The sequence below is a fragment of the Pleurodeles waltl genome, chromosome 7, assembly GCF_031143425.1.
Source record: "Pleurodeles waltl isolate 20211129_DDA chromosome 7, aPleWal1.hap1.20221129, whole genome shotgun sequence".
Taxonomy (NCBI): domain Eukaryota; kingdom Metazoa; phylum Chordata; class Amphibia; order Caudata; family Salamandridae; genus Pleurodeles; species Pleurodeles waltl.
Genome location: NC_090446.1, coordinates 1,304,974,386 through 1,305,046,474, shown reverse-complemented (window position 1 = coordinate 1,305,046,474; position 72,089 = coordinate 1,304,974,386). Strand labels below are relative to the sequence as shown.

The 72,089-nt window shown below is 44.4% G+C and overlaps 1 protein-coding gene across 1 annotated transcript; it reads right to left on the bottom strand.

The window, feature by feature from the left end:
* Positions 1–37,425: 37,425 nt before the first annotated feature.
* Positions 37,426–68,427, bottom strand: TMEM238 (transmembrane protein 238). The gene is made up of 2 exons (XM_069200623.1): positions 67,773–68,427; positions 37,426–38,996 (listed from the first exon to the last, which is right to left on the bottom strand). The coding sequence occupies exon 1, from the start codon at positions 68,236–68,238 to the stop codon at positions 67,783–67,785; it is 456 nt and encodes a 151-aa protein (XP_069056724.1). The 5' UTR covers positions 68,239–68,427; the 3' UTR covers positions 37,426–38,996; positions 67,773–67,782.
* Between the last annotated feature and the right edge of the window lie 3,662 nt (positions 68,428–72,089).

Genomic DNA, 72,089 nt, shown 5'->3' with positions numbered 1-72,089 from the left:
AGCAGGGCCCTGATGTCATCGGTGGCAGCGATGAGGGCGGTTTCAGTACTGTGGTTGCTGCGGAACCCTGACTGGGATGGGTCCAGGATGTTGTTTTCTTCGAAGTAGTGGGTCAGTTGTCTGTTGACGATCTTCTCGATGACCTTGGCCGGGAATGAGAGCAGGGAGATGGGACGGAAGTTCTTGAGGTCTCTCGGGTCCGCCATGGGTTTCCTGAGTAGGGGCTTGATCTCAGCATGCTTCCAGCTCCCGGGGTAGGTCGCGGTCTCGAAGGAAATGCTGATGACTTTGCGGAGGTGGGGTGCGATGGTGGCGCTTGCTTTGTTAAAGATGTGGTGCGGGCATGGGTCTGACAGTGATCCAGAGTGGATGGTGCCTGTTAGAAATGGGGTTTTTGGTTGGCAGTCAGGTTACCCTCTGTCCAAGCAAGAACCCTCACTCTAGTCAGGGTAAGTCACACCCAATCCAAATTATCCTGTGCCCACCCTTTGGTAGCTTGGCATGAGCAGTCAGGCTTAACTTAGAAGGCAATGTGTAAAGCATTTGTGCAATAAATCATACAATAACACAATATAGCACCACAAAAATACACCACACAGTGTTTAGAAAAATATATAATATTTATCTGGGTATTTGCAGGTCAAAACGATCAAAGATGAAATATGAATTTGTAAAGATATCACTAAAAAGTGATATGAAGTGTCTTAAGTCTTTAAAAAGTAAACAAAGTCTCTTTCAAGCACAAAGTACCTGGTTTGGAGTGGAAAATCTCCGCAGAGGGCTGCCGAAGAGGAGATGCGTGGAAAAACGGTGTGTGCGTCGGTTACGCCCCTTCACACACGGACTTGCGTCGTTATTTTTCACGCAGGGAGATGTGCGTCGTTCTACGGGAGGAAAAATTGTGTGTGTGTGTCGGTTTAGCCCCTTCACACACGGACTTGCGTCCTTATTTTTCACTCGGGGAAGACATGCGTCGATTTCCGGCACGCGGACCGTCTCCTTCTATGGATCGCAGGATTACCAGATGTGCCAGGGTCTGTGCGTTGATTTCTCGGCTTGTTATCCGGCTGTGCGTCGTTCCGGGAGGCTGTGCGTGTAATTTTCTTTCTCACAGCAGGCGTCGCGTCGATTTCCCCTCTGGAAGTCGGGCGGCGTTGTCTATGCGAGGCCGCACGTCGAAGTTCCGGTCGCACCGCAGGCTACGCGACAAGCGGTGTCTTTCTGGATCGGCGTGCAGTGACTTTTGGTCCTGAGACTTCAGGGAACAGGAGGCAAGCTCTATCCAAGCCCTTGGAGAGCACTTTAACAGCCAGACAAGAGTTCAGCAAGGCAGCATGCCAACAGCAAGGCAGCAGTCCTTTGTAGAAAGCAGACAGGTGAGTCCTTTGAGCAGCCAGGCAGTTCTTCTTGGCAGGATGTAGGTTCTGGTTCAGGTTTCTTCTCCAACAAGTGTCTCCTGAGGTAGGGCAGGGGCCCTGTTTTATACTAAATTGTGCCTTTGAAGTGGGGGTGACTTCAAAGAGTGGCTAAGAAGTGCACCAGGTCCCCTTTCAGTTCAATCCTGTCTGCCAGGGTCCCAGTAGGGGGTGTGGCAGTCCTTTGTGTGAGGGCATGCCCTCCAGCCTCCCAGCCCAGGAAGACCCATTCAAAATGCAGATGTATGCAAGTGAGGCTGAGTACCCTGTCTTTGGGGTGTGTCTGAGTGAATGCACAAGGAGCTGTCAACTAAACCTAGCCAGACGTGGATTGTAAGGCACAGAAAGATTTAAGTGCAAAGAAATGCTCACTTTCTAAAAGTGGCATTTCTAGAATAGTAATATTAAATCCGACTTCACCAGTCAGCAGGATTTTGTATTACTATTCTGGCCATACTAAATATGACCTTCCTGCTCCTTTCAGATCAGCAGCTGCCACTTCAACCATGTATTGAGGGCAGCCCCAATGTTAGCCTATGAAGGGAGCAGGCCTCACATTAGTGTAAAAACGAATTTAGGAGTTTTACACTACCAGGACATATAAACTACACAGGTCCATGTCCTGCCTTTTACCGACACAGCACCCTGCTCTAGGGGTTACATAGGGCACAAATTAGGGGTGACTTATATGTAGAAAAAGGGGAGTTTTAGGCTTGGCAAGTACTTTTGAATGCCAAGTCGAAGTGGCAGTGAAACTGCACACACAGGCCTTGCAATGGCAGGCCTGAGACAAGGTAAAGGGGCTACTTAAGTGGGCGGCACAACCAGTGCTGCAGGCCCACTAGTAGCATTTAATCTACAGACCCTAGGCACATATAGTGCACTCTACTAGGGTCTTACAAGTAAATCAAATAGCCAATCATGGATAAACCAATCAACAGTACAATTTATACAGAGAGCATATGCACTTTAGCACTGGTTAGCAGTGGTAAAGTGCCCAGAGTTCAAAAGCCAACAACAACAGGTCAGAGAAAATAGGAGGAAGGAGGCAAAAAGTTTGGAGATGACCCTGTCAAAAAAGCCAGGTCCAACAGTGCCCATGGTTTTGATTGTGTTGTCTTCGTTCACGTTGGTCCAGACGAGCAGGGGCTCGTAGTTGAAACTGGGGGGAGAATCTGAGGAGGCGGGGTGGTCTGGCTGTTGAAGCTGTCATGGATGTCTGTGATCTTGTGGTGGAAGAAGGCGGCGAGGGAGTTGCACAGGTCTTGTGAAGGTGGGATGTCGTTTGTGCTGGAGCTTGGGTTGGAGAATTCATTCACGATGTTGAAGAGCTCCTTGCTGTTGTGTGCGTTGTTGTCCAGGTGGTCTTTGAAGGAGGTTTTCTTGGCAGATCTGATGAGGTGATGGTGATTTCGGATGGTGTTCTTGAAGGCGGCATGGTTGTCCGGTGTCTGTTTGAGGAGCCATTTTCTCTCCAGTATCCAGCAGGTTTGCTTGGAGGCTCCAAGGTCCGAGGTGAACCAGCTGGCTCTCTTGTTGGCACCTCTGTTGGAAGGTTTATTGAGCGGGGCAAGAGTGTTGGCGCAGTTGTCGATCCAGCGCCAGAGGTTGCAGGCTGCGAGGTTGGGATTGGTGGGTTCGGTGGGTGATTTTCGGGCGAGGCTGGTGTTCAGCTGTTCTTGGCTGATTTTGCTCCAGTTGCGGCGAGAGATCTGTTGGGTGCGGTGGTGCGTGGTGGGTTTCTGGAAGGTGAAGTGGATGCAGCGGTGGTCGGTCCAAGGGGGTTCGGTGGTGTGGATGAAGGTGATGTGGGGGCTAGCGGAGAAGACGGGGTCCAGCGTGTGGCCAGCGGACTGTGTTGGGGTAGTGACGAGTTGTCTGAGTCCGAGGGTGGCGAGGTAGTCGATTAGGGTGGTGGAGTTGGGGTCGTTGTTATTCCCCAGGTGAAAGTTCAGGTCGCCGAGGAGGACGTAGTCAGCGGAGGCTAGGGTGTGCCTGCTGACAAGGTCGGCGATGGAGTCGCAGAACTGAGGCCGTGGTCCGGGGGGTCTGTAGATGAAGGTTCCTCTGAGGGTGGTGTTGGGGTTGGTGTGGATCTGGAAGTGCAGGTGTTCGACGGTGCTGAAGGTGTCGTCGGTACAGGTCGTGACCCTGATGGTGTTCTTGTGGACGATGGCAATTCCGCCTCTGACTCCGTTGGTGCGATCCCTGCGGGTGATCTTGTAGCCATCCGGAATGGCTATAGCGATGTCTGGAGCCGAGGAGGCGTTCATCCAGGTCTCCTTCAGGAAGGCGACGTCCGGGGTGGAGGTGTTGAACAGGTCCCAGAGTTCGACGACGTGTTTGCTTGCGGAGCGGGTGTTAAGTAGGATGATTCTGAGGTAGTTGCGGTCAGGCTCGGCAGGAGGTTTGCTGATTTGGAGGCTGGTGAGGCTGCAGTTCTGGCAGGCGAAGAGTCCCTGGGTGTGCTTAAGGGAGGCCAGGAAGCAGGCGTGTGCTCGTCTGGTGTTGAGTGCACGGAGGGTGCTGGCGGTGTAATGGCGTTGCTGGCTGTGGTGGTCCTGGTGCTGGGTGCGGTCTGGATGCGGACAGGCACGGACGGGCTTGCCCTAGGCGCGCCTTTGGCACACCAGGGGCACAGCCGTGCAGCAGCTGCCATATAAGGGGAGGTGGGAGGGAGGGGCAGCAGGGAGGAGGGAGGGTGCAGCGAATGGGCGATTGGGGGGGCAGGGCCGCAGGGACACAGCGGCGGGAAAAAGGGAAATTGAAGTGGAGAGAGGGGGCGGGCCGCAGGGACGCAGCAGCAGGGCAGAGAAAATAAAAGGGAACCTGGAGCAGCGGCAACACCGGCACGAAGTGCAGGGGAGCGACCTGCCTGAAGTAGGGTCAAGGGTCGCCAATGGCTGTCTTAGGATCCAGGGGTACCACAATGTCAATACCCACCCTTTCAAAGGGGGTACTAACCACTGGAAAAGGTTGGAGGGGAGCCTTGTACTTCCCATCGACTCTTACCACTTGCCTGATAAGTCTGGCAAGACCTACAATATGCCTGCGCATTAAGGGCCAGTACAAGTGGGTGACAAGCCTGTCAGAGGTCTTGTCTTGCACCAAATGTCCAGCTAAAGGCATATCATGAGCCAGACCCAGTAGGAAGGCTCTGAAGCACTGGGGTACCACCAGCACACGGGCTAACCAAGGCTCAGCAACCTTAGGCTCACTATACAGGGGGCTGTCCTCCTAATAGATCAGGTGAGATCCTGGCTCCTTGCGAGCCACCTGGCCTTCAGACTGCCACTGCAAACCCTCAAGAGTAGGGCATACCTTCTGTGCCTCACAGAATGCCACACTGTTGGTTCCCCCTTCCTGCTGCCACTGTGACAGCTCAGAGACCTCCCCCAGCTCAGCCACCTGTTCCCCGGTAGGTTCCGGGGTGTCACTCTCAGGCTCCGCCTCCTCCCGGACTGTGGGAACTTCCGTGGCCGGATTCCTGCTCCCCATGCCCTTCCTCTTTTTGGCGGTCTCCTGGGCCACTGTTTCAGGCTCCAGGGGCTTCTGACCACCCCGACGGGCTGCCATTGACCTGGTAGATACCCATACCCACCCAGGCAGACCCAACATCTCCAAGTGTGACCCGTGTTCCCCTTTCTTCTAAGGGGAATCTTCCAGGTCATTGCCAAGCAAACATTCCACAGGCATGGTTAGACTCACAGCTACCTTCAAGGAACCTGAGGCCCCCCCATTCAAAGGGAACCTGCACCCCTCTGCTTTGAGTTGCCAACTGCAACTACTTGGTGAAGAACACAGGGATCCATCTGCTCTTCAGACATCAGGTGACACCTCACTGTAGACACACTGGCTCCTGTGTCTCTCGGAGCCTCCACCCTCTGTCCATTAATGGTCACCCACTGCCTGTACTTTTTAGTCTTCTCAGGCACTAGGGTTCTCTGGACCATCTCACGGTCCCCTAGTGAGACAAGGGTCATCTCAGCTGGCTCCCACCCACCTGTAACCACGTCCTCCCCAAGCGCTACAATGGCCAAACCCTGGGACTGAGCACCAGTGGGTGCCGGTGTACCCTTGGGACATTTGGGATCCCCTCTCACATGACCACTTGGTCACATGCATAATGCTTACGGGGAGACCCCCCTCCACAGGCTTCCCTTTAGAGAACCATTGTTTCTTTTCACTGGGGCGCTGGGAATCATTATCCTGGAAACTAGGTTGTGGCCCTTTAGAGAACTCCCCTTGTTTACCCTTCCCCCTTTCTTCTCGGAGGGACCCTACCTACCCTTGGTGTCGTCTACCTCATACCTCCTCTGGACCCTGATGCTCTCCCAACGGTCCTCTTCCTGTACAAGCTTCCTGGGATCAGTCAGCTTGCTGTCAATCAGGTGCTGGCGCAGCTCTGGAAAACATAAACTGTACAAGTGCTCCCAAGCAATTACATTGTAAAGCCCCTCACCTTACTGCCCTTCACCCAACCATCCAGTGTTGAGAATCAACACATTCCAACCATGTTTGAGATTCCTTCTTCTCATAGGACCATTAGTATATGTCCTACGTTAAAGATACACTGCACCCTGCCCGTGGGGCTACCTATGGCCTACCTTAGGGGTGCCTTTACATGTAAGAAAAGAGAAGGTTTAGGCCTGGAAAGTGAGTACTTGTCAAGTTGAATTGCCAGTTTAAACCTGCACACACAGGTTTTGCAGTGGCAGGTCTGAGCCATGTTTTCAGGGCTACTCATGTGGGTGGCACAACAGGTGCTGCAGGCCCACTAGTAGCATTTGATTTACAAGCCCTGGGCACCTCTAGTGCCCTGTACTAGGGACGTACTAATAAATCAAATATGCCAATCATGGAAAGCCAATTACACATACATTTTTCATAGGAGCACTTGCACCTTAGCACTGGATAGCAGTGGTAAAGTGCCCAGAGTATCTAAAGCAGCAAAACAGAGTCCAGCACACATCACCAACCTGGAAAACAGAGCAAAAAGTTAGGGGAGACCATGCCAAGGATGCCAAGTCTAACACACAGCATTTTTAACATCATGCCCAGTAGAATATGAAAATGTTTCTACATATGTTTTTGAACCCCCGCACTGGTGGGGTCAGACAATGATTCCATTGTGTATATTTATAAACAGTTCTCAGGGTGGTGGCTTTGTGCAGAAATTAATGTCTGTAATGATGGCACCAGAACATTTCCCCATAACTCGCAGTTGTTTGATAAACAACTTCACTTTCAAACACAGAGTATTAATCAAGTGCAGAAAGCATAGCTCAATCAACTGATTTTATATCTCAATCATCTGGCACAACCCCTGGTGTTATAATATCATTCATAGAAACTTTGAATACATATAGAATCATTTCCATAGGGCTGATGATATAGAACTGTACTTTATCCCAAACAATCCCATCAGGTATTGGAACAGCTGAAATGTTCACTAGGGATAAGTCTCTTCAGGCCTTATGTGAGGCTACGTAAGGTTTTAAAACCTCATCCACCAGTTCAACAGCAGAGTGTTCAGGAAGATAATGCCCAGCAAAAAGAATATGATGACAAAACCAATACAGAGGCGGAAGGCACACAAAGTCAAAATAATTCACAGAAGTTCCATGGATGAATTAGATAGCTACTTTTAAGCCAGTTGAAAAGCTTATACTACAGAAGACACTGAAGAATTTGAAAATGAATTGTTGATGTCGGCAAAATAACCAGATTCTGGAGCCGGTGCAGGTGAGGGAGCACCGGCAGATGTATCCCTTGGTGGTTTGTAGTAAATGATTCCATTTACTTACATTGAATTTGAATAAAACAAATCAGAATTTTGCATATTTCCTGTCTTTGACGTGGTAATAGGAACTAATGAAAGATCATTTTCTACCCTCCCCATGCTTGGAGAAGTTTCTTCATCATTGTTTAGTTGTTGTAGAGGAGCATCCTGATGGGCAGTGAGAGGGGTACAGGAACTATCCAGACGTTCTCTTGGTCTATTTTGCAGGACTGGCCACATGGTGTAACTTGAATTGTCAATTGAAATGAAGAGGTTTTCTTTAGAACCAGGCAGCAGTAGTAAAATAACAGTTCTGGTACTGTGTATTCCCAGGACTGGAACCAGTGCTGGGACAAATTCCTTCTTCACAGCAGCAACAACAAAAATATTGTGACTAAAATATAATTGCCTCAATATTTACAGCCAATATATTGACTTTCAAACACACTATCTAAAATATCATATTATCGACAATAAACAACAAAACAATGATACTGACTACAATAATATAGAAAAAAATATTTTCGAAAGAATTTAACGGAAAATCAAAACCAACATATTGATAACATAAATTTTGGCAACAACTATATTGATGAAACCTGAACATATATAACTCCTCCAAAAATATATATCAAACTCACAAAAGCAAACTTTAAGCTTAAACATATATACATTAAAAAGTAATTCCACCTAGTTACATACATTTAGTATAGGAACTCCTTCTAAACAACAACATATAATACATATTTATATTTGAAATTGACATCAGATGAAAAAGCTTCTACTTATTTATAGCGCAAAAGAAGATAAATTATAAATTTAACCTGATAATACAGACAGCTACTAAGAGTAAAGCTTCTGCTATATTAACCACTTGCATGCCACGGACGTAACTGTTACATCCTGGCTGTGGCCCATGGGGGGAGCGCACTGGGCTGCCAACCCACCCATTCCCAGGCTGTACCTCCACCCCAAATAAATGGGGAGAAAGTTGTTCTGCCCACCAGGGACAGATGGGGTAATTACCCCCAATCCACGCGCCTGGGGGCAAAATCCCACTAGATGCCAATGAATTTAAAAACAAAATAGAGGGGTGGTGGCTGCCAACCACTATGGGCATAATTATGTCCCCTACCCCAACTGAAGGGGGCATCAGTCTTTCAGCCCCTCTGCAAACTAAAGCATCTCATCCCAATGGCAAGCAAGATGACATTTGACTCTTTTAGGTTTTGATTTTACATATGAGCCAAGAGAGCTTGGTTAACTCCCAATATCATCCTACTTGGAATGGTGAGCAGCTGCACTTTTTGGACTTTGGTACGCTGCCACCTAGAAAAACCTACCAGACCTAGACACATCTGAAAACTAAACATCTGGGTGAGTCCGGGTGGTGTGCTTCACATGCATCCTACACCATGTTCTTACCCATAATGACTTACAAACCTCCAACTTTGCTTGAAATCATGCATTTTCCCTACATTTTTGTGACAGAACCTTCTGGGATCCATAAACTTCCTACCACCCAGCATTGTCACATCTATACCGATAAAAATTCTGCCTCACTTGTCAGCCTAAAAACGTTTGGTAAAAAACTTCCCTTTTAGACCTGCTTTGGCTCCCCCTCAATGTTTTTGTCCATTCCTTGTCACAGGCACTTGGCCCACCTATACAAGTGAGGTATCATCTTATCGGGGGACCAAGGGGAGCACTGGGCGGCATGACATTTGTGCTGGTGCGGTGATCCCACACAGAAATGTGAGGAAAATGTGATTTTTTAGCTAAATTTGAGGTTTGCAGGGGATTCTGGGTAGGAAAACGCTGGGGGATCCATAGAAGTCACAACTCCCTGGACTCCCTCGGATGTCTAGTTTTCAGAAATGTCAGGTTTGGTAGGTTTCCCAAGATGGCTGCCAAGCCCAGGACTAAAAATGCAGATGCCCCCTTGCAAAAACAGGTAGTTTTGTAATAGATAATCTTGATGTGTCCATGTTGTGTTTTGGGCAATTCCCTGTCTCAGGCAGTAGACCTACCCACATAAGTGAGGTACCATTTTTATCGGGATACTTCAGGAAATGTTGGGTGGAAGGAAGTTTTGGCTCCCATCAGATTCCATAACTTTCCAGCACCGAAATGTGAGGAAAAGGTGTTTTTTTGCCATATTTTGAGGTTTGAAAAGGATTCTGGGTGACAGTACCTGGGGAAAGCCCCACAAGTCACACCATTTTGGATTCCTCTAGGTGTCTAACTTTCAAAAATGTATAGGTTTGCTAGGTTTCACGGGTCGCGGCTGAGCTAGAGGCCAAAATCCCCAGTTAGCCATTTTGCAAAAAACACATCAGTTTTCATTGGGAAAATGTGATGTGACCACATTGAGTATTGGGGTGTTTCCTGCCATGGGCACTAGGCCCATCCACACAAGTGAGGTACCATTTTTATTGGAAGACTTGGGGGAATGTTGGGTGAAAGGAAGTTTATGGCTCCTCTCAGACTGCAGAACTTTGCATTGTTGAAATGTGGGGAAAAAGTGTTTTTTTGCCACATTTTGAGGTTTGAAAAGGATTCTGGGTACAGAACTTGGTGAGAGACCCACAAGTCTCCCCATCCTGGATTTCCCCTGGTGTCTAATTTTAAAAAATGGACAGGTTTGGTAGTTTTCTCTAAGTGCGGGCTGAGCTACCGCCCAAAATCCACAGCTCGGTACTTTGCAAAAAACACATTTGTTTTCAATGGAAAAATGTGATGTGTCCATGTTGCGTTTTGGGGCTTTTCCTTTTGCGGGCACTAGGCCTAGCCACACAAATGAGGTACTATTCTTATTGGGAGACTTGGGAGAACAAAGAATAGAAGAACAAGTTATGTAAGAAAGAAATGCCCTGTAATGCACATGCTAGTATGGGGATCCCAGAATTCAGAGATGTGCAAATAACCACTGCTTCTAAACTCCTTATCTTGTGCCAATATTGGAAATACATAGGTTTCCTTGATATCTATTTTTCACTCTTTATATTTTACCCAGTGAATTGCTGTATACCCGGTATACAATGAAAACCCATTGCAAGGTGCAGCTCATTTATTTGCTCTGGGTACCTTGGGTTCTTGATGAACCTAAAAGCTCTATATATCCCCACAACCAGAAGGGTCAAGTAGACGTAACAATATATTGCTTTAAAAAATCTGCCATAGCTGGAAAAAGTTACAGAATAAAACATAGACAGAAATGGCTGCTTTTTTTCCTACTCAATATCAATATTTGTTTAATTAAGCTGTTAGGAAGGAGGCTGAAAGCATAAAAAATAGTAAAAATGGGGTATGTCCCAGTAAAATGCCAAAACTGTGTTGAAAAATGTGTTTTTCTTATTCAGGTCTGCCTGTTCCTGAAAGCTGGGAAGATGGTGATTTTAGCACCACAAACTCTTTGTTGATGCCATTTGCAGGGGAAAAAACACATGCTTTCTTCTGCAGCACATTTTTCCTAAAAAAACCACATTTTAGCTGTATTTTGGCTTAATTTCTTGATCTTCTCAAGGGGAACCCACAAAGTCTGGGTACCTTTAGAATCCCCAGAATGTTGGGAAAAAAGGATGCAGAATTGGCGTGGATAGCTTATGAGGGCAAAAGGTTATGAGGGCCTAAGCACAAACTACCCCAAATAGCCCAAAAAAAAGGCTTGGCGCAGGAGAGGGAAAAGGCGTGGCAGCGAAAGGGTTAAAAGTGTTATAACTTTAATGTAACTTCTCCAAGAAATACAAATCTACACCAATAATCATATTTTTATTTAATCTAGCTAATTTACAGATTCTAAAATGCTAAAAGAACCAATTTACACAATATCACAAAAAGAGAAACCTCAGTTGACCTATGGGGTTATTCCTGTTATAAAGAGAATAAGATTAATAGAAGCACTCATTGGAAGTGCACTAAATATTATTTAAAATGTATGCCATGAATGAAGCCATAAAGAATGGAAGAGAACACAACAATTTGCCCTCTGTGGCTAAAATAGAAATCAAGCTCATAGTGCAGGACCTAAAAGAAGCATTAACCAGTTCTCTAGCTCCTACAATTATAAAAGAATGTACCCCCAGAATCCCACCTATTTAGCCAAATGTCACTGATACAAAACCAAACTGCACCAAAGCTAGAAAAAACAGAGCAGAAAGGCAAGCCACACTAGCACCAAAACAATTTCTGAAATAAATGCCCTCTTACTCTCACACTCATCACGGAAGACTTCAGTTTGGATGACAAAAACAATAATGAAAGAATAATAATAATAATACATCAGATAATATCCTTACAGTAACCCAATCTCTCATTTGGCTAATGGCTGAGACTTTTAAATAATACCTCCCCAAAACCAAATTGTACACTGTCAATAGGCAGTTTCCCAACAACAATATACTTTTCATTTGTGGCCTTCTAGCAAACCATCTGCAACATATTAAGAAATTATGTCAATAATCCACCAAAAGAGCAATAAACATTATCCTGCTAAAGTGATAATTGATTTCGAACCGGCCATGACTTATACTGTATCCAAAATCCACCCTGATACCAGATAACAAGCCTGCTACTTCCATTTCACCCTAACCATTTGTCGACACTTGGAGAAATCATCACGAAGGGGCAGACCTATAAGCACTTTACACCAGTACAAAGTCACAGACAGTGGCGCAAACCATTGCAAACTGATACTAAACTACTTACTTTCAAGTGAAAAACGTGGTTTGGTCTGGAAAGTAGTCTGTATAGCAAGGCAAGTATTGCTTCACACTACTTTGCATAATGGGGGTATTCCATGGGTATTCCATGGGTGGTAAATGGGCATTCACAGGTTACCACCCATGGTTTCTTATGAAGTCCTATCTACTACAAATTGTAGACATCTTTTTGTGCAAAAGAATGCCCCCTTGAAGCAGGTGTTAAGTTGGAAAATCTTTTATTTTCTCCTAACCTCTCACGAATTGCATGCATGCCACACTGCAGAGCACATGTCCAATGTGTAAAACTTTTAAAACTCTGTCTAGGCATAGTATTTTGTACTGGAAGGGCAACCTTCCAGTACATAACTACTGCTAGACATCCCACAAAAAACGTTGCTCTATGGTGCAAAAGTGTATGCGTGGACTAGGCAACTTAATTGTGCACCAGCACTGGGGAGGAGGGCAGCAGTCGCCTACTATAGTAGTTATGGCTTTGCAATACTCCCTTCCCCTACAGCAACGCACAGCAGCTTTGCTTGCTGCACTGTGTTGCATTGCTTTTTATTAAATGCGCTCCTGTGTATTGAGCACACCACTAATGGGCAATTTGCCAGGGAAACGAAAACATAATTGCTGTGGCTTTTGTACCTACCTCTGCAAAAGTTTGGCATCGTCATTTACAGATTAATTCTATTTAAGTCAGCGAAGACAAAATTGCCCCTTCCTCAGCTATTTTGGAGACACGAGTTGTTTGCATGTTATGCAGATTTGTAGAGCTCACTATCACCTAGGAGGGTACCCTGGTGTGAGCTGGTGTGAGCCTATCTAAATCCAGGGCCTAATAGGACAGCTCGGAAAGGCATATCTGTGAAACTGGAACCTGCAGCCACTGTCCTCAGCCCAATGAAATGAAAAAATGACCTTACAGTGAAATAACTATGAGAAAAAACATTCTGCAAAATGTAAATGATTATACACTACACATATACTGCAGTCAATGAAAAACTGATATATATTTTAATTCTATTATAAGATGCCATTTTGTTTTTATTATAAGATGATTTAACATGTTATAAGAATGTGCACAGACTGTTTTTATTTCTAAATGTACTTAAATTATGTACGCAAATGTTGGTTTAAAAAACGTCTGAAAGTACTTTAACGTTTTATAAGTTTATAAATTGACAAGGTATGTATTTTATGTATTTTATTGCATATGTAATGTTCTACAGAAGATGAAAAGTATGTATTTTTATGAATTCCTAATACTTTTATTACTTAAAAATACATGTACTGTTTATTTAAATTTTTTATGGATGCAAATGTTTTCTTCTATTTTATGTGAAATAAAATAAGTAGGAAGTTCTGCAAAAATCATTCTTTATTCATTTCTTTTAAATGTTCAATGTTATCCTAGAATAAATAAAATGTAATCTAAACATCTCAATATTTTAAGATATTTTAATTTGAAATATAAATGTAAATTATTTTTGTGTTATTTTTTTATTCTCTAATGTAGCTACTAACCCATATTTGATATTAAAAAATGCTGTAATAGGTGGATTAAAAAATACTAATGTAGCTTCATTACAAGTATTAAAGACTTGAAAGTGCAAAATTAAATTGCATTTAACTATTCTAACTCCATACTAAAAAATGTTGGGGTAAGTAGATTTATTTCAGAGAGGTAATTTTACTATTGTAACTCCGGTCCTACCAACATTAGGAAAATCGCATTCATGCGAGTTGGCGGTCAGATTTATTGTTCTAATTCCAATTTCATTACCATTGGGAATGTGCTAATGGTCAGGGCTGAGGTCAATATTACCATTCTGACTCCAGTCTCACAGATGTTAGGAGAAACATATAATGGGGTGGGGGAGGCTAGATTTATTATTCCAACTCAAGTCCCACCAAAATGTGCATATCTTGGTGGGGATTCAGATTGTCTATTTTAACTGTAGTCCCATAAACCCTGCTGACAGTATCTACATATATTATAAAGTGTTAGATTTACTAGAATAACTCTAGCACAAGCAGTAATGGGGGAAATGTAGGCATTGGAAGGGGCAGAGTTCTAACTCAAGCCCCACAAGTATTAGGGAAAGTTAATTTATTGGTGCGGAGGTGTATTTTTACTATTCTAAATATAAGCCCACCAACATTTGGGAAAGTGCATATATTGCAGTGGTCAAATTTACTTATCCTATCTCTAATCTCATAGACATTGGGGGAATTGCATGTATTCAGGGTGGCATGTTTACACTTTTAATTCCATTCCCACTAACATTTGTAAAAGTGCATATTTGAAGGCTATAAGATTTACTATTCTAACTCCAGTCTGACAGACATTTGGTAAAGTGCATACATTTGCAGTTGGTCATAGTTACATTTGGAACTCACTTTCCTAAACATTGAGAAAAGGAGATATATTACACAGGATCAGATTTACTCTTTTAACATCAGTCCCACCTAAATTTGGAGAAGTATATATATTTGAGGTGCATCCTACTTTTCTAACACCAGTCCCAGTAACATTGGGAAAAGTGTATATATTGGGAGTGGAAGATCTACTATATCCCACCAATAGTGAAGAACTTAGGGGGCCAATTTAGCACCAACCTAACAAGCATTTGCGAAAGTGCATACATTTGAGGTATGGCAGTGGGAATAGTTACTAATATAACTTCAGTCTCACAGACATTCATGAAAATACATATATTGGGAGGAGTTCAATTCACTATTTTAACTTTAAAACAAACACTGGGGAGAGTGTATTGTTTGGAAGCCTCAGATTCCTAACTCGAGTTCCATGAACATCGGGGAAAGTGCATGTATTGGTGGGAAGGTATATGTACTATTCTAATTCTAAGCCCACAAATATTTGGCAAAGCGCATACTTCGTGGGCGTCAGATTTACTATTCTAGCATCGGTTCCACAAATTTTGAGGAATGTGCATATATTAGGGTAGCACATTTACAATTTTAATTTAATTACTGCAACATTTAGGAAAGTGCATATACTGAACAGAGAGGGTTGGGGGGAGATTTACTATTCTAACTCCACTACCACATATATTTGTTAAAGTACTTATGTTAGGTGAGTCATACTTACTGTTCTAACACCATTAACATTGGGAAAAGTGCCCATATTTGAGGGTAGGGGTTTGAAAGATTTACTACCCCAACTGAATTCTTAGTAATATTGTAGAAAGTAGATCAATTGAGAGGCAGGGCGGGTTTTACTATTCTAACTCCAGCCCATCAGAAATTTGGCAAAATCCATATCATAAAGGGGAGTTAAATTTTCTATTTTAAAACCAATCTCACCAACTTTGGGGAAAAAGCATAAATATAAGCATGGGTGGAGAAACAATTAGGTTTACAATTCTGACTCCAAACCTACTAATGTTGGTGGAAGTGCATATATGGAGGGGTATCTACATACTATTCTAGCTCTATTTTTACAAGCTTTATATATGAAGACTAAACATGAAAGAATTGAAGCATGGGTTACCCTAACTCATACCGTATAAAAAAGTTTACATTCTATGGGTGTTCTAGTGCAAAATATTGCATGTTAATTAAAAAACAAAATACTTATTTTATGGTTGCATAACATTTTTGTATTTAGATTCAGGATTAATACAAATAAAAAGTTAACATAGAAAAGTTAAAAAGTAGATGTTGATTAATTTACACCACAAGTCAAAAATACACCAATTAACTTAAGTAATTATTTCTATAACTATGTTAAATATTTTGTTTATTAAGATATAAAACATAATATAAAAAGGCAAATGTTTTTCCTTAACATATTTTATTAAACATTATGAATGAGAAACACATAAAATACATTTGACTATGCAAATTTCATATTTTACAATTCACACAAAAAAACACACTGACCACAAAAGCCATCCAAACCTAATTTAAAAATACTTTTCAAAAAGCTTAATTAACACCCAACAAAAATGGGCACTGGTGATGTCTTCACCTTCCTAGCTCTTGGTATCATCTCTGCCACTCTTCCTTGGTAGATTGCTACTGGCACAAATCAGAGGGAGCGTTAATGTCAGGAGTTGTCCCGCATATGCCCATGAGGGGCCAGTGTGCGTCCTGCCTGGCAGTGATGATGGTTCCACCTTCTTGGCTGATGGTATAGTCTCAGTCACTCTTCCTTAGTCCATCCTTCTTGGCACATAGTGGGCCAGGGAAAGATTTCAGGACATGCCCCTGCCCCTGGAATGCAGTGTGGGCACTGTGTGCCACTATTGTAATATCCGCCTTCTTAGCCATTGGTATAACCTATGTCACCCTTGCTCAGTCCATCCTTACTCACACACAGGAGACAAAGGGGCTGTCCCAGAAGGCACGGCAGCAGGTAGGTGGTAGGCAAGGTAATCAGTCTGGTGGTGATGTCTGTAAAAGCAGAGCTCAATGTATGATTCCCTGAACCATGAGACTGGTGCCTCGTATGTGTGTATCTTGTAAGACACCCAGCGGGTTAATGCAGCTGCTGTAGTAATCTGATTTTTTTCGCATGTACACCTGTAGGCCTGATTTAGGACTCCTTTTTTAAGCTTGTTCAAATTAGTGCCATTGAGTTGGGATTCAGTAATATTCAAATGCTCTTGTATAACCCGCTGGAGCTTAGACCTGTACAGATTACATTTTATTATAATAATATGTTTGGGATGGCATAGGATGAGGAGCCCCCCTAGCTAACTATCTCAAGCAAAAATCGAATTAAACAATAGGGCACTCATTACAACCTTGTAAGGTTGTGCCGCCGAGCAGCCGCATATGTGGCCGCAATCCTGCCGGCCCAGTGGGGATGTCGGCCGCAACATTGGAGCCAGCTCCTAATGGAGCCGGCGGTGTTGCGACTGCGCGACGGGTGCAGATGCACCCGTCGCGCTTTTCACTGTCTGCACAGCAGACAGTGAAAAGCAGGGTGGGGCTGTGCCTGGGAGCCCCTGTACTGCCCTTGCCAAGTGCATGGGCAGTGCAGGGGCCCCCACGGGCCCGCGACTCCCCTTCCCGCCAGCCTTTCCATGGCAGTCTCTACCGCCATGGACGGGCTGGCTGGAAGGGGAGTCGTAATCCCCTGGGCAGCGCTGCAAGCAGCGCTGTCCTGGCGGATTAAAAACGCCGGGACAACCACGGCGGGAAACCGCCGGTCCCGGCGGTGCGACTGCGGTGCTACTGCCGCGGTTGTAATACGCCAGATTGTACCACCAGCCTGTTGGCGTTACAATCACCAAAACAGCCCTGGCAGTCTTTGACCGCCGGGGTTGTAATGAGGCCCTAGGTCTTCTACGCCATGAAAAAATTGAGAGGTGGGGTGGGGGAGAGGAATCCCCACTATAAACCTCTCTAGGGTGCAGTTCTACATCAGCCGCCCTCCACCCCCCACTCCCTCCTCCTGTTTATCTCTGTAGCCTGGATCCTGTTGGCCGTACTTAAGGAAGCAACACCTCACCAGAAAGATAGTTAAGGAGTAAATTGCACTTCGTTAGTTGGAAGACGATACATTGAGGATCGTACACCACAGGATTTGGAAAACTTTATTTTTGCTTCTGTACACATCTATGAGGCAGGTAAATTAAACCACGAAGCAATCTTGTTTCTCACAGGTGAGGGGAAGCGATTGTCACAGAATCTCAACACCAATGTTTGCGGTTTCTAAGACTCACGCAATGGATGCTGCAGCCAGACGTCCAGATCTCCAGAATGGATTATATTATGGATTAAGGGTGCTCGTCAGACTAATGCAGCAGCCGCAGAGAGATCTGCTACCTTCCTAATCACGTGTCTGCTGGTGCCCACGCACCCTTTGAACTTTCGGATATTGATTGAGTGCACATTGTTAATCATTGCAAGGCTGTTGCAGCATCTAAGAAGCCTGTATTTTGTAGGCACTTAGGCCCATATTTATACTTTTTTAGCGTCACATTTGCGTAATGTTTTGACACAAAAGCAGCACACTTACAAAATACAACTGTGGGCCATATTTATACTTTTTGACGCAAACCAGCTAATGCCATTCCTACCCGCCATGCCTCTAACCAGACAGCGCCGGTGTAGGGGAAAATGGGGGTTGTGCGTCATAAAATGGTGCAAGTCAGGTTTGAGGCAAAATACATGGCTAAAACAGGACCTGCGCCATTTTTTGACGCACAACCACCATTGAAATTACTCCTGTCTTAGCAAAGACAGGAGTCATGCCCCCTTGCCCAAAGGCCATGGCCATGGGACTTCTGTCCCCTGGGCATGGTCACTGGGCACAGTGGCATGTAGGGGGGCCCAAATTAGGCCCCCTATGCCACTTAAAAAAAACAAATACTTACCTAAACTTATCCTGTACTTACCTGGAATGGGTCCCCCCATCCATGGGTGTCCTCCAGGGGTAAGCGAGGGTGGCAGGGGGTGTCTCTGGGGACAGGGAAGGGCACCTCTGGACTTAGAGCCCACAGGTCCCTTAACGCCTGCCCTCACCCAGGCGTTAAAAAACGGCACACATCAGGCTGGGCACCGTTTTTTAAGGCCCGCCCCTGCTGTGCGTCAAAATGACGCGGGAGTTTAAATAAGGAGCACAGGCCTTAAAGTCATTTTTTGGATGGGAACGCTTACCTTGCATGTCATTAACGCAAGGCGGCTTCCCGCATCCAAAAAATGACGCACACAGAGGATTTTTGACATCCGCGGGGTCTGGTGTCAAAGTATAAATATGGGGCGAGGTTTGCGCCGAATGTGTGTCAAAATGTTTGACGCATATTCAGTGCAAACAGAGTATAAATATGCCCCTGTATTTTGTAAGTATGCGCCGCTTTTGCGTCAAGAAGAGGCGCAAATGTAGTGCTAAAAAAGTATAAATATGGGCCTTAGTATAGAGTCATTACTGGCATGAGTTCCTTATGAAAAGCTAAAATGTGCGGTTGGTAAATGGTAGTTTTACTATGTCTTGGACTGTGTGTATCTTTGTTCACTTGAGTAGATATTAGTATTGCTGATGCCTGGGAAGGAATTGGTGGCAGCTGGGTGCGGGAAGTTTATGTCTAATTGTAAGAAGTGATGCCAGGCTGGGCAGAAACTTTAAATTCGGAAAGTACACATTTGGTAAATGTCCAAACAACGATGCACAAAACTTTATGAAGAGCTGCATTTTGCAACACTCTTTTAAAAGCCCTGCAAGCAGGCGCGGCTCCTCCACTATGGTGGAGGAGCCTCTCCTCCCCGCCTGCAGCAGCTGAAAACCTTTACCAAAAAAACAATAATAAACTATGTTTATTACTGTTCAAGGGATGGGGCCATGGGACGTGACAGGAATCAAGGGGGAGTGCACAGCACTCCCCTCAGTGCGCATGTGTGTTTGGCCAGCCATATTGGGCCGGCAAAACATACATGCACACTGGGCTCTCTCAAACCCGACACTGTGTTGCAGGGTTGGAGAGAGTAGGTAGAGACTCCAGCGTTTAGATTGGCCGCAGGGTAGGCTGGGAGCCTGTGCTTGCAGTGGAGGCTGAAGAGCGGGGCAGCGGCAGTGGGAATCAGGTGTTTTTATTTTTACTCTTTTCCCCCAATCCCTCCCCGTCATGTGCCACCCCGCTCTTTTTCCAAATCACTCCTCGCTTTAAGTCATCACTTTTTGCAGTTCGAACATGAGCCCTCGGGGGACCAAATGAAAGCCAACTATGGAGCTGCGGAAAACCTCACTGAAGATCCCTGACAAAAAGGTCAATTAAGCTAAGCAAGTAAACACGTTTTAAAGGAGAACAGAAATGTACTCAGGTGGCTATTTGCATGTAAATTAAATATTTTAATTTTTGCCTCTGAAATTCGGTTGATACAAAACATATCATTTAGGGCAATGTGTTGTTCTGTTGAAAGGGTGCAATAAAAAAAAATTACAGCACCCTCCTCCACGCCCTCGAATAGCATTCAAAGAATTCTGTCTGCAGTAGTACCTGTGGGGGCTGTGGACACAGATCACACTCCTTGAACGGCAGCAAGATGACGGACTGCCAGAGACCTGGAGCAGTGAGGGTCTAGCAGTGAGGGTCTTGGAGGAGCAGGGGCACTATCATAGGATCAAGTAACAAGCTGCTGCGAGAGGAAAAGGGAAGGGGAGGAGGATGGGCCGTGAGGGCGCAACAGGCAGACTGAAAGCCGCAGGGAGAGAGCTCTGCAACTAAATCAAGCTTGTGAAATGGAATGTCAGTATCTATTTTTTTTTAAATAATAATGCACCATAAGCAAGTTACAGAACGTTAGAGAAACGGCACAAGGAGGTGAATAATAAAAAAGATCTGTGGAGAAAAAAAGAAGCAACAGGGTTGTGGCTGGTGGGAGGGAGCTTGTAAAAACAGGAGCACTCGTGTTGAGTGCCCAAACACAAAGAAAAAAGTAGCTCATAAGATGGGTGGAAGGACACAAGCACTTGGCACAATCTCGGGGGGGGGTCTAAACACAAGAAGAGGCATGACCATGCATGCCATGGACAAATGGGCACAAAGAATACGAGAGCGACACTGGAGCGAGCAAATGGTAAGTCTATGGGCGGGGTGAAGCCCAGAGATTGAAAACTACATGTATCTTCGAGACAGCGCATGCTCTGTCTAGCTGAGACCTAAAACACTTGACCATATAAAGTTACTCTTAAAAGCCTTCTCCCAAAAGCTAGGCAGGGTTACCTATTTTTGTTCTGAGATAATGCCTCTTTCTTTCACCACCCTACACTTTGGTCTATCATCCTCTTTGAACATGACAGCATTGTAACTAGATTGTTTCATTATTCTGTAGACCTAATAGTCCTATGATTGGATGTTAAAACCCAAGGAGTCGGGGCTGCTGTGTCTGTCCAGCGGCTACCCAATATTATAGTACCATTCAGAGCCTTTGTTTCCACGTCTGTACCTATCGGGCCTCCTAATGGCATCTGCTGAACTGTGAAAGCACTGGGGAAGGATGCTTGCCCGAATTCCAGAATGTGATTGAAGCGAGTGAGTCCAATATCTTCCAATTACTTCTAGGAAACTGGGGTGGGTAGAGGGGGTGGGTCGCCCCCACAAACGTTTGAAACACAATGGGGTCAAATAGTGTATTTTAAAACTGAATAAATTAGCTCAAAATCATAGGTCCTGAAAGTCCACTCAATAAAAATTATAATACTTTCCTGGTGTGCCAAGCCAATAAAGCCTGATGCTTCCTAGAAATGTTCCTAATTTGTTTCAAACTGTACGATGGGCCCACATTCCCTGTCTGCCCTCCACAATATTTCATTAACTTGCTCCATTGTGGCAAGGCCACTATTATGTCATGGGTGTTTCCCACAGGAAATGGGTGCCCTCTTATGCCATGACATACAATATGCCAGTATCAAAGTGTGGCCACTGATGTCAGCAAAATATAATTAGTGGCTGTCATCAATATATAATTAATTACCTATGTGTCAAAAATTACCTTTATGTTAGGGCCAGAATTTTGTCCTGGTTTTCTGCCTCCGCGCCCAATACTTCCAGTATGCCTGCATTTTATCATGAGTGTCTTTTATACAAAGAATTACCTCTTTTTGCCAGCACTAGCATTTTGCTATAGGTGCCTCTTACACTAAGAATTACCTTCAATATGTCAGTGCCAGTGTTTTGGCATGAGTAACCCATATACTAAGAGTTAGCTTCAATAATTTAAAGCCCGCATTTTGCTATAAGTTACTTTATGTCAAGAATTACCTCAAGTGTGCCGCCATTGGCATTTTACCATGACTGCCACTTATGCCAAGATTTGCTTCTAGTATGCCAGCTCCGGCATTTTGCCATAAGTAACCCTTATGTTAAGAATTTCCTTCAGTACGCCAGAGCCAGCAGCAGACTTCTAACTGTGACATGCTCACTCACTCACGCACTAACTCCTGCTTACTTAGCTCCCTCACTCATAGTTACACTCACGCACATTCCCCCACTATCATTCCATCACACTCTGTTACACACTTTCCCTTATTCATTCTCACTTATTCTCACTGTGTCACTCACTGTTACATGCACTCATTCTTAGTCTCAGTCTAACAATCTGACTCTCACTCAGTCTCAATGTTTTTTCACTCTCTGACTCACTCATTCACACTTACAGCTTCACTCACTCTTACTCACTTCCCCTGTCACTCACTCTTGGCTGTCTTACTTTCATCCGCACACAGGCACAAAATGTCATATGCACTTATTGAGACATTTGACAATTGTTTTACTTACCTCCAGCTGCCTGCCCATTCACTTCTGCTCCTCAATTGCTGGAGCATGGACCTACAGGGCAGGCACACACCTCCCTCAGGCACAGATGCTGGTAACCAAGCTGAAGAATGTGCTTCACCTTTCACCCTTTCTTTTTAGATGTGTGACTTGACAGTCTAATTAACAGACAGCCCTGGGCACTACAGGGTTTCATTTTAAAGCTCCTGGGCCCTGCTTGTATGGATGATGCTACAGCGCATCGCTAATGGGGTGACATCTGGGCATATCAGATCCCTGAGGCCAGGGCTGGGCCGTTGCCATCCTTTGACAGTCAGTCTCATGGCAGGTACAAGCACTTCTGTGTGCCTGAGCTGAGACTTTAGACAAGCTCACTAACATGGCTGCTGCTTGACCCTCCAGGGTCGGCATGCATCTAATAATTACAATGGTGAATAATAAACTATAACTACAAATTGGTACATCAAAAAGGGAGTAGAAAACACGGGCAGAGCCCCGACACCCTTAAGGGTGAGCTGCCACTGGTGTCAGGCTAGTCGAGCTATCCTCCCTATGCCAGTCTTGCGGTGTTCGCACAGAAGAGCTAACCTTTCTGTACCAACCACAAGTGTGATAATTCTGCAGAGCAAGTCTTGCTGTGCCTATCTTACAAAGCTGGTTGTCTGCTCCCTGCTGTGGTGATAATGCTCTAGAGACGACAAAGAGCCTTGTCCAGGGCTTTGTCGAGGGGGACAAACAACCACATACATGTACAAACATGTATGTAGCAGTTTCACACCAACTGCATATAGTCCATGGTACCACACCTCATCTGCACACAGTCCATTGTATGACACCCATTTGCATGACGTCCATTCGATGATACACACCTACACACTGTCTGTTGTATCACACCCACCTGCACACAGTTCACAGTATCACACCTCATCTGCACACAGTCCATTGTATGTCTCCCATAGGCGCCGAGGCCATTATATGTCAATCACCTGCTGACAGTCCAGCGGATCACTCCCACCTTACACTATCTATCGCATCGCGCCCACCTCCACAAAGCCCTGTGTGTGACACTCAGCTGCCCTCATTGGATGACATCACATCCAGCAGCACACAGTCCCTGCTATTACATCTCATCTGCACACCCGCCTGCGCACACTCCACTGCATGGCACACACTTGCACACAGTTCATGATATCACACGTCATCTGCACACCTTTCCTTCCATTAAGCATTATGAATTTTAGTTGCAAAATATTTCAATAGAAACATGTGATGTAGCCTGAGAAAGCATTAAAAAGGCATACGTTTACAGGCAGTACTGAAAAAGCACGTATGAAATAATTGAGTACCAATGACATTATGCCATAACGTTACTAAAAAGCAAATGTTCCCAGCACAGTATGAAGTGTCACTCAAATATCAGCTTGACATATTTAGAACATTTTCTAATTTTGTTTCGCCGAAAATTAGCTTTTCATTTTCCTTCACTTTGATTTAGTCTCTTGTCATCTTTTATTTCTTTTAGTAAATTCCCAAACAAAAAAGCTCATCATTCTGAAAATGCACATCTTGTCCCCTGATTGTTGTGTAGAATGCACCTTGTCAATCCAGAACATCGGATTCAAGAGTCTGGTTCTGGTCATAAGAGGGCATTGAACATGTCGAAGTGAGGGACTTAATCAGTATGGGAATGCCTGCTACACTATATAAAATTGGTCTCGGTGATACAGGCTATGGCAGCAAGCTCTTGTGTTTTCTGTTGTTACAGTTGGCCCAAATAATGGGCAAAAAAGATTGCTTATTTTATTTGGATTGTATGGTCATCGGCAGCTGCCTGGAGGAGAGATTAAGAAGGCTCTAAAGCTCTTAAACCTTCAGACTTGCCTGGTGATCCTGTTCCATTGGATCTGCTAAAACGTTTCCCACTCTTGTTTACACCTTTAGGCTTTCTCTAAACTGATCAATCTGCCCACTCTAAAGGGTGTTGTTCGATCCTCATTCAAGAGAGTCAGGGTCATCCCATTCCTGAAGAAATCCAACTTGTTATTCTGTCAAAATTTAGGTCTCTTGCCAATACAGCCGTACTAGCCAGACCCTGGAGAAAATGGTGGAACACCAGCTCCATGAATATGTTGAAAACCTGCGGTTCATGACACTCATTCATCGAGGGTTTCACATCGGACATGGGATTGAGATTCCGGGACAATGCTATCAGAATGGTTGATGAAGAAGTGACCCGGCCGTTGTAATAGCTCTACAATGAGTCCTTAGGGATCTCAAAAGCAGGATGAGTTAAAATTAAATGTTCTTAGGTGAAGCTTATTCTTCTGAGAGGATTATTTCCCCCATGGCGCTGGAAGCATTCTGGCCAACTAACTCCAGAAGAAGAGGTCTAATATCTTGTCTAATTGTCAACACTAGTACACCTAAGAGCACTGATATCAGTGCAGCAGTAATCAGCTGTTTGCTTCAGTTGAGTAAACTAAGGGACATGTTTCAGAGCTCAGGTGGTGGGACCTGCTGCTAATGCTTGCTCAGATCATTCTTATCCATTGTATGCTATTCTTCCTGCTAGCCAGATCCGTAGAACACACATATCAGTAGTTTCTCTTGTTTTATGTCTAATGAAATGAGATTACATGACAACAGTCAGGAGATCCCTGCACTGGCAGTCGATGAGAGATAGAATTCAGTTTCAGGTAGGATAGCTGATTTTTAAACACCTACAATGCGTAACTCCACCCTACCTCATGCACTATATTAATTTTCCCACACCCACCAGGAGGCTCTGAAGCTCCACCCTGCAAACAGATAATAGAACAAGTGACTTCCAGAAAGTTGTAGATTCTTTTTTTTTTAACAAGGGCCCTACTTGTTGAACATCACTTCCCAAAGTGCTGCACGTGGACAACTTCCTGATACCCTTTAAGACTGTTGAGAGAGCCCATTCTTTCTAAAGACCACAGAGGTTGCGTCTTGTAAGGCCTTCACCAAGAAACCAATTGGTAATGTACCATAAGAAATGTTTTCGACCAAGAGGAAGGAAGGGTTGAAAAGATTGGATATCTAATTATGAAAAACCATTGACATTGTCATGGTGAACATGTTCCGTGAGGATGTATACTATTTGTAAAATATATTCTTCCTACATTATTAATATCCTCTGTTATCACATGATAACCCGCAAATCTTCGCATTCAATTGAATTCCATTACGTTTTTTCTGTTATGTATTGTTTACCAAGCACTTTGCAGTTTTGGAACCCATTCCTTAATAATTGCATTCTCGTAATGTGTACCTTTGTGAGCATTCCTAGGAGCCACAGACACTCTATCAGACTATTTTAGCAAAGAACACCCTCAGATGCAGTATCCTTGAGTGTGTTAGTTAGAAAATGTCCACCTTGTAGTGGCTGTAGCGCACCTCTATGTAGTGTTGTGAAATACTTGATTTACCTGACAAATTGTATGGTTCTTTGGGATAAAGTGTTACCTACGCATGAACAGAAATAATAATAATAATGTAGTTCTACATTAACTGCAGCCTTACAGACTTCAAAGAATAATAACTCAAGCGTTCTGAGTCAAGCTGGTTCAACATTCGGGCTCGATCCACAAAATGTTGTGGCACAAGATAATCATGCTATCTCTTCCATTTGAAAAAAAATGGTTATCTTTCAGAAGGTGCCCTGATCTTTGATTATTATCTAGGTAACGTCAAAGTGTATGTCCTTACTGTTCTAAATGGACGGTTCAAACCTATTTGGCACGTCAAACCCAAAGACATAGTGACCCTGCTAACTCTATCCTCAAAGATAACACCAGGCATCTCTATGACCATGCCAAACACTCCATCCCTGCCAGATAATTCCTACCCTTCCTTCACCCTGTTCTTCCAGTCCTTTAACCTTGATTTTTCCATCAGCCTAATCCTAGGAGTAATTCTGTAAATTTTACATTAATCATGACACTTGGTGACCGAGAAGTATGGAGACAGGTGACCAAGATGGGCAATGGCCAAAGTCTATTTCCAGAATTAGTACCGCTTAAAAACTGTTAAGGTCTTTAGACAAAATCTTCCAAGTGTTGACAAACGGGTGGGTGAGCTTTCACTGTCGTTTTCAGTCCGATGGGTCAGATCTTTGCTCAGGCTTTGTTAAGCAAATACTTCATTCCATACACACTGTACGTGGGCTCACTGCATTTTCAACCATGTAATCATGGGCAGGAGCCATATTGTGTATTAAGGGGAAAGTAGATAAAAAAAATCATATATGGATATCGCAAAAAAAAAAAAAAACTTCAGTTTAAGTTTAGTTAAGTTTGAGGGATGACAATAGTTTCTACAACACAACCCATTAAAAATCTTGGCAATCAAAAAGTTCAGCCAGTACAAGAAACCACTGCTCAAGAATCCCCTGCTCAAGAAACCATCCGCTGACTTCTCTCCTGACCATGCTCCTATGCTGAAAGGGTTGTTTTGACATTACCCTCACTTTCGGTTCCCTCATCAGCCTTCCCCAATCATGCTAATGATGGGTGGGTTAGTCCAGTCTGCAGTTCTCCAAATTAATCCTGCCTTCCTTGTCCAGTAGCTAAGGAGAATTGAATGTCCCTCTGCAATCACTTTCATAAACAAACCCGTCCATCCTTGCCATAGAGACAGTGTGGGATGTGTTCGTCCAATAGCACCCAACACCTATTGCTGTCCTTTCCTGTCTTGCCAATTTTCTAAGAACTCTGTGAAAAAAGGAAAAAAGTATTAACTAATGCACGATTACTGAACTGCCTAGAACATCAGCTTTAGCCCTGACTTTATTGTAGCAGGAGGGTGACTTTAAGAGGGTATGTAGGGTAAAACATCCACTTTAGTTAGCACATGTGGGCTTTGGGGACACTGCAGTTTTGACATCCTAAAACATTACCCCACCAAAACCCCATCAGAAATGGTGTTAAACGTCAGTTACACGAAGCAGTGTGTTCCTGAGGTAAGGCACCTCCCAATACATCAGAAATTATCAGAAATACTGTTAATTAATTGAAAGGGCCCACTCAATAATTGAGCTCTAGCTCAGCAGAATAGTTAAAGGATTTATTGCAAAAATTCAAAAAGGCAGTACAGAATAACTGCCATTAAGGCTCTCAGCAAATGGGTAATCTACCTGGAAGGGAAAGGCTGGAAATCCAAAAGGAAAGCAAATGTAAAATTGTGGATTGATGCTATGGTAAATAATAAGCCCCATACAATTTATTTTCTAAATTATCAGTTTCATGTATGTTCTGCTGAGGTTGTGCTGGCCACCATTTTAAACTGCAACACTTCTGGGGAGGGTGAGGCTTAGTAGGCACAACCTGAGCAACCTGAAAGAAATTGAATATTTCTTGAGTGCCCTTTGAATGGTTTTGCCTTTCAGTAAACGTATGTGAAAAATGTGTTGCAAAACCTTTTAACACTATTTTTTAACAAGCATTTGCAATGCAATAGGTCTCGCATTTCTGAGAGTTGGAGCTATTGGCGTTGTAAATGACAATGCCTTTTACCTATGTGTTTTTGGTTTGGAGTGTAGTGGATGTATCCCAGGTGCCACAGCAACCCTTCCAGGCCTGTCGCTGCAAAACAGAGGACGCAACAAGGCCGCCATATTAGGATTGTTTTTGACTAATTCCTACAAACTGGCTGTAATACCCTAGTGATGTCACCCTTTCTTGTGTACTTACCTGAACCTTTATAGCACCAAACAAGCCACAAAGAGGAGCTTTCATGGCATTTAACTCAGAGAATGAGGGGGTGAAAACAGTTAGGAGCAAAGAAAAGGGGGCAGCCATTTATTTCTGTGTTAAATTTTTTAAGGAATTTTTCCTCGACATTGGCAATACCAGCCTAACTTTAAAAACTTTGTCTGTATACAAAAAGAATAACAGAAGAGGCAGCTTAACTGCAAATGAATTATAGTAATTTTGTAAAGAATGGCACCTGCTATGGAGTGCTACAAAATGGCAGAAGCTGTATTACCAAGCGCTATATAAAAAAATGTTATTCCCACGCTGCCCTACACACACCAGAAAAAAGAACCCTAGGGGAGTGGATGTGGTGTAATGGCCAGAGATGCCGACTTTGGAGGTTGGGAACCCCGGCTCAACATCCTGTGATTCTGGGCAGATCACTTCATCTCCCCTTGCTGCCAAAAATGAATGTGTTCTTGTGTAATGTAACCAGTGCTCATGTAAAGCACTGTAATACCTTTGTATCGTGTTCTCATTAACTGAACTCTATTTGAAGAGGTCCAATTTACATCCAAAGGCTAGATGTTTTTTGCTATCAAGCTTGAGGCTGTGAAGTGCTTGGGTTTGGAATCACAACTCCTTTTCCACCATTTTGGAGGCACTTTTCACCATCTTCTTACCTAGAACTAACCTATGTGCTTGGCTGGTGACCCTCCGGACATTACCAAGCGCATGTGCTATTGCCTAGTGTTAAGCTTTACTCAAGTCAGTTGGTTAATGCACCCACCGCAGAGGTCTTGACAGAACGAGAATGTCACATATTACAATCCTCATATACCTTTTTCACCTCTTCATTTCTGCATGCCTGATGCAAATGAATTTTAGCGATTTTGTTAACGATGGCGCCTGCTTTGCAGCGCTATGAAATGGCAGAACCTGTATTATCAAGCGCTATATTAAAAAAGTTATTCCCAGACTGCCCCAACACGCACCTGACAAAGAACCCTAGGGGAGAGGATGTGGTGTAAGGGCCAGAGCTGCCGACTGTGGAGCTAGAGAACACCGTTTGAGTCTCGGCGCCGGCTCAACATTATGTGATTCTGGGGAAATCTACCCTTGCTATAAAAAATGAATGTGTTTTTGTGTAATGTAATTGGTGCTCATGCTAAGCGCTGTAATACCCTAGTATCGAGTTTGTGCTATATAAAACTGCAAAATAAATAAAGCATACCAATACCTTTGTGTCGACTTCCTGCTACATAAAACTGCAAAAATAAATAAATAAAAAAGACCCTGCAGACATTGCAACGAAACAGCAAGATGCCCGAAACCAAGGAGGAGAAAGAAACAACATACTGCCATGAGCGCGAAGGGGCGAGGCAAAATAACAAAAATAGTGCACCACACTAGGGGCCAGATGTAGCAAACGTTTGCGACTCGCAAACGGGCCGATTCGCAATTTGCGACAGTGCAAAATCGGAAATGGGATGCAAAAAGCCCATTTCCGACTCGCAAAAAGCGATGGGACCCGTTTGCGAGTCGCATCCGTTGCGACCCCATTTTGCGACCCGCAATTTGCGAGTCGCAAACCTTATGCAATTGCAACTCGCAAATTGCGACTAGTCGCAAAAAGCCCAGTTTGCAAGTCGCATTTACCACTAACTCAGAGCAGGTGGTAACCATTACCAAAGTATAAAAGGAGACCCAGAAGGCATCTGGGTCACTCAAGATGGCGGACATATACCTGATAGCAGTGAGGAGGAGAGTCTACGCAGCCCAGCAGAGGAGGAGGAGGGGCCACAGACAGGAGAAGATATATAGAACAAGGCAGACCCTTTTCCAGCAAACTGAAGAGGAGATCTATGATAAATACCGCCTTAGCAGCGCTGCCATTCTAGAATTAATAGATTTACTAAAAACACAGCTAGAACACAAGACTCTGCGTGGCTGCGCCATCCCTACGCATGTGCAAGTACTATGCGCACTGCACCTCTTGGCCTCAGGGAGCTATCAGGGGGTCATTGCCGTGGCAGGTGGGGTATCCCAAAGTGCAGTGTCAAGGTTCCTCAGGGCATTCCTAGATGCCTTAGTAGCGCACAGGTCTCAGTTCATATACTTACCAAGGAATGAGGCAGAAATTAACAGCACGAAGCTGGACTTTTACCGCATTGCCCACTTCCCCCATGTCATTGGATGTGTAGATGGGACACACATTCAAATATGCCCCCGCTAATCTGGAACATATTTTCCGCAACAGAAAGTGTACCCACTCACTCAACATACAGGTTGTTTGTGATGCCCATTACGTCATCACGGACATCGTAGCTAAGTTTCCAGGCAGTACCCATGACTCATACATTTTTAGACATAGTGGGATACATCAACGCCTGGAACGTGGGGAGTTTGGAGACGGATACCTCCTAGGTAGAGCTGCATACACCTTGCAGACATACACACAGGTCACTGTGCACGACTATCTGGACTTCCTAACAGTGTACTTTTGTGCCCAACAGGTGACAGTGCATATGCTCTAAGGCCATGGATCATGACTCCATTTTTAACACCCAGCAATGATTCAGAGAGGCAATACAACAGTGCGCATAAGAGGACCAGGAACCTCATAGAGCGCACCTTCGGACTCCTGAAGGCAAGATTCCGATGCCTCCACCGCAGCGGAGGCGCCCTTCAATACACCCCCATTACTGCTTTCAAAATTGTGGTCGCATGCGCCATCCTCCACAACATAGCCACCCGACGTGGGCTACCTCTCACCCCTGCAGACCCAGATCCTGATAATGAAGAGCAAGAACAACCACATCGCCATCATGGGGATAGGAGTCTAGCTAATCAAGGCAGACTGAGACGGGACCACATTGCAACACAATATTCTGGACGGTACGTGTCAACTCCCACCATACTCACCTATTAACCATTTGTTAAGTGGAACAAAAATAACTGTGTTATTAATGTCATGAAGAAACTATATACAAGTTGAAATTGTCCATGGGCAGGAAAATGCCAACCAGTCATGTGGCACATTAACGCCATGTGCCACATGAATCTGTCCTGGCTGTTATCTATGATCTCCTGCCCCTCCTGCCAGCCTGGCTGGTCCCTGCTGCGTCCATGGTGCTGTGCCTACCACTCCTCAGCACGCTACTGTGAGTGGCAGAGACACTGCTCACTGTTGAGCCCTCCTCACAGGTGTATTTGTTAACTTCCTGGCTGTGATGTCATCATCATGTGCCAGGAAGTGTTTCCAGGGTGTTCTGGTATGCTTTCTGGAGTGTTCTGCTGCATCTGCAAGCAATTTTGAAGGTATTCGCAATTTGCGACACCCACTCGCTAATTGCGAGTTCGTTTTTGCACACTCGCAAACAGCGATCTCGCAAACTGCGGACTCGCACACAGCGTTGCGAGTCCGGCTGCGAGTCGCAAAATCGGATCGCTTTTTTTTCTGGCATTCCACTTTGCGACTCGCATTTTGCGAGTCGCGTCAACTCGCAAAATGCGAGTCGCAATTTTTATTTTTGCTACATCTGGCCCTAGGTATCTTGCCGATCGTGCAATAATCCATGTATGAGGGTCAGTCTCCAATGTGGTAACAAAACTGCCTCAAGTTGGGACAAACAAAACCAATGATTTCAAGGGATTTTTTAAAGGCAGGCCCAGAAACGAATTAAACGTGATGGGCGTGAGATGGGTGTGGTTAAAGCCCACAGAATAGATTACAATGTGGAAAAGAGCAGCGCTTGCGCACTGCTATGCTTGACCTAAACATGTTCTCACAGTGGAGAATCTCAATGAAGCACACCTGAGAGAGGTGAGCTCACAAGCTTCACTCACTCACTTCTTGAAATAAAACGTAGTTGTTACATCCCACCATTTTTAAATATCACCACCCACCAATGGCTATCTATTCTAGGGGCTGAAATTGAAAAAGCCATAAACATAAATGATTGATCCTCCATTCCATGCTATTTTTAGGTCTTATATACCAGACAGCGCAAGCTGTCCGGTCTTGAAAGACCTATTGTGAATTTACAAGAAGCTCGTCCTTTGTTTACCATTGGTTGACTTTTTTGTCACTCTCATTTCCATGATTATTATTCGATTGCTTGTCATTTAGTCCTTGTGGGCGACCCTCCACTGGAGCATAGCCTAGTTATGAGCCTTCTGATTGACTTGTATCCGTCTACTGTTCACATTTAGCAAAGTCCTTTTTTTCTTTTTCATTAAGCATTCCATGAGAGTTCATGTGTTTTCAGCTCTCTCCCTTGTGTGTTGTCTTCCTCTCAAATACTGGCTCCTGTGTTGTGTTGCTCGTCATCTCTCCAACATTGGAAAAGCATAGCATACTTTTGCTGGGGTATGGATAAAAAAACAGACTTTAAGAGTTGTTTGTGTTTTATCTCCTGTACTCCACATATTGCATTAAAGCACAAACTTAAGTAGTCAAAGACTTCCATGCCATAGGGCCACCTGCTCCACTCACTCAGCTCGCATCTGAGGCAGACGTTCTTAGTAAGACCATTCCCCTGGAGGCCTATAAATCTGCTTCCAGGGCTACTACAGGGAATCAAATGGCTGAATCTTGTGGAAAGTAAATTAGGCCTTGGCAAGCATTTACATTTTGGCATTTTTTTTTATTTCGTTCTGACTTTCCTGAGTGAAAAGTATTTGAAAAACAAACCATCCAATTTATAAAGATTAAAAACACTGAATTCTAAGTACCCTTTTGAGAAACCATAAGATATGTGTTTGCTTTTCCTCCATATTTTGAAGTGCTTTTTTTTTTTACTTTTTCAAAACAATTCTTTGCAAAGAGTGGCAAAGCCAACAGCTCAACATTAGCATTATAAAGGTGAAACTTACTGGCCTTGCCAGCGATTTTTTAAATGGACACCCTCCCACAGACTCTTCTGCCCAATGTACATTTAGCTTGAGTAAAAGACTAAGGGCCAGATTACGACTTTGACACAGGGAGGAGGCTGCCATCAACCCGGCTGCCTCCCTCCCAGTCGTATTACGATGTTCCCACCGGGCTGACCGGTGGGAACATCGTATCACGATGTTCCCGCCAGTCAGATTGGTGGGAACGGGGTTACGGTATTGGTCTCAGCACCCTTGAGGGAACCAAGGCCAATACTATAGCACTACAGCACCCTCAGAATGTGCACTGTCTGCAAAGCAAAGAACCCTAGAGCAGACAGTACGCATTCTGAGGGTGCTGGGCAAGGGGGGTCCTGCACTGCCCATGCCATGGGAAGTGCAGGCAGCCCCGTGTACTTCCTGCACTGTGTTTCTGCCAGCCTTTTCATGGCAGGGTCCCCACCATGATGAGGCTGGCGGAAACTGGACCCATGATCAGCGAGGCAGCACTGAACTCTGCACCTCCGTGGGTGACCATGACTGCCCTCAGCCCATCAGGAACCATGTTCTTGGCGGGGACGGCAGTCCACTGGTGGTCATGACCACCAGGGTTGTAATGTGGCGGTTGGACTGCCTGGTGTGAGGTGGTCCGACCGTCACCGCAAGGCCGGAGGTCTCAGTACCGCCAGCCTCATAATTGGTAACTCAGCTGTATTGATTCTTCGGTTATTAACATTGTAGCTTGATTACTAAGGTAGGTCAGGGAAATTAACATAGATGAAAACTCGACAATGACCCCATGGTAACTGTATTGGATGTGGTCTTTTAAGTTGAAAATAAACACGAGCGGTATTGTTGAAAAATTGTAGGGCTAGCTATTACTGGTAATTAGAGGCCTGATGAGTGGAGTATGACTAATTATAAGTCCTGGCCAAAGATGATTAATGATTGTCCCTGATTTGGAGAAGCTTTGTAAACTTGACAAATGACAAGTTTCTTAGAAGGGATCACCTGAAAGATAGCACCTTTCTTTACAACAGCTTTCCCACAAATGAGGAGAAAGAGCTTGAAGGGAAGAAGGATGAAAAATATTGGTCTCAGAGATTGTGCCCAGCCTAAAAATGTATTGCCTTTTTTAATACAGTCACCTGGCACTAAACCCAACTGATAGTTCAGTCAGTGCAACTCATTAGGTAGCATTTTTCCCATTGTTGCATGTGAGGCAAGGTTGAGGTGTTAATGGGTTCGCTTATGAAGGCATAGCTCAGAGGGTTATGGATTACTAATTCTGAAGTAGTAAGAATTATCACTGCCTAGAAAACAAATAGGCACCTGGGCTGATCAATGCCCAGAAGAAATGTATCATTCAGAACCAATGGCATATGTGCTTGTGATATCAAAACTAACATGTACTGCTATCATCAGTGGCAATATCTCTGTGTCATGGAAGCTGAGAGTATCCTACTGTTGCCTAAAAACTGGAGCAAAACAAATCATGAGGACTATAGGACAGTCTTGCTGCTGGATGCGGCTGGCAAGATCTACTATGGAATGGTGCTTAACTGCACCCAGGGGTGGATTGACACTTGTGGTATACTTATAGGGGCCCATGAGGAATTCAATCCTTCATTGGCCCCATTCACTAAGCAACACAATACTTTATCAGAGTCCATTACATTGTTCTTGAACATACCTCCACTTCCATAGTTTTATCGCATTAAAGTCCACGTTTTACTCTGAATACTGTGAGAAATTGTGGGGTGCACTAAAACAAGAAAATCTTGAGGAACCCATGATAAATGTTTTGAGCTCCCCACATATTAATACAATAGCAATGGTCCAATATGGGCAGTAGGTAGACTAGGATGCATGCTTGTTCTATTGTTACGCAGTCTGTTTCTCAGTGCCAATAATTCCCTACATAGCTAATATCAGGATACCCCAAAGTTAAATGACAAAAAAGATGCAGAAAATGCAGCACTGATATTGAAGGTTTTGAATGTTACTGCTCCCCAAAGCAGCTTAAAAGAAAAAACAAATACACAAAATATTCTGATCATCAATAACAGTAAACTAAAGTGTCACCTATTTGTATTGCCTGGGACTCTGCTTCTATAGGGGGCTCACTGTGGCTTACCAATGGGAGAAAGCAATTAATCTACTGAAGCAGGCTTCAGCCACATCCTCGAGCTTTAAAGACAAAGCAGGTGGTCAGTCATTAGTGGCTACTTTGCATCTACTTAACACGAAAGCCGTAACTGCAACAGTTTATACAGCAGCATTGCAGTGATAGAACAGTTGTTTCTAATGCCTTGTTATTGCTGGATCAATGACCTGGGACGCCACATAATACCTCTAAAGCTATAGCTAGGGCTAAATAGCCTTGCTAATTTTAATCTCTACAAACTGAGAGACTCGGCCTAATAGGTGTAAAGAATGCTAAGCTTTGCCAAACTGAACGTGTTGGACCTGAGAGAGTATTGAACTGGCCTATGGGTTGGCAATGGATAAACAATAGTGATCTATGCCTAATCTACTCCATACGTGTATGTTTGCCTATTTTAACCTAGACAGAAGAGCAGCACAAAGAGAGAGAACAGAAGGCAAGTGGGCACCTGGGAAAGTAGTAGCATTTCACTAAGCCTTGCAGGGAAATTGCAACCCCATAACCGGTGTCGTATTGGCATGTGACACATTTTTCTTTGCTGAAGGAGTCCTCAGATTTAGTAGTTAGCAACACTCTGTCAGTAGGTACAGATCCTTAGCTACCACCTGCTTTGCTCATGTTTACGAATTTGAATCAACGGAAAACCTGAAACATAAACAATACTGGAACAAATTTCCAAGCTAAAGCACATCATTATAGAGCTGCCATTTTGGAAAATGGCTGAAGGGTTGCTCTGAGGAGTTATTTTCTGTCCCTATAATACTACATGACCCCCAAAACCTATGTTTTGACACCAAAATGAAGTATATAGGTCTCTTGGTTCCTGAAACATTACAACATTACTGCAACACATCTGCCATTTTTAAAAATGATGTCCAGAGAAATTTGGCTCTAATCAGCAATATCCACACAAGCTAAATTACTTCTCTAATGATCCAAAAACACAAATCAAAAATGAAAATATCTGGACAACAATTTTTTTACGGAGTTATATCACGGGTACAGGATTATAATCACTAGGGGCCAGGTGCAAGCAAGTTCAAGATAATGTATAGAAAGAAAATTTCAAATATATGTCCAGTAGATTATGTTAAAGGAGGCGGTACCACCTGCTGGCATTATACAGGAAACTGCAGCTGTGCGAGGAATTCGAAGATTGCTGGAGCCAGACCAAAACAATCTGAACAAATATCATTTCTCCACTGGAGTATTACCCCTGGACCCAAATTGTGACTCTAAAAATGCAAGTAGGAAACCAGCACACTATTATATACATTTTTCATGGGAAAAGAGCGTACGTGCTTGCCAAATATTAATTAAGGTATGCATTGCTTAACGTGTAAATAAGAACGTGCCGGTGCTCAGAGCTCTCCTTTGAAACATGCGGCTGCAATTAAATGTGGGAGCATGGAATACGGAGGCAGCATAATCCTAAAGTCATCTCAGGCCTCTTTAATCCATTTACAACCACTCCTTGCCCCTTCAGCTCACTCTTGCAGCTTTCTGCTTTCTCCCTTTGTGACACTTTTTCGTTTTTCTCTTCCTCCATCTTTCCTATAGAAGGTGATGGTCCTGAGTTGCATGGAGAGGCTGCACCAAAATTGGGGGGGAAACGTTAGGAGAAAGCACACAAAACACAGGGGAAAAAGGAAGAAGGCACACAAAAATGGGAGAAAAAGCAAGGAGAAAGCAGTGACAACGAGGGAAATGCAAGGAGAAGGCATACAAAAATGGGGGGAAATCAAGGAGAAAGCACTGAAAAAGAGAGAAAAACAAGTAGAAAGTACAAAAAAACAAGGGGAAAAGCAAGGAGGAAGCAGTGAAAGCAAGGAGAAGGCACAAAAAAACAAAGGAAAAAGCAAGGAGAAGGCACACACAAAAAACGAGGGAAAAGCAAGAAAGGCACACAAAAAAATGAGGGAAAAGCAAGTTAAAGTCCACGTTTTAATCTGAACACTATGAGAAATTGTGGGGTGCGCTAAAACAAGAAAATCTAAAAAAAAAAAAAAATGGGGAAAAGCAAAGAGAAGGCACAAAAAAAAAACGGGGAAAAAAGCATGGAGAAAGTACTGAAAATGAGGGAAAACCAAGGAGACGGCACACAAAAAACAGGGGAAAAAGCAAGGAGAAGACAGAAGCAAGGGACCTGCACAACAACTGATGGAGTGGCATCTTAGTGCTACATCATGCAACTTTGGTATATTACTTAAGTTTCACACCCATCCTTCTACTGCTTCCTGTTCAATATCTAAAAAATCTGTACATATCAAATTAAATACATGAAGTAATAACATATTTGCATAGATGGAATTTTCACTTAATGGCACCCCGAGTACTCAAGACCCCAACCTTTTATATCGCTACACATCAATTACTATACCCTGATCAGACAAGTAATGTCTGCTCCTTGCGTTATGTTTGCCCACTCCAAAACTTGTTTTATAGACTTCTCAATTGAATGGTTTTAGATGTGTCCTTTTGAAATAACAATGGTGTTTAAAAGACACTCAATCCGGTGATTCACAAAGTATGAAATTACATTTATTTGTTTAAAAAGGAGCGAGAAAACGTTGGCAGTAAGAAAGCACACATACATGAAATGCACAGGTTCCTGCTGGCCACATACGAGGTGGGTGGATTTCATGTATTCCTGTTTATTCTGCCAATAGCATTAGGCAGCTGGGACATGCACTCACCTTTCCAGGTAAAAGTACCAGCTCTCTAAGTGCTAGTGGCTGAAGAATCCTGTGGCTGCCTGAAAATCTCCCTCATGCGCTGGGCCAGTTTACAGTTGTAAAGCTCGGAAGGAAGGGGTGGGTGGGATAAAGCATTTTAAAAGGGTCTGTAAACACAAGAGGTAGGCACTAAACATGGCAGGCCTTCTAAATTGCTTAGCCATCTTCACAACATTACTCCCACTCCTACCTACTCCACACCTGCCTACCTAACCTACAGTGATCATGATTGCCATGATCTGATTAAAAAAGAAAAAAATATTATGTTTTTTTTATGCTGCATCAGGATATATGCGATTGGGGATAAACATATTGATGCAAATTGGAACGTGCCCATCTCTACTACGAAGCCACTCAATCACTTTCTCAAACTTTTGCTCCCATTCAGATCTGAAAGGGAATGACCTGGCATGCAATAGCGAGAAATGCAGTGTCCGCTGACTGTTGCACAGTGTCTCAGCACATAAATGAAATGGCTAAAAATGGGAAAGCAAAACAAATACACAATACAGTCTCCTAAAAAGACCAACATTTAATCCACCCAGTGAAAAGTCTGCTTCCTCCATCTCATGTTACTACAGTAACAAACACAAGGAAAGTGAAGTATCCCGCTGGAATGTAGATACTGAGGAGTGGTGTCTCTGGTGCAAGGCAGCTTTGGCTGCAGAGTTCCGTGTACCAGAAAGTTTCAAAGTGGCTGAGGACATGGATCTTCTTCTACCTGTTGCTGCGGTCCACAAAGCTGATTTACCTGAATTTATCATGTCGCTTAATCGGTGCAGACTGAAGGATGAAGAAAAGCCAGTTTCTCCATGGGTTGGAATTCATTCATCAAAGGTTTGCAGAAGGCCCTTGTGTAAGTGGTTGGCCTTGTCAATGTTGGGCTCTACAGGGAGCTTACGGCAGCGTCTCAGTTGAAGTGTGGCAGGACTTCTAGTGTCCATGGACAGTGTGGCTTTCACCATGAACATCCAGCACTGATGACATGTCCCGACAAGTCTTCTCCAAGGATCACGTTAAGTATAAATTGTTGTAGTCGGTGCCATCTATCGAGGAACATGTCATGGTGCAAATATAGGCAACATAATCCGGCTGAGTTTATTTCCATACACTTTGCCTCAACACATCTCATTCTCCCAGGACACACTTGTGGTCCGCAGAACAGAGGACTAGCCAAACCGAATTAGGTCTTAGTCACCCAGAAGGTCCAATGTTAGCCATCCTAAAGAAAGTTGGCTAAAGCAGTTAGTTCTGAATAGAAGAAACAAACACTCGGAGCAGAGGCATTCTGGTTATGGGTGAGCTGTCAGCACCTGCCCTCAAGTTTTCTTAATTCTGTGGAAAATGTAAAAGTCCTGAAATGACAACAAGGGGAAAAAAAGAAAAAGAAATGTTAGCAAACAGTTGCCCTCTGAACTACAACTGCCATATGCTCTGAATAGTTTACATTCTACCAGCAAAGTTCTTCCTTTCACCACTTTGTTTGCAGGATTTTTTCAACACTGCCAGCATGTCAAATAGCCAACACAACACATTTTGAAAGATAATTCTCCCACAAAAGTAGCTTTCGTAGAGAGTTTTCTGTCATAAAAGCTGCATTTTATCAGAGTATGCACTACTTTCTTATTTACAATTTAGTCGTTTTGTGTAGATCACAAAGTACCATAAGTTTTATAAAAGTTTCTGAAGTGGGTGGGAGCAAAACCGCACAAATATAGAAACAGATTACTCAAAATGCCTATATGTTTGTAAAACGACATCCATAGATGAACTGCAGTCAGAATTTCTAGGAAAACATAAGTTAACACATTTCTTCTCGAATGCTAGAATTTGATGTAGAAACTGTTCTGAATTTCTGTGAATTCCCACAAAAATAATGCAGAATTTCGGCCAGAATTTAGAGTTCTGAAATTGTAGCATGAAAATATGTATTATGCAAACAAAAGTGCATTTGCAAGCCCAAGGCAATCCTTCCGTGGAGCAGAAACTGCTTTTTGGGACATTATCATACTGATGAAAGTCCCGAACCTCCTCTTCCAGTCCTGCAAAAGACATCGAAAAAACACTTGTTTCAGCTTTTTGTGAAATACGACCTTCCTCCTTGATGATTTAGGCTTAACCTCAGGTGAGATAATTTCTGGTTTGATAGTCTGGGCATGAACTTTCGTGCTTCAGTGGACTTGGGTATACCACTCAGCAGGAATCTTTTTGTTAAAAAAAAAAATGATACAAGTAAACCCATTTAAACTGGGTGTGGGGATTTACGATATATGTTGGACTGATTAAGATACAGGATGCAGTTTGCAACATTTAAATCCACTGCAGTGCATTGTTTTCGGTTAGAGGATTTGTTTGTTTTGGTAGTACACATAAAAACTTCTAAAATAATATTTTGGGTGTTTCGATGAACAAATGGTTTTGTTCACAATTCTTTGCACACAATTTTTGGGGAAGGCACTGAAGGATGCCCACAGCATTATTTGAAGGATTTTGGGACTTATTAGGAGTTGATCGGTAAGGTGGGGTGTTACTTTTGGGCCTGGTATTTCAGTTACCTGATGTCATTACCAACACTGACTTCTAGCCACAAAGTCCTTACCTTAGAATTATCCCCAGGTGTCCAACTGGTTCCAGACATTTCCGGTAGATGGTGTTGTTCGACTCCATGTGGAGTCGATGTCATCCATGCCAGGAGTGATGTGCGCAGTACCTTTATAGGTGGCGCCCCAGTGCGCTGAAATCAGTTCTTTTCTTTCAGCGCCAGTCAGCGCAGATGCGATAATGAGTTGTCCTCGGTCTATTTTGACTGACTTTTTTTCGATATTTTGTCAAACGTTTTTTGAGACTGTCTCCTGGTGTGCTGAGGATGTCAGGAAGGCTGGTTTCAAGACTTGTCGCACCTGTCATTTACAGATGTCGGTGATGACCCACATTTGAAGCACCTCTGGTGTTTGAAGCACAACCACAACATCAAGACCTGCGCTGATTGCTGTGCCATGCACCCCAAGGCCTTGAGAGAGTGTTTTTTCCAAGCTCCTCGACATGCGATGCTGTGACTCTCACAATCTCGGTTGAAAGGAAGGTTCTGAGATCAGTCAAATTCTACTGGCACAAGAAGAGTAAGAAGTTGAGGAGGTCTTCAAATTTGCCATGCCTCCCAGAGTTTCCTGGAGTCAGAGCGACCCCCACCCCACTATGCAAATTTCATGATGTTATATATCTCATACTTGGGCGGCCCATCTCTACTCGAGCACCTTTGGGCCTCGCGGGCTCAGGGAACGTCATGGTCTTCTGCCAGCACGTTCGCCCCTGGTACCAGATGGGTCCCTTGGATCCGTTGATTGATCTAGAGCAGCGCTGGTCAAGCCACCTCAATTTTCTTGGTGCTTGCTCCAGTGCCGACACCCCGGATGCCTCACAGCAGTGCCATCCCCATTGTCATCCTCAGCTCCAACACAGAGCTGGACGGGTGTTGTCCGATGCTGGCACCAACAGGGGGCAGACTACCAATGATGGACCCAGTGCCTTATTCCTATGATAGACCTGGATTGGGGGATAAACGGGAGGGGTCTGCAGACCTTTATGGATACCAGTTTGAAGAGAGAGAGAGGGCAACTGGTACAAGGATCTGGCAAATGCCAGTGGACTGGACACCTCCCCAGACACTAGCCTGGTCTCTCTCCTTACTGTGGCTACAGAGGAGGGTGACTCTTTCGCATGGTGGTACGAAGGGTGGCTGAGGTACTGAACCTTGCTCTGCCCTCAGTGCAGTCAAGACAAGCCCAAGTCCTGCACAAGGGCTCTGGTGCATCGAACACTTGCCCGTCGCCATCGCCCCGCCCAACAGAACCTGAGTTTCCTCACCCAGCACCCCACCTCGGAGGGCTTGATGGTCCAGGCCTCCACCTTCAAAGTTAACAAGCATTCTCTTCCACTCCACCGGACAAGGAATTCAAAAAGCTGGATACCTTCAGGATATTCTCTTCTGCCAGCCTGGCACTAAGGTCAGTAAACACTAGGTGCCTCTTGGGCTGATTCTCCCATACCACAAGGGACTCGGTTACTCAAGTGCTGTCCATGGTCTCAAAAGAAGCCTGAGTCATACTTTCTCAAGCACTTGCCAATGGGAGGGATGCAGCCCAGTTTACCAATCACCAGACAATGTGGGCTGGATATGGCTGACTCACTGGACAGAGTGAGTTCATTGAAGGTGGCCCTCGGGCACCATGCCTGGCCAAGAACAATTGGCTTTTCAGGGGGATGTTCAGGCCTTTCTCATGGACATGCCCTGTGATGGCTCTCAGTTTTTTGGTGAGAAGACAGACTCCCGGCTTGAGCGTTTTAAGGACATTGGTGCTACAGCCAGGTCTTTGGACCTTTCCATGACCCCATGCAACCCCAGTTCACCTTCCACCCCTTTTGTGGCTAAGTAAGGAGCTTTCATCCACATTTGTACATGCCCAGCCACCCCTGCCAGGAATCCGCACAATCGTTTCATGGCTGAGGATGTGGTTCCCACAAATCACGTAGGTTAGGCACCAAGAGGTTGAGCCAGTTCACCACCCCTCTTGGCAGCCACAGCTTCTAACCACTTTAGTATGCCTCCGACCACCATGGGCGTACAGTGGGGGGTCAGGATGCACCATCACCTGCACCACTGGAGGTCATTAATATCTGACCGCTGGGTTTTCCAACTCGTCCAAAGGGGCTGCTCCCTCCCCTTTGTGATCACCCCAGCCCATGCCACCTACTTATGACAGACTGACAGAGGACCATCTCTCCTTGCTTTGTCATGAGGTGTGAGCTCTTTTGGTCAAGGGAGCTATAGAGAAGGTACCAGGATCAAAAGTAGGTTGTGGTTGCTATTCCCACACTTTCTGGTGCCCAAGAACGACGGAGGACTTTGTCCTATTTTAGACCTGTGCCTTCTCAAACTCCTCCTGAAAAAAGGAGAAAATCAAAATACTCACACTCCCATAAGTCCTATCTGCTCTTGACCCTAGAGACTGGATGGCATTGCTGGACTTGCAGGACACCTATTTTCAAATCCCCGTCTTCCCTGCCCACAGGTGTTACCTATGATTTACTCTAGGCAAAGAGCACTTCTTGTTTGCCTTACTCCCCTTTGGCCTTACCAGTGTCCCTTGGGTGTTCACAAAAGTGATAGTGGTGGTTGCATCTCATTTGCAGAGGTCAGGGATTACAGTCTTTCCTTACCTCACTAATTGGCTGTTGGAGATGGCCTCACTCCAGGTAGCCGTCTCCCACCTTCAGACTACCGCAAACCTTCTGCAGTCGCTGGGGTTCACTATCAACGTGCCAAAGCTGCACCTAAGTCCCTCCCAGATGCTCCCTTTCATCTGAGCTGTTCTGAATACAGTGCAGTTTGAAGCCTAACATCCTGAGCGGCGGGTTCAGGATATTCAGGCTGTGATACTGATATCAGTGTTTCAGCCTCTATCCTGGATTTCCTTGAGACTGACTCTAAGGCTGTCTAGTCTCATGGCCTCCAGCATCCTTCTTGTGACACATATGCCACTGGCATATGAGGGCTCTGCAGTGGGACCTGAGGTTAGATCCGTCAAGATGGGTATTTTTCCCGTTCAGTCCTATAGGACTTTTTAGTATAATCCATGTCGCAGTCCTACCTTCGAGGAGGTATTGCTTGCCTATCTATTCTAAGGTAAAGAATCTGCGGCTAGAAGTCTGTATCAGATGAACAAGTTACTTACCTTCGGTAACTTTTTATATGATAGTGCAGTGGTTCCCAACCTGAGGTACCTGGACCCATAGGGGTCCATGACACATTCACAGGGGGTCCGCAGGCCTAGTCCGGGAGGAAGACACTTCTCCAGCAGGGGCCTCTGACAGACATATGCATGTTTTTATATTTATTACTTCCTTTGTGCAACAGTTGTAAAAGCACTGCAAAGTTCCTTGTACATCCAGCAGCTTTAAGGCAAAAATAAAAGCATCCAGATAACTCGTGCTGGAGAGAGATGGGAGCTTTGTCCAATGGCAGTTTTGACTCAAAGGTAGGGCAGATGGTTAATATGTCTGTTGCAAATAACATGTATCATGCAAAGAACAGTATTTTATGTGCATAGTACATTGAGTTACTCTTTTTGTCACAGAGACTCTTTTGTTACTGTGCAGTTCATAAGTTACAATCGTAATTTAGCACAGTGAGCTATGGACTGCCATTAAAGCGCTGCATGAAAACTGCATGACACAAATTAGAAAGTTGTTTTTTCCCAGTCTTTCATTTTCCTTATGCTGCTAAAAAAAGGTCTGCTTGCGTAGAAATACATTATTATTATTATTAAAGTCAACGCTAACCACTGTGTTGTGTTCTGAATCCTGAGTCTGTGCTTATCCAGACCAAGCACTCTTAGAAAATGTCTACCAGTGTGGATGACGTGATTCCTACACCTTGTACTCCCCTGTAATGTGCTCCAACACCGTAACCTGGTATGAGAGATGCTACAGAACACATTTCAATTACTGCATATTTTTTCAATATAAAATAATTATATCTTTAGTAATTTAAGTATTTGTTTGGTGTGTACTTATTTGTGTATTTATTACGACTTACTGTTTTAATGTTTGAAATTTAAATCGTACAAATTGCTTGGGAGTCCCCAGCTTCCAGTAAAAATTCAGTGGGGATCCTCAAGAGTAAAAAGGCTGGGAACCACCGTGCTAGAGACTCTACCTAGCCGCAGATTCCTTACAGACCTACCCATCCTCCCACTCTGCAAATGAATTAGGAGTGAAGAGTTGTTTCCTTTTTAAGGGCCCTAGTTTCATGCACCAGTGGTCAGTGTTCTTCGTGGCTCCACCCTTCTTGCGCGGAATGTCACAAAAAGAAACTGATTTCAGCAGGCTAGAGTGATGTCTATATATGCACCACGCATGTCACTTCCAGTACAGATGACGCTGACAATGCCACACAGAGCAGAACCATGCCGCCTACTGGCGCACAGGGGAATTGCTCACAAAACATGTCCGGATCCAGTGTGACGCCAGTCTAAAATGTGAAATCTGCTGCTAGATAGACTCTCTACCAGATAAGACGTCACGGAAGGTAAGTATCTTGTTCTTCAGCACCCATTCCAAGCATGAGGCTTACAACAGGGAGCAACACTGGGACTAGAATTACCAGGTTATTTAAACCCATATTTATCCCAAATTCCAAGCCCTTACACACTGCATCTGCTAAAAGCAGGTAGAATTTGTGATCTGTAAAGCAACTGGTAATACTGCGTATGGTATTACCTGTAATACTGCCCACTACGATCACACCTGGTAGCATTTGTAATGGTGCCAGAAAGTAGTATCACTGAAAACCACGCAGTAATACATCTAAGCACTACTTGTATCGAGGGTCCTGGTAACATTTCCAATCATTTAGTCGGTTTAATGTAGAGGGAAAAAATATAGGGCTCTCTCTTTTCCTAGAGCAGGAAGCGGTCAGTGGAAGACAAACCAGTAGTTTTTTTACTACGTCTCTTGAACTGGGTGAAACTGAGAAACTTCGGACGACTTCACAAAGATAGGAGTTTCCCGATTTTAACTGACTGCATAGACATAATACAAAAACACACCTAAAATAATATATGAACATGTAAAAAAAATGATGAAAAACACATGATCCTGATATTATAGGAAAGAACCACAATAATAATGCTGTCATGAAAGGTTTTTGGAGGCAATGATTTTGGCATCAATCTATACTCTAGCCAAGCCTGAATCAGGACGATGCTTACTCATTTTACTTTTACGAAAATGCTGAAAACTTTCCTTTATAACTGACTGGTCTGGCTATTGACACAGTCTTATTGTTGGTTTTGTTTAGTGGTGTGCGAAATTCAAGTAATGAGCTTTAGCGTAATTAACCGAAATAAGGCAAAACTGCGAAATTATGTGGCATCATGCAAAATGCAAATCTGTCATTTAGTGGTATATTTTAGCATGAAATGCATCATTGTCTTAATTTCTAGCGCAAGAATGCACTTAAAAACGCAGTGAACAACAGCTGTTGTTCCTTTGCATTTGTGATAATTATTTACCATGAATTGCACCATTTGTGACACATTTTACAGTGGTGCAAAATTACATGAAATGGCTTAACAGTGTAATTTCCTGCATTTTGCATAAAACAATTCCCGACATTATGTGGCGGAATTAAAATTTCACGCAGGCTTAGTTTTGTTTACCGCCCTTTAGGGTAACAATCTGTGTTTAATCCACACCATCTCAGTTCCACAACTCCAAGTCTAACTTTAAAAGAACGAGCAACACAACCAGATGTAATACCGTACTCCTTTTATTTCTTTTCATTCTCCAGTGCAAGAGAACAATACAAGTCCATATCTATAGTAAGAGTGTTTTTTGGTTTGCTAATAACTTTGGTCCTGTTTCACGAATCTTCACAAAACTTTCCCCAAAAAAAGTTCAGCACCCTCAGCTTCTTCCTGGAAAGTTTCGGGGTGATACGTCAAGCGGGGACCAAGAAAAAAGGAGGGTCAAAGATCCCCATGCATTTACTATAGACTTCTTTAACACAGGCTACAGTAAAAACTGCCTAATTGAATTACACCAAACTTGGCAGGAAGCTATATCTTGGTCCGCAGATTGTGCTTTTTGTGATTTGGTGTAAGGGTAAAAAATTAAGGGTAAAAAAAAAAATGTAGATATTTGGACCTTTGGGCTTGTGAGAGTACTGTAAGCTTCCTGCAAAATCGCAGATTAAAAAAATGGAGCCCTGTTCTTGATCGAGAGGCCATTTTTCCTGTGAGCCTTCACGCATTTGGGGGAGCATCTTATGGAGAAATAGATATTGTCCTCCATTCTATGGAGAGAAGATGTGTGAGATATAAGTACTATGATGAATAGAATGTCAATTCTTTTTTTTTTAATTGTTACGATCTCGCTAGACTTGCAGGATTGTGAAAAATAGGAAGGAGTAGGTAATCTTTATAAACACTCTAGTTTATACTCTGTATGAAGGAGTGTGACTTGAGATGGGGTTTATCGGAACCTACTACTTACTCCTATGACATTCAATCAGAGTGATTGTGCAAGTCAGTAGCTTTCGAAAGATTTTTTGTGAAAGCTGTACAGAATAAATCCTGTCCCGACTGCACATCAGAACTACTGTCTATATCAGCTGTACAACGCAGTTCAAAATATCTTATTCTCATGCTACAAAGGTTTAAAACTAATGGTAGCAAAATCAGTACTGATATCACCAACTTTAAAGCTTGTCAGATATCCATTTGTAAGAGAAGGTACACTGCTGTTGGTATTATTTTTCACCATGGAGAGTCAATAGTAGAAACAATATTTAGAAAAATAGGAACAAAAGTGTTAAAGTACATTTTCATAGTCATTATGAGGCCTACCAAGGATAATGACTATATAATGATGGAATAATAAATGGACTTAAAACAAATTAATGAGTATCAATGTGTGCTACGTACCAATGCTGGTTTCATCCGCATAAAACATGTGTTGTTTTCATGAATCCTACTGCTTTATTTTTCCCTATTGTTACATAATGGATTGCATTTCATTAAACTATACACACTGTTAGTATTCTGGTGTATATAAATTAGACATAGATATATTCAGTGTAATTGTAAACTCTATTAATAAAAAGTATGGTCATGCAATAGGCTCAGAATGCACGCAAGGAATTGTCTACCTGGCTCCTACAAGCTTCTCGCAAACTGTCATGAGAGGCTTGAGAGAGCCCCCAATTATGATGTGCTTTTCTGGCTCTTGCAAGACTTTTTTTAAGAAGGAAAAAAGGGAAACATACTACAAACAACATAGATGATGAAACAATAGGGTAGCTCTGAAAAGAGCTGTTTTTGTTAACATTTTTCAACAACTTTACATTTTTGTGTTTTCTAACTTTTTTTGTATTTTTTAATTGTATCATAGGATAAAACTAAAACATAAAAATTGAAGAAAAAATAAAAAAACATCTCCTTAAAAACAAACAGGAGAAATATATGAAAAAATAACTTCAAAATAAAAGCTACTCACTGGGGGGCATTTGTGATCGTGGACAAGATTGTCCTGTGCAGACCTGCTTGTCTCCGATAAAAAATGATCTGCTTACATATGCAACAAAAAGTGCTTAATTAAGATAAGCAGGGAATTATCTGCTTCAGCACTCAGTACCTGGACAGGCACAGCATCTCCAGGTTCAAATGAGCTGGAAGCCCCTAAAGAGTTGTCTAGTTCTGCAGCATGAGATAACTCTGCCCAGCAAGCGTTTGTGGATGCATACATGCCTGTGGAACTCATACTGTACTGTTTGTACGTACTACCCTGGCCGAACCCCTTCAGGCAAAGTTTATGATGACATACTTGGTCTCATGTTGAAAAACTGCCATACCAAAGATTCTTTGGCAGACTGAGGAAGCTGAGCTGGTGCATCTGCACCCAGCTGCTCATCAGAATCTGATGAAGACATTTTGCATGGGAATACAAACAGGGAAAGAGAGCAAGCCAAAAAGGTGTACTCACAACAAAAAGTAAGAGGGAAATAAAGCAAAAAGGATGGAATCTTATTTTTCTAAATAAAGACTTCCAAATTAACCAATTAGAATCCTCGCCTGAGATATGTTTCCTCTCCTGAACATCTTGCTAGGGTCTTGTGAGACCGTGAAACAAATACTTCCTTTATATCTTCAATTGAACTGTACATAATCACTTTTTCAAAGTTAATCAATATCTCTATTATCTTACTTTGCTCATAATTACAAGAAGACACTTATTGACTTAATTCTAAATGTACGGTCTCACAAGTGATTTGCAAGAGCCAAACAGGAAGTACAGCCCCCTTCGGAGTCCACGCAGGGGATTGTGTGTCCAACTCCCGCAAGAGTGTTGCGAGAGCCATCACTTAAAAAAAAAAATATATATATATATATATTACAAACATATTTGAATGACTCTTTTGTTAGATTAGCATTAAATAATAACTAAAAACATGAAAAAACCTCTATACAACAGCTTAAAATGAAATCTAGATACTGTACAATAGTGCAAAACTAATCACTCACTTTCTGAATTATAAGTACAACTTAAATGTAAAAACATATACAAAAGTGATGAAAGGTATAGTATTAGAATATTAATGAATTTGGTAGGATGATATCTCAATTTGACAGTTACATAACTGAGGAGATCCATAATCTCAACTGAAACATTGTTGTATTACTCTGTTTTATTCTCACACATCATATTTAGAAACATTTTGCAAACTGTGAACCCTTTCCTGTTATGTTACAATAAAAAAGCCATTCCCTTTCAAAATAATGTCCGCACACAGGATATATTATACAGTTATTCTTCCATACATACACCCAAAAAATAATTTTCTTTTTTCTGGTGTCATATGTGAGGTCATAAGCAGTGCAGGGGACGCAAGTTATAGTTAGTGCTGCTTACTATAACTGCTGAATTTCTTAGTTTTTTAAATTATAATATGTTAATGCTGTCAAAGAGAAATTCACCTATGTTACTTTAATCTTTGTTTTTATCAGTGAATATATGTATATTTATTCACTAAAAAAAAAGAAGTTTGCAGGGCCATTATAGTTAGGTTCTCAATTTACAAACCACAGAAATTCAGCAGTTATAGTTAACTCAAGTAACTATAACTCGCGCCCTCAGGCAACTATAACTAGTTCCCTAGCCATGCACATTTTTTGGTGGAAAAATTTTACTTCAAATATTACATTGATATTATCAATGATGTTATCAAAGATGTCATGAGTGCTGTAATTTGTGGGGTAATTAGCAGTGCATGGCGGCAAACAAAATGGCAGCTGCAACTTTTGTGTCATATTGCAGCTAGCCAATCAGGGCCTTGCTTTTGCCCGCAGATCCGAGTTAGGAGTATCCTCCATGTTCCTAGATCTCTATATTTTTACCTTAAATAACTCCAAAACTACTGAATGTATTTACACCAAACCATAAAAAGCACAATCTGTGCACCAAGACCTAATTTCCTGTCAAATTTGGTGTAACCCTGTTCAGCGGTTCGGGCTGCAGGCATGTCTAAAGACCCTATGGAAAAATGAGTGGGGAAAACGTGTTTTGGGACCCACCCTTTTTCTTGGTCCCCGCTTGACAGATCACCCCAAAACTTTCAAGACAGCTGCTGAACTGACTATCGAAACTAGGTCCCAACTATAACTACCTACTGGTGACTGGGGCATTATAGTTAGGCTCACATTTCAAACGTACGAAACCATAGAAATTCACCAGTTATAGTCAGAGTTATCTCACATAACTATAACTCGTGCCCTAAGGTAACTATAACTCGCGCCCCGCCATGCACAGTTTTTTCATCAAAAAATGTTACTGCAAATATTTAATTGATTTTATAAATGATTTATCAAAGATGTCATGAGTGCCATAGTTTGTGGGGTATTTAGCACGTTATTGTTACCTTAGGGCACACGTTTATGCTGTGACTTGGCTGCAAAGCTGCAGGGCCCCACTCCAACATGAAGATAGCCCTGGGGAGGTGGTGGTCTCCAGGGCTAATTGGGGTCTGAAACAGGACCCCCTTTCCATAATTTTACACTTTGCCCTGGGGAGGTGGTGGGCCTCTGCGCATATATTATATTCAAAGCCACGGGCAGGTGGTAGTCCCCGGGGCACGGAGGGAGCTGGCCCCCCACATATATTGTAATCAAAGCTCCAGGGACGTGGTGGTGCTCAGGGCAGAGGGAGGGCCCAGGCGCCCCCCCTATTTATTTGATATAGCCCTGGGGAGGTGGTGATCCCCTAGGCGGGGGCAGACGGCCCTGACTTATTAAGTAATTTAAGCCTCAGAGAGGTGGTGGTCCCCGGGGCTGAGGGGGAGGCCAATGGGCCTCCCTGACACCATTAAAACAATTGTGTCCCCGGGAGGTGGTGATCCCTGGGGCGCGGGGGGACCAGGAGGCCCCCAGCACTCCAAAAAACATTACTCCTGGGAATCGACCCACCAGGGGGCATAAAAAACAGAAGCGCTAGAGCCCGCGCTATTGTTTTTTTTTTTTTTTTTTTTTATTGCTGGCTCCGCTGTGGAACCGTACTAAAATTAAAAAACAATGCTTTTAGCCCTAGGGGGGACCCTCTGGGACCCCACCACCAGATCTAATGAGTCAGGGTGTCTTTATCTTGGCCCCTTTTCTTATTTTTTTTTAACTTTTTTTTCTGGGATTCTGCTAATATGTCCCAAGATGGCTGACACCACTTCCTAGTTGAAGTGTTGACATCCAATCAGATCTCTGTACGAGATCGGGAGGGGTTTCAATTTCTTCAAGTCTCTATATATACAAATTTGTTTTCCCCTTAATTTCTCCAAAACTACTGAACGGAATTATAACAAAACAAAAAAGGTTGCTTTCTTCACCAGGGCCTACCTTTCTGTCAAATTTGGTGTAATTCCGTCAAGTAGTTTCGACGCTATCGCTGTTCAAAATCCCTATGGAAAAATGAATGGGGAAAACATGCTTTGGGACCCCCCATTTTTTTGGCCCACCCAGGGAGATCCCCCCAAACTTTACAGACAGCAGCTGGCATGACTGGCAAATTTTTTTGGAACGTTTTGTGAAAATTTGTTAAGCGGCGCCAAAGATATAGGCAAGTAAAAAAAACACTTTATATAGAAACTAGGTCCTAACTATAACTACCTATAAATATATATAACCCAGTGGTTGGCACTATTGGGAAGTTTAGGTTAGCTCAGCTGTTCCAAGCATTTTTTGTGTTGCTAATAACTTTTGCCTAGTTTGATGAATCTCCCACAATTTTCCCTAAAAGGTGCTACTTTTTTACTAGTTTGTGCATGGAACGTTTTGGGGTGATACGTCAAGCGGAAGCAGAAAAAAAAAAGGGGTCCCAATGCACAAAATCCCCATGCATTTTCTATAGACTTCTTTAGGAAGGGCTACAACAAAAACTGCTGATTGGAATTACACCAGATTTGGCAGGAAGCTAGATCTTGGTACGCAGATTGCGCTTTTTGTGATTTGGTGTAAATCTGTTCAGCAGTTTTTGAGAAATTAAGGTTAAAAAATAACTGTATATCTAGTTGGTACTGCAAAAGACTCTAGAGACTCTCACGGGGACGCCAGTTCAAAAATGGAGCGTTCTGATTGGCCCAGGAGCCTTATTTCCCTTGGGCCATCTTGCTCGACTTAGTCCCCTACCCTGAACATGTAAAACAAATATATATATAAGGGATTAGGGTAGGGATACCCAGCCACCCTAGGCCCCATGGAGGTATCCAGGGGGACCCACCTCCCAGGCCAAAATAAATAATCTGAAGTTTCTCCCAGGTCTACCATGGGATTGTAAAGAAACACACAAAATGGCAGTTGGAGCCGCTTTCTTTTATTAATGGGTGCCACCACTCCCACTCCTTGGGCTATCACAGGCCCAGGGAGCCCAACTCGGAGCCAAAATCGTTCATTATGGGTAGGGGGACTGCGCACCCCACCTCTCCCCCCCCTCTCACCGAGCCTCTAAAGCCTTGCGGACCCCACTGCCCTAGGGCTGCTAAATTAATTTAAAGGAAGGGAGGTCCTTGATCCATTAATGGCCCCAGGGGGGCCGGCTCACTTACTATGTCCTGGGGAGCCCACCCCACCAGCTGGGAATAGACTTTGAATCTGTGTTCCTGCCTTGCAGGCAGGAGCAGTGTCAGCTCTTGCTGCATGCAGGGAGCTTGCTGGGGCTGCAGAGTCCCCAGGCCCCTCACCACGATCCCCAATGTGTGCATGGTGGGTGTCCTGGGAGGCACAGGGCACCCACCTTTTTTATAATGCAGGCCAAGAAGGATGGGGTCCACGGGGCCGCAAAAGTCTCAAGAGGGGCTGCACGGCCCCTCTCCCCTTTATTTTAAGGTCAAGCCCTGGGGGATGTAGTCCCCAGGGCCCAACAAGGCTAGGGAGGGGGAGCATGTGCCCCCCCCTCTTAACTAAAAACAAAACAGCCCTGGGGGATGGGGTACCAGGGCCCGAAGAGATTCGTGGGGGGGGGGGGGGGGTTGTGACACCCTTCACCTTTTTTTGTACATTCTGGCAACGGGGATGGGGTCTCCAGGGTCTAATAACGAAAGAACAGAAAGCAGAGTTAACTATAACTTGCATCCCCGCCATGCACTGCTTATGACCTCACGTATTACATCACTCATTACATGTTCTATGACATCACTAATGACATCTCAAATGATATCATTGATGACATCACTGATATCATCAGGAGTGTGCTAGTTTTTTTTTTAATACTCTACATAATGGCGGGTATTTACCGTATTACTTTTCAACCTAATTTTCTTGAGCATGGAGGTAGCAATAGGGCCTGTCTTGCAACTAAGGACTGCTTCAACTCTCTGCAGGCAGCCAACTCCATGCTACGCACAGCCTTTGGCAGGCCCTGTAGCCAAACACCCAGCAGGCTGCCAACAATACAGAGCACATAGCCTTTGGCGTGCGCAGAGCAGGGTTGGCCTGTGTGCCACGGGGAACCCATCCTGTGAGGGAAAAATATATATTAAGGGAGAAGGGGTGTGCAATCCCCTCCCCAATCCTTAACTAGCCCCGGGGGATTGCATCCATCTAGGCTAGTTTCATTAAAAAGGAGAGGGCGGCATGTGGCCTCTTTCCCAAGTCTTAAAAGGCCCAACTGACACTAGGGCCAAATACAAATAAATAAGGGAGGAGGGTGTGCAGCCCCTGACCAAGCCTTAAAAGGCACTGGGGACCACATCTCAGAGGGCTATATACAATTTAAAAAATGGGGAGCGGGCCACAGGGCACCCCTCCCCAAGCCTTCTTGGGCCCTGGGGACTCCATTCTTAGGGCCAAAATCTAAATGGAGAGGTCATGCAGCCCCATTCCCAAACCTTATTAGGCCTCAGGAACCCCATCCCCCAGGGACAAACATAATAAAAAAGCAGAGGAGGCCACATGGCACCCCTCCCTAAGCCTTCTTGGGGAGTGTGCTAGTTTGTTTTATAGTTTACGTAGTGACGGGTTACTATTCTACCTAATTTTGTTGTGCGTTGGGGTAGCCGCAGGGCCTGTCTTGCAGCCAAGCACTGCTTCCAACTCCCTGTAGAAAGCCAACCCTATGCTACATCCAGCCTTTAGCTCTGCACAGCGGGGGTTGGTTACAGGGCCTGGCCTGCCGCCAGGCCCAGTAGCCAAATGCTTAGCAGGTTGCGAACCAGACACAGTGCCAGCTTTTGGCATGCGAGTGTAGGGTTGGCCTTTAGATCCATGGTAAACCATACCCTGGGGTCAAAACATATATATTAAGGAGAGAGGGGTGTGCAGCCCCCTTTCCAATCCTTAGTTGGTCCCAGGGACCCCCATCCACTGGGGCTAGTTCTATGAAAAGGGGAGAGGGCCATGTGGCCCCATCCCCAAGCCTTAAAGGCTCCACTGACCCTATCCTCTGGGGCCAAATACAATTAAACAGGGAAGATGGGTGTGCATCCCCTACCCAGGGCCTTAACAGGCCCAGAAGACCAGATGGCCACATACAATAATAAATGGGAGCGGGCCACAGGCTTCTTTCCTCAAGCCTTCTTGGGCCCAGGGGATCCCATCCCCGGGGCCAAACCAGTAGAAAAGGAGAGAGGGTGGTGTAGCCCTCACTCCCCAAGCATTTATTTTGGTTTAAAAGGGGCTACACACCCTCCCTTCCCAAGCCTTGTCAGACCCTAAAGTCCCCATCCCGCAAGGCCAAAGCCAATTAAAAGGGGAGGGGGGTGACCTCTTCCTGAGCCTAATTAGGCCCCAAGGGCCCTGTCCCCCGGGGCCTAAATGTAAATAAAACAGAAGGGGGTCTTGTGGCCCTGCTCTAAGGTTTTTTTTTTTTTTTTTAAACAGATCTTTTAATAACACCTAACCTAACATTACTTTAACCTTAAGCATCTCAGTAGTTATGTTTAAGCTACACTTTCCATTGATATGCCTAAAAACATGGGGCTCATAAGTGACATTTCCAATTTTAACTCCAAAAGAATTCTTTGCTCCTCAATACAGAAATAACGGCTGGATGGCATTACACCAAACTTGGCACACAAACAGAATTGTACTTCGGTAAGTGCCTTCACTTGATTTGGTTTCACTAGAAGCTGGCTTTTAAAACCTGTTCCGGTCTGGGCATGAAGAGGTCAAAAATGTAAAGATATCTGGACGGTTACTTCACTGATTCTCCACGGATTTGCAAGTCCAATCAAAAAGTATAAAAGCACACCATTAGACTAGGGCACATTATCCCCCATCATACATTTGTAGATTCACAAATCCAGTGAGGATTTGACAATCTGTTGCACTCTGATTGGTGAGCCATCACAGATAAATTTCTGTTGCGGATACTGTTACCGGTGCATGGATCACTGCATTGGGGAAAATGCTGGCTCTGCAGGAAATCCCAAAGTGCACATGGCCAAAGGCTGTGTGTCGTTCGTGGTGGTTTGGGCATAGAGCCCGGCTGGAGGCCAGGCCCTATGGCCAGTCTCTATTCAGCTGTGTGCAGTGGAGTTGGCCTCCTAGAGAGTGTTATACCACTCACTTAAGTTTTTTTATTATTTTATTTGTTGAATTTTATCATTGGTTCAGCTGGACACAAACATTAGCAATTATACATGGTTTATGCTGCACAAGTATGTTACAAAAGAAAAGAAGTAAAGTGGGGTCTTTAGTATTACGTTTATGTTATACCTGGCATTCTTGACATGGTTTTCCCCATAACAGTTTGCCTTCAACCCTTCTGTTTTATTGACTTTGTTTTTGCTGGGCATAAGACTCTGCACACTTTACCACTGCTAATCAGTACTAAAGAGCTTGTGCTATCTCCTTAAGACCTGGTACATTTGGATTACTCCCAATTGGCATGTTTACTTGTAAGTTCCTAATAAAGTGTCTCTACCTGTGCCCAGGACCTGTCAATTAAATGGTAGTAGTGTGCCTGCAGCATTGATTGTGCCACCCACGTAAGTAGCCCTTTGAACATCTCAGGTATGTCAATGCAGCCTGTGTGTGCAGTTATAAACTTCCATTTCGACCTGCCAAAGTAAACCTTTTGTCAGGCGCAAAAAAATGTAATACATATAAGTCACTCCTAGGGTAGGCCCTGGACAGCCCAGATAGCAGAGTCTAGTGCATTTAAAAAGTTAGTTAAGTACATTTTAGTTTTATATGTCCTGGTAGTGAAACACTCTCCAATTTAATTTCATTACTGCAAGGCCTGCTTCTCCCATAGGACATCATTGGAGTTACCTTATTACATTTAGTAAGTGATAATTTCCAAATGGGAGAAGGTATCAGTCCATGTTTGATGTCTTTGGAATTGTAATGAAAACCTTCTCTCATGATGAAGTCGGATTTTTTATTACAATTTTGAAAATACCACTTTTTAGAAAATTTGTATTTTCCTGCCTTAGCCATTCAGTGCCTGCAGTCTGGGTCTGGACCACATGACTTGATGTACCTGACAGTTGGGCTTTGTGTATTCCTCCTAGACAGCAACACACAATACAGAGCCTAAGTATGCCTGGATGGCCATCACTGGTAGGATGGGAGGGCAGATCTAGACACAGACCTACTTACACTTGAATAGGCTGTGACCTGACTCCAAACAAAGGTCTGGCAACTCCCAGTAATTAATCTGGTGCCAGGGGAGGTAGGAATCGAGTGCACTTCAAAGAGAAACCTCAAGAAGCTTCTCCTACTTCAAAGGAAACCCCAGGTGTAAATATGGACCCCATACACCAACTCTTCAGCATAGTTCTGGACCTGTGGAGACTCCCCCAGGAGGAATGACTGATGTGCTGCTGGAGTAACTGCCACTGTGCTGGACTGCTGCCCTGCAGGTCTACTGCCTTGCTGGAATGCTTCTCTGCAGCCCTCTTGCCTGAGTCAGAAGGAAATGGACCAGGACCTGAATCTAGGGCTTCCAGAGTGACTCCAAGGGCTAGTCTGCTGGCCTCCTGCTCAGAGTCACAGGGACATAAGAGGCTCTCACCCACCTGAACCAGCACCCAGATCCATCCGGAGTACGCCCCTGACTCCCAAGTGGTGCCCCTCAAGTCCAGGACCCTTGGTGTGGCCTCTGAGGATGAATCAACGTTTTTGGGCTCTATGGAACCGCAAATGGGCCCATTGGCACCAAACCTTTATCGATCACACAGCCCACAAGCGTGAAGTTCGGTCAACCCAACTCTTCACGCTACAGCATTGACCACTCGCGTAGCTCTGACCCGCCTGCTCGTAACGAAAAGATTAGCCTTGAGCTACAGAGACGGCCATCCACGACACCCGGGCTGCTCTTCACACGATCGATGACCATCTGTGAAAGTTATCTGCTTCCCGGGGCTTCCTTCATCATTACCAGGTCTCTTCACACTGGACTGAGAAGGTAACTTTTCAGCAGGACTAACCTGATCCTTGCCTGTGACCCGCGTTCCATCATTGTCGGCCTGAACTTGTGACCGTCTCCCGGTCTCGCAATAACAGATAGCCATAATTGCCTCTTTTGGCTTTTTAGTGCTATTTTCTTTAAAAGTGTATATCTTGGGTAGTACTGATTTTTGTCATTTTGGTCTTGTTCGATTAAGCAAATTCTGTTCTATTTGTCTAACTTGATGTGGGATTTTTCTTGTGTTGTATCTTCACTTTATTACTGTTTGAAGTGTTGTACATATACTTTACACACCGCCTCAAAGTTAGGCATGCCTGCTCTGTGCCAGGATACCAGAGTGTTGAGGACAGGTTAATTTAGGGTTTGCTTGTGACTTCACCGTCACACAAGAATTGTGGTTGCTGCTTGACTAGGGTTCAGCGTCTCAACCAGTAACTCAATTTCTTACAGTTTAACACAAAACACATTGCTATACAGTTCACAACATCTGACAACTTTTACTTTTTGAGCAAGAGCACTATCTGATCTTCATATTCTGTATGGCAATAGTAAAGTGCTACCTTCCTTGGGACAGTTTGCCTTGTGGGCATCTTATCTTCCGACAGGACTGTCAGATGGGGGTGTAGATTTAAGCAGATAATTGCGCAAAGGACCCCAAATGTCAGACTCGGGAACCAAAAGCAGCCTGGCAAAATTGCTCAAATTAGCCCCACTCCTTTCATCTCCTTGCCCAATCTCTCTTTTTCCACCTATTTGATCTCACTCTCTCGCTCTATGATTACTTTCTCTCTATCTTCTCCCTCTCTTTTTCTCTCATTTGAAGCCACACTGTGCCTGATGCGATTTACCTTGGGGAAAGTGACAGAGGCACTAGGGGAGGCCCTTGGTTTTCAAAAGTGTCCTCCACGGGCTCCAACCCATCGAGAAAATGCCCAGTGAAAAAAAGGCCTCTCTGGCTCAGGAAACATCCTTTACCAAATGCAATACCTTTACCATGCATCATTTACCACAAATGCCTTTACCGTGCATATGCCTTTACCTTGTAAGGTAAGTATAGTTAAGGTAAGTGGCAGCCACTATTGGGTAGTTATATTAGGTCTGCGTTTTGCTGCAAAATGTATTTTTTGGTTTGCTAATAACTTTTGATGAATCTTCACAAACCTTTCCAAAAAAGTGCCCTTTTTTGCTTAGTTTGATCTTGTAAAATTTGGGGCTGATCCATCAAGCAGAGGCCAAGAAAAAGGGTGATCCCAAAATTCTAAAATTCCATTCATTTTCTATAGACTTTGATTTACATCACATTTGGAAGCAAGTTAGATGATGGACTTGAAAGTGGGCTTTTTGTGATTTGGTGTAAATCCTTTCAGCAGGTTTTGAGAAATGAAGGTACAAAATATATTTTTATATCTGGGCAGTTAGGTATGAGGGACTCTCACGAGTCCTGCGATCAAAATTTAAAAAAAAATATAGCATTCTGATTGCTCGAGAGGCTTTTCTTGCCCCTTTGGCCGCCTCACTCTGTGTGAGTAAGGGTCTTGTTGGAGTGAGCACTCTGATTGGCTGGCTCCAAAAATGAAAGAAAATGTTGTAGCGACGATGGCAGGAGTCAGGCAATTTTGTCCCCCGTCCTGAATACCTGAAAATGGAAAAACAAAATGGAGGCATGGTAGGGATACCCTGCCCCCAAACACTGGAGTGGGGTTGGGGGGGGGGGGGGGAGGAGAAGTGGGCATAATCCCACAGTTTTCCCATGGGATTGTGGAAAAAAAAATCAAAACAAAATGGAAGCCACCATATATTTAGACTTTAAATTGACCCCAGGGTGGTCCATATCCGTGCTCAAAATATATTATATGGGGGGTGGTGTGGTTGAACCCCTCCGCCCCAGGCAGATTGTGGCCCAGGGGACATCATCCCTTTGGCCCAACACATAAGTAAAAGAGTGGGGCAACCAGCCCACCCTCCCTCCACTGAAGCCTCCATGAGGCCCCGGGGATCCCATCCCCCAGGCTAAATTAATAAGGGGGGGCATATATCCACCCCACCCATCCATGCGCATCTTCGGGACCCCATCCCCCGGGGCCAAATTTATTTTTAAAGGGGAGGAGGCTGTACCCCCCCCCCCCCTCCATGCTGGTATCTACCCTGGGGACCACGACTACTGGGGTCCGATACTGTACAGTATCCTGGTGAGCCATACCGCGGGACAAAGTGTTTCCCTGCCCAGGAGAGTGCGGTCATACCCAGGTAGGAAACATAATTTTGCTCCAGCCCGGTGGGAACAGTAAAAAAACAAATGCTGCTGCTGCCGACGCGGGGGCAAAGGAAAGGTGCCAGCCCAGTATGGTGCTGGCTAAGGAGCCAGTGAAGCTGCAGGGGCTATTGGAGCCCTCCACAGCCCCCAATGGTACCAGCAGCATAGTTGCCACAGGTGGACACCCACTAAAAAAAATAGCAAATTGGCCAGCTCCCAAAAACATTGGTGGCTGTGGAGCCGGCCAGGGCTGTGGGAACCCTGAGGTTCCCTCCACAGCCCCCAAATGGCCAGCATTTTGGGGACCATGAGTGGGCACCCATATACAATTCTTTTTTTTGAAGACCTAATCTGGTCAGGGGAGTGAGCTGGGGACCTGGGCACCCACTTAATAAAAACATGCCATCTCCTCCCAGCACATACATTGGATGCCGGCTGGTGATCCAGCTGGGACCGCAGGCCCTGCGCCCAAGCCTGTGTATACCATAACCCCAGCTGTTCCCAGCATTTCACGATGCCCAGCGTGGGGCTCATGCAAGGCCATTCTTGCAAACAAGCTCTGTGTCCAACCCCCTACAAGCATTTTCCCTCCCGCAGCACACCGCCTTCTGGCATGCACATTGTGCAGTTGGTCTCAAGAGGCCTGGCCGCAGTCAGGCAGATTTACTGACTTTGCCACAACACCAAAATATAATACAAAATTGGCCTATTGGCTTTATCAAGAGGTGCGTATATCAATGTATATAAAAGCAGCTCTATAATCGTTGTCTCAAAATCCCCAATATTTTTACTCAAACATATATTTCATTAAGCACACAATGCGGTGTTTAATAACAGATTATTATAAAAACATTTACAAAGTTTTATATATAGAAAATAAACATGTGAATTTCTCTTTTAGCATAGTTCTTATGATTGCATTTTGTGAGTTGAAAAATGTTAAAAGAAACAATGAGAGACTTTTTTCCAAAAATAAAACCAATATGTCTTGCAGTCTTTTGTTTAACATTTGTAAAGCCCAGAAAACACAATCAAAAATCATAAGCACAAGAGTGCCTTGTACTCCAGCTGAACAGCATAGATCAAAAAGCTATGATTGTTTTTGACAAATATGGTAAGTCTTCCTGAGATCATGGATGTAATGACCCAGAAGACACTGTTTTTTTTTTTATCTTTCGGGAGCTGCTGCACTCTGCAGTTTCCAACAATAGTACAAAAATGTGTGGTAATGCCACTGCCTCTTATAGGGGCATCAACAAGCTAACAAAAATGTTAATAGCCTTTGCAGGACATTAATGGGTACTCCTTAAATGAGCAGTGAGTAAATAACGAGAGACAGCTGCAGCTCATTAATTATTCACTTTTTCTTTTTACTAAGTTTTTTTTTGGGTGTCCCAGCGCCCACAACGGGACATCCACAATTTAAATGTTGGTTGCAGGCTACAGAGGAAGCCCCGTGGTCCCTGAGGCCCCAGGCGGCACCCATTGTGTCAATCCATCCATCCATCCATCTGGACAATCAGCAATACCAAAGCAACATATATTACTAGTTACAGTAGTGATAGCTCACACCAACCAAAGCAGCGCTTATCTGGGGCTCCGCTGGAATGTTAAAGTTAGTCATTTTGGATATCGACTCAATCACAGATTGATATCTGTAAACCCAATGGCAAGACCAAGCTAATGGCAGAAATGTTGGAGTTGGTGTCATGTACGTCTACATGTCGAGGTTTCCCAAAAGCCGTATTTCTACATACTCCAACCGGAATTATAAATTGTTCGGTTGAATTTAAAGTGCAGATTTCAAAATTTACTGGTGGAGAAAGAGCACCACTTTGCGCACAACAGAACTCCCAGCCAGCTTCGCTAATCTAGTTTGGGAGCTCAAGATTCCATTTATTTTTGGAGGTGGGAACTGGGTTTGGAGTTCCTTCCTGCAGGGAAGTACATCATTTTGTTATCAAACACCTAGTGGTTTTAGCAGTTAATCATGCATTGAAAGATAGGCGGTCTAAGAGAAAATGTGAGAAATTTATTTTTGCATGTTCCCCATCAAGTATAGCAAAGAAGAGTATTGAAGGGCATATAATTTGTTGTTTCAATAATTGAGCGCCTCTGTTGGAAATGGCCCTTTTTGCAGGATTATCCCCAAACTTTTTGCCTTCTTCCTCCTATTTGTTCTGATCTGCTTTTGCTGGTTTTAGGACTCTAGGCACTTTACCACTGCTGCCCAGTGCTTAAGTGCAAGTGCTCTCTGTATAAATTGGATTGGTTTCTCCATGATTAGCTTATCTGATATATTGGTAAGTCGATAGTAAAGTGCACTATGTGAGCCCAGGGCCTGTAAATCAAATGGTACTAGTGGACCTGAAACACTAATTGTGTCACCCACATGAGTAGCCCTGTAAACCTGTCTAAGACCTGCAACTGCAGTGTCTGTGTGAGCAGTTTTGTACTGCCAGTTCAACCTGGCAAGTGTACCCACTTGCCAGGCCTAACCCTTCCATTTTACTACATGTACATCACCCCTAAGGTGGGCCCAAGACAGCCCCGTGGTCAGGGTGCAGTGTATTTAAAAGGTAGGACATACACTGGTGTGTTTTACCAGTCCGGATAGTGATATTAGGTTTTCACTATTGTAAGGCCTATCTCTCCCATAGGGTAACATGGGGTTTTCCTTGAAATGTCTTTGAAGTTCAGTTTCTCATTGGGAGCAGATAGAGATATGGAGTTTGGAGTCTCTGAACTCACAATTTAAAAATACATATTGTGGTAAAGTTGACTTTTGGACTGTAAGTTTGAAAATGGCACTTTTAGAAAGAGGGCATTTTCTTGCTTAACCTTTCTGTGCCAATGCCTGGCTGCTGAATACACATCTGGGGCAGACTGACAGATGGGCTGTTTGTGATTTCACTCTAGACAGTCACACAAGGGAGCCGAGGTATGTCCTGCATATCCTGATGGGTTTGCCTGGGCTAGAGTGGAGGGAGGAGCTGACATGTGCACCTGAATAGGGCTGTGCTTGTCCTTACACAAAGCAGTCTCCAGCCCCCTGGAGTGTGTCTGGAGTAAGGACAGGGAGAAGCAGGGTCTTGTGCCCTACAAAGACTTTCCTTTGAAGTTTGCCTACTTCAAAGGCAGAAAATTAGTATAAGTTTTGGACTGCTGACTCCACAACTTCGGAACACTTCTGGACTGAGGACTTTCTGCCAGGAAGAAAGGCTGGCTGCTGAAGGAGGGACTTCCACTCTGTCTGTTGCTTTGCTGTGCTGGCCTGCTGCTTGCTGCTTTTTTCCTGTGGATGAAAGAACTCAACTTTGCTTTCTACATCCTGCATTCCAAGATTCTTCAAGGGCAGTCGTGAACAGAGCTTGCCTTCTGTTGTGAAGTCTCAGGGACATCAAAATCTTAATCTGTCAGAGCTGGGCTCTTCTGCTTAGAGTCCTGACTTTCTAAGTGGTGCCAAATCCAGTCCATGGGCCCTTAGAAATGGAAGCTGGTAACCTGCGTGGGAAAATCCACGCACCACTGTGTGCACGTCAGAAAAAAAAAATACATTGATGCAGCGCCTGTCCCGTTGCTGAAAACTCGATGCAGCACCTGTCTCGCAGAGGAAGAATCGACGCAGTGCCTGTTCTCAATGCAGACCCTTTGCATAGCACAGCGGCATTTTCCACGCATCATCCCTGGGCAACATTTTCTTCATCGATGCAGCATCGCAGTAAGGAATCGACGCATTGCCAGGCCGACAAGAAAAGAATCCACACATTGCCCATCCGGCGGGAAAAGAATTGACACATCACAAACCCAGTGAAAAAAGAATTCACGCATCGCTTCCAAGGTGCTATGTGTTATAAGGATACAACCACTGATTTTTCAGGATTAAAACTCTTTAAAACCTTTAAACAGTGATAACTTTGTGTAAGCTGGATTTTTGTAATTTTTGTCTCGTTTGATTTAGATAAACATTGGCTATTTTTCTAAGCTGGTGTTGAGTACTTTTGTGGTGATTTCGCTGTGTTTCTGTGTGTGTATAAAAATATTTGTCTCAATACCCTCACTCTAGTCAGGGTAAGGGAGATACACAGCTCAGATAACCCCGGCTCACCCTCTTGGTAGCTTAGCATTGCCTCTGAGATAAGCCTGACTGCTTGTGCCAAGCTACCAACGGGGTGAGCAGGGGTTATCTAAGCTATGCATCTCCCTTACCCTGACTAGAGTGAGTGTCCTGCAGCCTATTCCATGCACTTGCAGTGCACTCAACCACCTCGTTTGTAAAATAGCGTCCAGATTTCCCCTTTGAGTCCGAGTTTCTAACACACCTGCTGTAGCCAAATCATTAAAGCCCTAAGGAATTTAAGGAAGGACTTGAGAGGGGGGGGGGGGGGGTGTTTATATATCACTCACGGCATTGTGTGCAATAAAAGTAACTATACACGGTGCTTAATGTGTGCTTGTTGTTTCCGGTGCCGAGCACCCCCACTTATTATTGAGGGCTGGCACTGATTTTTCTGCCTCAAGCATTTACTGCGAGCAAAAGACGCATATGGGAAAGACGGAGGAAGAGAAAAACGACAAAGCGTCACAAAGGGAGAAAGCTGAAAGCTGCAGGAGTGAGCTTATGGGGCAGGGAGAGGCTATAAAAGGATTGAAGAGGGCCGACATGGCTTTTGGATTACGCTGCCTCAGTCTTCCTTACTCGCACATTTAATTGCAGCAGCCGCGTGTTTCAGAGGAGAGCTTTGGACACCGGCACGTTTTTATTTACAAATTAAGCACTGGCTATACAGTGTCTGAAAGGTAGAGAAAAAGTGTGTATGTCTGTGGGTTTTTTTTGCCCAGCGAGTACTATGTTTTCCTATGAAGCAGAATAGACGAACACCTGAAAACTAGAAAAGGGTGATGGGCACATCATCTTTTCGGTATGTTTGACTACTCCATATAAAGGTGAACTTGGGCTGTGAGTCTTTCCATTCCATACTGACATCGATCGCCTGCCTGCAGCTCCCAGCCCGGGAGGTTTGGGTGGCAGGGAAACTAACCAAACAAGCTTGAACCAGAACAAATAGATCTTGCAAATTTAATGACAGGAAACAGGAGCCTGGATGGGAGTGAATGGTTGTAGGAGAGCAAAATCCTACCTGGCAACACCTGGGGGCTGGGAGGAGGCCCTGCACAAATGCCTGCTTAAAAGGAGAGGCCTTCAAACAGGCAGTTCCTGTAAGGAAGATTGGGCTGGGTCAGATTCGGCGAGATAAAAGGCACTTGTGAGACTATAGACAAGCAGTTGTCTTGACATCACCGTCTCGGGTAGGGCCCAGGAAAAGTTACTTCCTCTGAAGTTATACCACTTGAAAGGCTGGCATAACCGGAGTGTCACGCATCAAGCTGGAGTCTCAGAAAAGCTGGCAGGCCAGATGTCAGGCTGGTAAATATGTTAAGTGTCAGTGGGCCCTCTGGAAGACACGGAGATCTGCTCCCTGTCGGGCACACGGCAAGTTGGTGTCTGGCCCTAAAGATGAGATAAATGGAGCAGGTCGCATGTCATGCTTTGCGCCCCTGGATGTCTAGTAGGTCTGGAGCAGGGCCAAATGCAGGTCAGACCTAACCCGCTGTAAGGCTGTTTGAGCTGGAGATAGCACAGGCGCCTTCTAAGATTAGCGACACCGGAGCAGAGTCAGAAACATATCTATAAAGGTTTGGTGACATTTACTCAAATGACTGGTTCATATATGTCAGGCTGTTGGGAACTGAACAGTCAGTTGTCTCGGGTATTTTACATGTACGCAGTGCTCAATTTGTAAATAACGCAGGTCCCCAAAACCCTCCTCTTAAACACAAGGGTGCTGCAATGAAATGTACCAACACGGAATACTGAGGCAGCGTAATCCTGAAGCCATCTCGGGCCTCTTAAATCCATTTAAAGCCACTCTCCGCCCCTTCATCTCACTCTTGCAACTTATGTTTCTCCCGTTGTGACCCTTTTTCGTTTTTCTCTTCCTCTGTCTTTCTCATATGTGCCTTTTGCTCGCAGTAAATGCTTGAGGCAGAAAATTAAACGCCGGCCCTCAAAAATAAGTGGGGGTGCTCCGCACCGGAAACAGCAAGCACAAATTAAGCACTGCATGTACGACTATTAAAACACACGTCCAGTGTCTGTGATGCAGGTAGTGCTGGGGCAGAGTCGGTCACACACCAGGCTATTGGACGATCGCACGATCTACTTACTATAGGGCAGATTGATTGAGGACCACTTCACTGCTATGATTGGGAAATTGGATTTCTCTCTATGCAGGCGCACCTTTTTTATGAAAGAAGGAATGCGGTATGTTTAGTTACAGATTATCGCTTTTTACTAAATAAAATTAATTCATGGGAAACACTGATCTTTCTTTTGGCTGCTATGGTGCCTGTTCTTTTAAAGGACCCGTTTCATGTGTCATCGACACGGGTCGGTGACCGTGGAGAATGGGAGCTGTGCCCAAGGCCGGTGTGTGCTGCCAGGTGCGTCGGGAACGTGTAGGCTTCCCCACAGCAGGTAAAGTGATCCCTCTAAGGGGGGGGGGGGGGGGGGGAGGATACTGGTATAGGGGGTCGTATTTAGCTCGTTTAACAACTATGAATGGGGACTGGAAGAGTTCAGAGCACGCCCATGTAAGGTGGGAACAGCTAGTCCTGAGGTTGCATTCTGGGACTGGCTGTCCTACATTTATGATAGAAGAAATACAAGTAAGCAGAGAAAAAAGACGAAATAAGTTTCCCATGCCTGAAATGGGGTGAATGTTGGTGTGTATCAGCCTTCAGAGCTGGTCTCCCGTTGGCGTGTTATATTTTAATGAAAAATTGGTTTAGCTTTTTTACTTATTTGGCACGCGACCTCACATTTCTTTTCTTTCATGACGGTTTCATTTTAGGTCTGGTTACAGCGAGTGTTAGGTGTTGCCAGAGGAAGCCAGCAACAACAAACGCCCAGACTTTGGGAAAGCCAGCCTCAGCTATTGTCTTGTTTGGGTCTGCCATTGCTTATTTAAGGTTATGTTTTAATTTTAAAGTTTACCAGATGAAATACCACAAATAGCAATGAAGCCTGAAACTGGCATTTTGCTCTGGGAAACAAGTTGCAATGGTAACCTCGTTTTCAAAAACTGCTGTGTGGCATAGTTTACTTGAAGAAAAGCACGGTGTGAGTGAATGCTATACGTAGGCTATCCGATGATTTTATTTGTAAGCTTTTGAGGGCTATGACGTCTCCCTATGGCTGAGCAAGTGCCAGAAGATAAAGCATTCATTGGGCTCTGAGTCTCATCTGACCGATAAATTCAAACCACAAGGCCAGGGTAGTGCGCCCCTGGCCCTGCCTGGGTAACTACATGGACCTCGATTATGAGTGCCAGGGCCCGGTAAACGCGACGCTCCCCCAGCACCCTCTCCACGCCCCCGTACTCTTGATGACGCTTCACCGATAGTTTGTACAGTAGTTTGACAACAACCTTTTTCTTTTTGTTATTTTTTTTTTAATACAACTTTGTTTAATATCTAGTACCCCTTGAATGAGGAGCGGGTGAAGACGGCGCTCGTTTATTTCTATTACTTTGTAGTTTAAAATTCCAAGAGTTGAAACTCTCTTTTCTACATCTATTTAAACGGAAAATTCGGTGTTTTACTAAAAATTAAACAGAAGATGCAAACAGAGCAAAAAAAACAAAAACCAATAAAGCACGATAGATAAAGGGGCACACAATGTCTATTATATCAGGCTTGCAGTTAAAGGATATTTTTTTAGCAACCCTGGCAGTGTGCGCATTCCAAGTATCTTGGGGCTTCCCAGTCAAGCGAGGGATGCACGGGAAGCTGATCCCAAGGTTGCCCGAGGTGTGTTCTTACCGCTTGTGATCCGAGCCTGTTGCAATCTCCGCTGTAAAGAATAGGAAGACAACGAGATTTGCCCCAGGCATTGCACGCATGCATTGTGTATTGGCCGAAACAGTAAACACCCGCGCCTTTCGACTCTGACTTCAGAGGCTGCACCCTAGTCGCCGTGAAGGCTTGGCGAGGACTCCAGGTCACAGGATGCACCACGTTTTCCAACAAATTCATGTATTTACATTGTAATGCATTCTGGGAGTTCTAGTCTTGATTTATTTAATTTGAACCAGTTTGACTACATTATTGGATATGGAAGGATACAGACCACGCAAGACTTGTGTGCATAAATAAGATGGTCAAGTGTGGGCCCAAACTGTACAAACTCTCACATGGAACATGATCTGCCTTGCAAGGGGTTAGGCTGTCCATAAGCCACTGCATGGCTATCGTAAAAAATGGCAAGGTGGCTATCGGTCTGACTTCCACGCACCAAAACAAACTCTGTTGTTGCCAGCTGTAGACCGAAGCCATGAAAAGCTGGACGAAACCCTGTACTTACCACCAACAGGTCACGCCGGGAACCCCCTCGGTGACGCCTCTTCTTCCAGGGGCTCCTTGATCCGAGGTAGCTGCAGGCTGTCTTCTTTTCCCATCGCTGCCGCGCCCCCCATGCCCCTGTGAGGCCCTCCCTTCTTTCTTCCACCTCCCCCTGGCTTGCCACTGTGGCGGGAGAGGCGGCGGGAGATCTTGCGGGCCAGGTGGGCTAATGTGCCCCCTTTGACGACGTAGTCTCGCTCCAGCTCCTCTAGGGAAATTTCAATATTGCCCGTGTACCAGAAGATCCAACCAATAAGGCTCAGGAAAACCAAAATGGCGCCGGTGTAGATCAGCAAGTCGCCAAAATCCCTTCCGTTGATCTGCAGCTGGGCGAAGATGCCCACCAGGAGTGAGGCCACCCCAACCAGGTCCATCAGAACAGCGAAGATGAGAGCCATTCGGCACCGTCCGAGAGCGGCGGGAGCCATGGTCTGCACATCCCCAGGTGTGCGGAGTGTGGGCGAGGCGGCTGCAAAGGTGTGTTGTGTGCACAGGAGACTCAGAAAACCGAACAAACCTGTTGTGGGAGGCAGGGATCACGTTACAGACTGCCGGAGGGGGCGAGCAGGCTTAACTATTTCGCCTCATCTCACCCCACAAGAACACAAACACAGGCTGCACCGACAGAATAGAAGGAAAGCCACGAGAGTTCTGGGCAGGGCCCGGCCCAACCCGCCCCACATCACCGAGCGTCCGGGAACACCAGCTAATTATGGATTGAAACCGGTGGTTCTTTTGGCACTGGCATGGGTCACCAACTGACTGCCTACCCGCAGATTTCTTGCAAGATTAGATTTCCCCACACACTCCCTCTTTGCTAACTCACAGTCGCCCCTACACAAACTCCTTGCTGTATATTTATTCACAGACTTCCTGCAGAGCAGACCCTTGCTAATCCAGACTCCCTGACTGTTTACAATCTTTCTGCATTTTCTTGCATACTTCCCACTCATCCACAGATACAGTAGTTTTTAAGTTAATTTGCACCAAATGAAATGAAATGAAAGTTCTCTGCATGGCTGCTAGAAGCGGTGCCTCCCAGCCCTGGTATGCTTTTGGCGTGCTCTTTTGTTGTTTGCCCTAGTAATCTCGAAAGCCATGCAAGTCCATTGGTGTTCCGTATGTTTTTGGTTTTTGTCAACATTAGTGCTGGGCATTGATGTCAGGGGCACTCACCATCTCAACCCAGGGTGACAGTGACGACATCAAGATTCTAATAGAGGTCATCGTCGTTTTTACTTCTGTACGCCTATTGAGAGACTGCCTACGCACTCTCACTAGTAGAGGTTATTTTCAGCCTTCCATAACTGAGGCTATCTGTCTTCCCAATGTCTGAGGCATATAGGGGAGGTATCTGTTGTATGTTCGTGACTTTAACCATTCCTTTGTCGCAAATGTAGGTTTCACCATCCTGGATGAATCCCAGCCACCCTCCTGTTCCTGTGTTGTGGTTAGCTCCCTTGTCAAGGAAAGCAGGGCATGCCTCTAGATGGGGTAAATTACATTATTTCGAGTCAGTCAGAAGGGTTCTCATTGTAGACACTGGGCAGGAAACCCACAACATCTGGTCAGCTACAATCCCATGGTGCTCTGTTCAGATTGGAAGAGCTCTTATACTTTTGAATGTAATGCGCCACTGTGTGTCTCCGAATATCAGGTTTCTTAACATAGTCTCCCAGTGAGGAGCAGATGTCACACAGAGTACACAAGCTGAAGTGGAAGTCCCTGCAGAAAGTAGGTTTACACCTTCTGTATAGAGCTCTGTGAACAACTGGCGTCCATCTGGGGTTTTGCGGGACATCAGCAGCAGCCTCGGAAACCTGTATTAATTTCTTTCTTTGGTGAGGGCTTGCTTGGGCAGTGCCGGGTTCCAGGCCCCACACCTAATCCATGGCCCCAGCCCTCTATGGTTGGTCTGGTGATGTTGAGCTCAAGGCCCCATACCCTCTAGATCACGACCCTCCAAATACCCCCTCTTCTGGTAGAGTAAAAATATTTTCGCAGTTGCCAGGTCTGCCCATTGTTGGCTCTGACTGGCCAAAAAAACAGCAAACAAGATAAAGTACTGGACCCTTAGCAAGTAATTTGTTCAGCATTATCAATTCAACACCGAGGAGTCCTCTGTACCCATTACGGAGCAAAAAGTGAGGGACAAGGGGCAGAATCTCTGCCTAAGTCTGAGAAAGCCTGCGGAGCAGCCTTGCTGCTGTGACCTGGAAAGAGACCATGCACTGTTCTCCTTTCAAGTACCTGGGGTGTGCCTGCCAGAAGGATTGACCTGATTTCCGGAAAGACTGGCTCAAGGCCCAGCTAAATGTAATGACTTGCTAAAGGGCACGTCGACATACTGAGACTGCTCAGGAAGCATAGGGTCACCAGAGCCCAGCTGCCTAGGTGAAGCAAGAAAGACAGTTGGGTTGAGAAGCTACTCCACTGCCTCCAATTTCGAGACTGTTGAGTGTGAATCATCATTGACCTACCCACTTTTGGATGGGTTCCCCTATTCACCTTGCTTCAGTTCCACTGTGACCTGTATAGCGACACTTCTAGCTAGAGCCGATCAACGTCATTCTGGAACACTTTTAGCCATTATTATAGAGCTATCATCAATTGAAGCATTGCTTAAGATGGAGTAGTGGTCTGTGGGTACTGGTGGCATCTTGACCAGCTGTTGGTAGCCCAGACCTTATGGGTGACCTGATACGTTCTGCACGTTTATTACTATATTTCTTATTGTAATGTAATCATGTTTTGAAACTGAAGTAGTTTACCAAAATTGCCATGTTCCCCATTACCAAAAAATATCTCTAGATCTTGCCTACTAGATAGTACATGCACAGTCTGTTGCAAGACATATTGTTAGCTTACTGTGGGCTCAGAGCCCGACCATTGGTTGGCTTTATTGTGATTTGCTTTTTTTTTCTTCATTGTGTTTGGGCTTTCCCTCCTCTTCTTGTGTTTGTCCCTACCCCGGAGCATGGACGCATTACTTGTGTTCTTCCACTGTTCATTTTTTAGGTGCTACTTTTTTCTTCTTTTAAGCGCATTACCAGCATGCATGTTGTTGATATGTCTGCATATTGTGCTTTTCTTCCTCTTTACGCTCCATGTTGTGATCTCTCTCTTGCCTGTCTGTTCTTCCCACCCTCCTAATTTGCTTTCTCACTGGTTTACTTTTCCTCCTCCTCCACAGTTCTCTCTCCACATTAGTTTGCTTCCTCCCTGCATCCTCTCTCTGTTTCCCCCACCTGCATCCCCCATGTTGCTTCTCCCTGCCCTCCTGTTGCTTCCATCGCCTTCATCCTCCATGATTCTTTTCCACTCCATATTGCTTCTGCCCCCTGTCTCTCACCTGTGTTTCTCCTTTTGCGCTTGACAACCAGCGATACAGAGGATATTTAGATCTGTTTAGCCAGGGAACAAGTGACCTTCACGGCCTCTGGATCAACTTTGCTTGGGAACAAATACTGGAGCTCCACTTCTAAAGGAGCACGGTTGCACCAGGAGCCATGGGATGTAAAATCGCAGCTTGAGGTGTCACAATGGAGGAGGTCAGGCCTATGGCTTTCTTTATCTGGCACATTACACTAGCTATGCTCCTGCCCTCTCACAGACAATACAGAGTGAGTATCACAGAGGATCAAAGCGGTTGCTCCATCTTTCTGCTCCACTAAGTTTAGATCTGATTCCAAGGGCACCACCGTTTTACATCCCAATTTTAAGGTCTCGTCTGTAATACAGCTTTTAGCTGTCTGTGGCAAAAGCCTATTTTGTTCCACAGTGCTTGAGGTGGAATGAAAAAAAGTGGGGGTCTCTAAAAGTGGCGTGAATTAAGTAGTTAATGTCGTGACTAAAGCATGTGAACTACAGTCCTATGCTTTACATAACATGCTGCCTGGACAGCATTTAAGTTCCTTTTTGTGAGTTTTCTGCTTTTGCATTCAGAAATACCACACATCAACAAAAAATGCCTAAAACAAGCCAGACCTACTGGCTTTTTGAGTGCTTGGTAGCAGTGTGATATAAATGAGTAAGAAGTCCAACAAGTTCAAGTTTTCATTGCAAGATTTGGAACTCTTACAAGTTCCACATAGGCAGTAGTATTAACAAGCATTTTCAATGCAACGGGTCTTGCATTTGTTCGAGTTAGAGCTATTAGCATTGTAAAGCAAAAAAAAACGCAACGCGATCACGCTATGTAAAATGCAGCGCGATCGCGCTGCATGGAAAATAAACAGATAAAGTAGTACGGACTCCAGGCTGAAAACATTGAGCCTCG

Bases quoted from the DNA above. Each gene is read 5' to 3' on its own strand.
- TMEM238 (XM_069200623.1), bottom strand. From the start codon at position 68,238: ATGGCTCCCGCCGCTCTCGGACGGTGCCGAATGGCTCTCATCTTCGCT.